The sequence below is a fragment of the Pistacia vera genome, unplaced genomic scaffold (genome assembly GCF_008641045.1).
Source record: "Pistacia vera cultivar Batoury unplaced genomic scaffold, PisVer_v2 Contig195, whole genome shotgun sequence".
NCBI lineage: Eukaryota > Viridiplantae > Streptophyta > Magnoliopsida > Sapindales > Anacardiaceae > Pistacia > Pistacia vera.
In genome coordinates this window covers 76,204-141,605 of record NW_022195996.1, presented here as the reverse complement: position 1 = coordinate 141,605, position 65,402 = coordinate 76,204, and the positions used below count along the sequence as shown (strand labels likewise).

Genomic DNA, 65,402 nt, shown 5'->3' with positions numbered 1-65,402 from the left:
AATGATAATGTCCAAAACATTACTATAAGATGTACCACAGGATCAAAATTTGTGCCTTCAAAAATAAAATAAAAATAAAAATTTGAATTCATTTGGGCATCAATCAATCAAAACGTATTAATGTCATTTTCATTCATATGGTGAAAGCTTTAAAAAGGTGTTTAAAAAACATTTGTCATTTAAATTATTTACATCAAGATAAAACGTCAGGATGACAATAAATTATCTCTTCTCACGCATAGCCTTGCTGTCTCTAGCATCATTCGCTTTTGGATTACCTATAAAACATTCAACCATGAAAGGGTGAGTGCTAATCGCTCAGTAAGGAATGATCCATTTAATACCAAGTATGTTATTTGACATTCATTCAAACACATTCATTCACATACCACACCTCTTTTGCATCTAAGTATGGTTCATTTTCTTTACTAACTCATATATGTTTCATCATCTTCCCCATGGTCATATAAAACATCAAGTGTACACATACAAATAAGTATGTAAACATAGTACACACACATCACATGTCATGACATAACATCTAAATATCATCTAACATGAGTACAAATCATCTCATGATGTAAATAACATCATAACTCATGTAATGCAACTAAATGTATATGAATCATTTAACGTCTAGCCGATCGGACTTTTCTTAGCGTCTTAAGCACTTCATATCATCTAGCCTCAAATTCATCTAGAGCTCATATCATCGGGAGGCATGCTTATGCGTTATTTAACATCTAAGGCATATATTTATCTTTTCTCTCATTTAGCCTCAAATTCATCTAGAGCTCATATCATCGGGAGGCATGCTTATGCATTATTTAGCATCTAAAGCATATATTCATCTTTCCTTTCATTTAACCTCAAATTCATCTAGAGCTCATATCATCGAGAGGCGTGCTTACGCGTTATTTAGCATCTAAAGCATATATTCATCTTTCCTCAACCGGAATACAAGGATATGCTTACGTGTTAATTAGCATCTAAAGCATATATTCATCTTTCCTCTCATCTAGTCTCAAATTCATCTAGAGCTCATATCATTGAGAGACGTGCTTACGCGTTATTTAGCATCTAAAGCATATATATATCTTTCCTCAACCGGTGAATATGCTTACATGTTTTCCATCCTATCTATATGCATCTTTAACATTTTATGACATGTAAATACATGTTTTAGTGAGCTTAATACTTTCGATTCATCTATGGATTATCAATCCATTTACATTACCTCTTGCTCACATTCATCATCTTGAAACATATATTACATTGCATCTTCATGCCATTTCATAACATTAATCATACATTCGCATGCATGACCATGTATATCTTTCAAAGATCATCTAACTGATGGGTAAACATTAGTACATGGCTTAATTACAACAATACATTAATAATCAATTCATAATCATAAGAATTGATCATGTTAAATCTTAAACTTTAATAACCAAAGTTTATTCTTCAGGCCATTTTCCATCCATTTCTCAAACGAATTGGCTCTTGGCATAAGCATAAAAGTTATAGGGCTATGTCTTAAATTTCTAATGCTTCAAGAACCATCTCATTAATTTCGATTTTTATAAGTCAAGTTATGGTCAAAATACTAAAGCATGTTTAACATAACCCCTAAAATTGCCAAATCCGAATTTTTCATATTAAACCATGCCATATCAACTTCTATTGACAATTAATATGTCAACTTATGGATCAATTAAACCTCTCCTTAATAGTCTTTAACAACTTAAAGGAAGGGTAAAACCTCACTCCCATGATCATCCATCATTGCTAGAACATTGTAAGTTAATGCAAACAACATATCAACACTTCTAATGGCAACCATTCAACACCATGTGGCCTCCAATACTACAAGTTTTGCCACAATCAACGTCAATACTTCATTTTCTTCAATTAAACATAACAACTCATAAAACATAAATGGCAATAACTTCATGTATAATGAATTCAAGGCAATAAATAACATTAATGAGTTCAATTACACTTGCCATCAACTAATTCTATGCCTTAAAGCATTAATTTAAGGTTTCATTAAAATCTACAAACCTTAGCATAATCCCTAAAGTCATGGGAGGTTCTTCCTTACCTTTTTAAAGAATTCTCCCACCAAATCCTTTGTCTTTATCTTCTTTTACACCTTAATCCTTAAACCTTCAATTTGAAGATCCAAGGCTCCTATCTTGTTCTCCTTGAAAAATTATGCAATACTTCTTCAAAACTTAGAGAGAGAAAGCTTGTTTCATGGAAGATTTGAGAGAAAATGGAAGAAAGGTTGAAGAAATGATATCTTCCTTGGCTTGAACGAATTTCCTCTCATTTATAGGAAAATATTTCATTAATTTTCCAAAATTATGCTATTGGCCCAATTATTTTAATTGTATAACTCATAAATCCTTAATTCTCCATATAAGGGCATTTTGGTCATTTGGCACTAAACATAATTATTACATAATTAATGTCATTAAATGCAACTAAGTCTACTCATCCTTGAGTTTTGCAATGCTTATCCAAAGGCAAAATGATTATTTTGCTTTTTGTTAGATTTTATGCTTTTTAACATAAAACTAACATCTAAATGACTGTTTTGAGTTGGGAACATACCTTTGACATCTTGGGTATTACACATGTAATCATAATTAACAATTTAACCTTTAATTGTTTACATAACAATTTAACCTTTAATTGTTTACATAACAATTTAAACCTTAAATTGTTTATATGTTTACAATTACGACCCATTATTAAATCCAATTTAATATAAAGAAAATGATTAATTATGAATTGGAATTCCATTTAATTCCAATTAGCAATTTAACTCTTAAATTATTCATAATAACTAATATAACCCTTCATTGGATCTAATTTAATGATAATAATATAAATAACTTATTACCATTGATAGGTGCTAGCCAACCTTGGATAATCAACTCTCTTTGGCTATTTCTCCATTCTCCTTAGTTTTTATGTGTGACCTATTAGGTTCACTGTGGCCTAGTTGTGGGTCCAATATCACAGTCTATTTTGATACGTTTCTTCATAACTCTTTATGATCGAAACTTCTACCGATTATGATAGACATCTAGCAATGTTCCATAACCCTTAAGTCACAATGAAGATATACTCCAATAAACCCTTTTATAATCATATGCATTGTGTAATTAAATCCTTCCATTGTCTAATCCCAATTAAGAATGGATTCATGGTATTTCTAAATTTTTGTCTTAATCTTATATCAAATTGACAATCATTACAAACGGAACGTATCACCATGAAACAACCTTTCAGGTAACATTTTATATACCTCGGCCAGAGATTTCCCTTTTCCAATGTATCTTGACATTTATCTAGGAACTTGATATCAATCTATACCAAGTCAATGGATCCCATCTAGACTATCACTTGTCTTCACACATAAATAACACATGGCCAAATCGGCTTTTTTACACATGATATGATTAGTTTTGTGTTTATACATCATATAAATCATATGCGTTTATGCAGAATCAACCGTGATATATCAGGTCTAGGGATTAATAGTACACTAGTACAATCTTATGATGCATCATTGATTGCATTCTAAATGTCCATGTGATTCATCATAAATGACCATATTCGATAAACAGTTCACTAATTGCTTATCCATGCTAATGCCTTAGTGATATAACTTTTATAATCACCCACACTAATACCATCACATGAAATTCAACGAAGGCATTCATCATGCCTAATATGTAATATTATTGCCCAATTAATAGTACTTATGTAAGGAATACTTTGATGATTTTGATCTTCTAAAGATTTGTATCATCCGAACATTCAACATGTAATACACATATATAAATAAAGCAATAAACCACATGTGAAATAAGAATACTTTCTTTTATTAATAAGATAAAAATTATATATATATACAAAACATAGTACCTTGGAACCGACAACACGATTGGTTCCTAGGGCTTACATTAACAGAGAACTCTCATTCATCCTAATCCTTTATTTTGATAAAGGTGAAACATGTGTTATGTAATATCCCTTTGAGGTGGTTTGAGTTTTGACAGCTAATACACTTTGTCTTTTAGGTAATGCTAACATCAGTGTGATTTTTTAGGCATGACAATGTTCAATTAGTTCTTGTTTTTATTTTTCCCCTTTTTTTTGGTTAAAAATATGTAATACTCGTCCATTTAATTGTTTTCGTTTTGAAAAAAGAAAAAGATTAACATGATTAATATCATAATTTAGAGAGCTAGCGAGTAGATAATATGTAATATTATTTTAATTTCAAATCTTAATTACCTTATTAAAATAGATAAATAATTGAAGATTTATGTTAGATTTTAAGGCAAAAAATTTTAGATCCCACATTAAATGAGCTGGAAGTGCGTTAGTTTACTTGTTTTGTAGAAACATGAAAACATTACTTAAATCTTCCTACTTTTACCACACACAAAAGAAATGCAAAAACCGAACCAAACCAAATTTTTTGTTATCCAAAAAATCGGTTCAGCTTCGATTCAAAGAAAATAAAAAATTGAATTTTTGGTTCGATTACCAATTTAGGAGAATATGAAAATTGGTTAACCAAAACCGATTTTACTGGTTTATTAAAAAAAAATTTAAAAATTAAAAATCTGGTTTATTATAAAAATATTAAATTAAAAAAATATATAAAATATAAAATTAAAACCAGTTCAAAACCGGTTAACCGAAAAAAACAGGTTTCCCTTTAACTAGTTTGGTCTTAGTTCAAGAAAATTCCTAAACCAAACAACCGATTTGGTTCACAAAATCGGAACACCCCTACCACACACATATCATAATAACATGAGGAATGCTAGGCCAACAATAACATATTCTCACAAACTTCTCTTACCGACGTGACAATTGAGTTGGCACTGTCACGTTAATTCCACCACACTTAAGGTACAAAATGGTTTTGACTAGACCAAAGAAACGGTCGTTCCTTCATAGGGAACAATCATTCTTTATGAATGAATGATTGTTCCTTCATAAACAAGGAGGTTCCAAGAAGAAGAAGAAGATCCTTCAGGAACAAGGTTTTTCCAAGAAGAAGAAGAACAAAATTAAAGAAGAAAGGAATTGATAGAGTGCCGACAGAGAAACAAGGTAAGAACAACCATGGTTGTTGCCATTTCTTATTAAAGGAATTGTTGTTCCTTCATAAGAAACAATTGTTCTTAACAAAAGAATGATTGTTTCTTAGTAGGGAACGACTATTCCTTCTGAAGAAACGACTGTTTGTTTCTCGTTGTGCCTTGGGTGCCTTGAGTGTGGTGGGAACTGACGTGACAGTATCAATCTATTGACACATTAAGGTTGTAAGAGAAGGTTGTGAGATTAGGTTGTAAACTTAGCATTTTTCTAATAATATTATTTCATGCTTAAGAAATTAATATATATTTATAATTTTCACTAATTGTCGATATTCACGTTTTAATGTAAATTTTATAAAGACATTTAAACATTATTAAATTTAATTAATTAATATTTTACTAGTATCAAAACATCATGATTAAAGAATTATTGTTTATCATATTTAACAAACCTATTTTCTTTATAATTCAAACATAATTTTTCATAACATGAGTTCATTCACTACATACAAGATTTCATCTTTCTGTATTTGAAACAAAATTTTGTATGCATAAGTTAACTCAGGTTTAAATTCTAGGATTAATATATCTAAAATAAATCATTTATGAATTTAGCACTAATTTAGGCTTTGCTTAATAACAATTTTTTATAGAACATTTTATTTTTATTTTTTTTTAAATTCAAGTGAAAATCTCAAAGAAAATTCTGGATAAAATAAAGACAGATTAATGACATCATATTTTATAATCCTGTTATTTTTCTTCTCCAATCATTGTCATAGTTTATAGTATTTAGAATGAAGATTTGAGTGATGCTACTGGCCCCATATTTTAGCTCTTTAGACCCCGAGTATTACCAAATTTTTAATTAAAATTACTAAATAAGACATAAAAGAGTTATAATAATCTAAAAATTTTATTTCCTCTTTCAATCATACACACTAATTCAATAAACCCTCATTTCTATTTTCAAACAGAGAAGATGGAATTTGTGCAAAGTTTGATCAAGATTATGTAATAATTAATAATTTTTTTATTTTTCTACACTTCTCCTAAATTATAAGTTAGTTTGATGCATTCAAATTTCTTAATTATTATTCTTACAATCTTGAATGTAAAAACAAGTGTGAATGGATTTCATCTTTAAATATTTTATTGAAAACAATAAGCCTAAAAAAAATTAAAAATATAATAAAAGAGTATTTTTGGAAGTAGATGAGGTTTATGAAGACATTTACATATGTTAAAACATTTTGTTGGGTATACAAATACTTAGAAGTGGGCTCTTAAAAGATAAAATGTGGGGGGCCAATAACATCACTATAAAGATTTATGTGAATAAATTTTATTATTTGGGAAGATGTACTCAAATAAACTTTTATTAAAGGATAAGTGATTTTTAATCTTAACAATTTACAATTTTGTAACATATCTTAATTCAATAAAACTAAACTTACAATTTTTTCATACAACTTTTTTTATACAACCCTAGCGTGATAGCTCGCGATTGATCAGTTTGTATTTAGATAGGTCAAATCTACTGCGAGCTGTCACATCAGGATTGTATAAAAATGTTGTATAAAAAAATTGTAAGTGTAGTGCTACTCATCTTAATTAAAATTTAGTTAGACAAAGAACCTATTTGATGTAATTTAAGGGTTAAATTTTTTCGGCCCATGATAAATAGTTAAGTCCTCTTGAAAATATTATAAAAATCTTTAAGGTTTTTTTTTTTTTTAAAAAATAAAAAACTATATATATACACCCGATTTATCTTATTAGGCTTCACCTCTAAATTTACCCCACTAAAATTTGCAAACATATAAAATGTCTAATTAAACCCTATCTATTTACAAAATAACCCTTACTTCTATATTTTTACTACTCATGTTATACTATCTCAAGCCTTCATTTATATATACCCTTTTTTTCTTTTTTATCTTCATTTAAATATATCAATCAAGCATACGTGCAGTTGTGCACATTGGCATCTCATGTGTGTTCTTTAAAAAAAAAAAACAATAACAAGTTATATTTATAAATTCTATAAATGAACAAATCAATTGAAAGCTAAAAACAATAAAATATGAAAAAATTAAGCCCAAGAATTTAATGCGTGTAAACACTAAAATTTACAATTGAATTGAAGACAGGATCCTGTGGGGCGAGCCATTGACAACCTTGATGCACCTGCGGGTGGTCTTCTTGCGGCTAAGAGGGAGCTTTAGCGATGCGGGGGAGTTGAAGTAGATAATGAGTTTGACAATACGAGAGCTAGAGCTTAGAGGTGATTTTTGTGGATACCTAATGAGAGGGTCAGCTTTTGCTTATATAGTGAGCCCAAGGGGTTCGAATCCTAGTAGGAATATGAGTCCCACTTGGTAGAGGAGTTCTCTTTTCAGGAAGAGATTGGATTATTTGCCTTTATCATTTTAGGCTTTCCTCTTTGACTGAGATACGGGATCTTGTCAAAAGAGGAATTTGGTTAGGATTCTAATCCTTGTTATGGATTGCTATGGGCGACTGGGCCGGACCCCAGTTTAGCTTAACTCGAGAGATAACCCAACTCATAGAGCAGGCAATTCCCAAGGTATTCTAAGCATGGGCTCAACCGAGATTGGGCCAAGACACTGGGTTGTCACATATTAATGATGTTATTGGATCTTGTCAAGTCCAATACGAATTTTGGCCCATACAGTTTGTCCCTCACTCTCTAAGTTAAAGGGTATTTAGCTTAAAGAGTAGATGAGTAGATCTTATTACTCGTATCTAGGATATAGACATGTCATTGCTCACGGGAGGAGGGCTTGATCGTTAGGGATGCTTTTTGGGCATAGTTAGTTCAGCTCGGATGTAGGATTGGAGACCACTGAGACCATCTTCAAGGCGATTCCGGGAATCGCATTTGCCATTCTTTTATTTCGGCAGTATCTAGCTGGTGGATCAAGACCACCGAGCCGAGTAGGATGTTGATTAGTCTTGGTCAATTCCAGAGACTGATGCCATTCGACGTCACCTTGGCAGCGATCCTACCATGAATAGTAACACGGCTTGGCGACCGCTCCCTTATGATGGTTCAAGCGAATGTGATTACATAGCCGTGCCAACTAGAGATAAAGTTAGTTCCTTTGAATTTGCACAGGTGGTGCTTAATCTTCTCATCGAGGCATTTAATTCGATACAGTCTAGCTATGCCGAACAAACCTTGTGAGTGAACTCTCAAGCGCTGTGTGGAAGGTGTACGCATCCCACCCCGTACGGTCTACTCATGCCACAGGCGAGGCGGGAAAACGAAAAGTCTCTGCCTTTGTATTGCCAATGGTGTCATGCCTCTTGTCTTTTATAGCTCAAACTTGCTTAAGTAATGTCTCTTCATTTTATGAACTTATTTTTTCCATTTGAGTTTGTTTTGAGAGAGAGGGGGTCGACGAACTTTTGCTTTGGAGAACTTTTTCCGATTGTCATTCACGGTAAATCTCTACATTGTTTGTTCATTTTCCTTTGTTTTTCATTTTTTTTTCCTTATTTCTAGGTGAAAACCAAACGTTTTAGAGGCATTTTCAGGGGATTTGGGCTTATATTGAATCTGGTTTTGAACTTTTAGGGAAGAGTGGTTTTACTAGGTTCTTAGGCTGTTTTTAGGGGTTGAATTGGTTTTTGGGTTTGCATTGGACAGAAGGATGAAGATGAAGAGTTATTCTTTTTGTCTTTTATCTTGAGGAAGACAAAGTTTTATGGGGTTGGGCCGAGACAAATAATTGAGAGAAGTTTGACTCTGTGACAGAGTAGTTCCGAGTCGACTAGGGGTCGAAGTATCTGACGTGGACCATGATGTTGGGAGGGAACGAGTACGAGGATGCATCGACCATAGTGGTGATCCTAAAAGGTGATGAGGTGGCTCCATCCAGAGGAGTGAGCATTGCCTTTCGTCCTAGTGATGTGTTGAGCGATCGTGATGCAAAGTTGAGTGATGATAAATTGATCGACGGAGGGTCTAGTGGTGAGTGTGAATGGAAAGATGTTACTAATGTGGGTCAGGCTAATGATGGCGAGGGCCCTTCAACTAATGGCGGTGATGGGGATGAGCAGAGCCGCCCCGGAGTGGGGATGTTGGTAGATAATCTGTCATCTGGGATTAAATCGGTAGAGCTTATGAAGCTTAGGTATATGTACAAGATACTGACTTCCATTAAGATGAGAGTGCCGACCCAACATAAAAGAGTGGACTGGTCCATGCTAGGGTGGGTTAGCATCTATGAGTAGACTTTGGTGGAGGGGATGCGCTTCCCTATTCCTTGGCTGGTGCATGAAGTGCTGAGCCACTATGGTATCACCCCAAGCCAACTGATGTCGAATGTATGACGACTGCTTATGTCCATCGAATGTCTGTGTGCTCGGCTCAGTGTAGAGTTCAGGGCTATGGATATGTTCTATTCGTATTATCTGAAAGAACATGATAAGGAGAGAGGTTGGTACCTCTTTATGCTTCGGCACAGCCAAAGGCACCAGGTAATTGGGCTTAAAGACTTATGACCAAAAATGGAAGGACGAGTACTTTTTTGTCAAGGGTGAGTTGGTCTTCGGGGGAGGAGGAGTCGAGGGCATTCCTTTCTTTTGGCAAATGACAGGTGAGGAGGTTTAGTTTTGGCTAAGTGTTAGAGTACTGAATCTCATTGCTTCTTTTTTTATAGATTTGAACTACAACAAACACTTGCCAAGTCTTCATGCCAAAGAGAAGAGCCAAACGATTCTTGCTTTGTTAGAAGAAGAAAGAAATTATCGCCAAGTGTTATATGAGACGAACCTATGAAAGAGTCATTTGTGGAGCCACATTCCCGAGGTGCAAGAATGTACTTTGATTCCACTCAGACACCTGTTGTTGCATGTCTTGTTAGCTCGGTACAACAACCTCATCGTCTTTGGTAGATCTATATGTCACCCATTAACGGTTGAAGAATTGTGCCTTGCAGACAAGAGGATGTCGAGCGAGTTTCAAGTGCCATTGGTGAAAGAGATAAAAGAGAAGCACTGGATTGAGTCAACGAGGAAGCGAAGGAGAACCAAGCCGGGTGGAAGCTCATCAGCTTCAATTGAGACGAATCTGAGCTTTGTTTCTCCATCTGCTCAGAAGGTGGTGTCAGATGACGATATCGTGAAGATCGTCATTCTATCTAACACCTCAACCTACTCTAATACATCCTTTGTCGAGGCCGTCATGGATTTTTTTCCTCTTCCTGAGGACAAGCGTCAACTTAGGCAGCTCGGTGCAGCGTAGGCGACCGAGCGGACGATGGCTCGGTTCTTTTAGGCAATTGACTTCATTCTCTCTCGTGTCGCTTACCCTTTTTACTTAGTCTAATTCGTTTACCATTTCGTGATTGTAGGCTTTTTCTAGGGGTGTCTATCTTCAGAAGTTAGTTACTTCGTAGGATAGAAGGAACAAAGAATTGGAGTGACGCAACAAAGAGCTCGCTGATGCTACCTCCGAGCTGGAGCACAGGCTCTGAGCTAGGCAAGAGAGAGATGAGGGGCTAGAAAAGGACCGTGTGGATCTTACTCAACAATTGCAGAAAGCTCAAGCCGAGTAGGAGACTGAGAGGGCCTCCTTCCTCTACAGGTTGAAGACCGTCTCTATTGAGGCAGTTTTGAAGACTCGCTCGGAGCTCATAGAGGAGTATAAGGCAGGGAAGCAGGGTGAACAGGAGCTAGATGAAGACATAGCAGAATACAAGACTTTCCTTGCAGAGTACGAGCTTGGACCCGAACCGAATAGCCACAAAGATGAAATCGATGCACCTAAACTCAGGCTGGATGGTTGGGCGATGGATTGCAGGAGTCGACTGAAGGTGTAGTTGCGTCGATAGGTCAACTAACTGGAGATGTGTCTAGGCCGAGCGGCTCAATTACTGAGGATGCTTAAACTTTATAAATTTCTTTTGTTGTTTCTTTTTTGTAAGTGTCGAGTGCACCTTTCATTTGTAAATGCCGAGTGCACTGAATCATAGGAAACTTTAGCCCTTGGGGTGTTTTATAGAAAGAGTCCGACTCTTTTTGTTTGCTTTCCATTTGATAAAAGTTATTAAATGTTGCGGATTTGTTAGAATGATGTCGAGATGAGAATGTCCCTCACAACCCTTAGGGCATTCATTATCAACACACTTAAGCAACTTTGATAACTAAATAGTACCTCTATTAATTGGGTGATGACAAAATTCAAACTGCAGAAAAAAAAAAAAAAACATCTAACAAAAGTTGGGGGAGTGGACAGGCCTACCCTGTCCCCTGTTGTAGATAATTAAGCTAGAGAAGGCGGGGCTGAGCCGACCAGTTTCAAAAGTGGTAGGCTTTTAGATGGGTGGCATTCTAACTGTTTGTGATGTTCTTGTCCTCTGGTGTTTGTAGTTGATATGCTCATTTGTCAACAACTTTAGTGATTTTGTAAGATCCTTCGCAAGTGAGGCCGAGGTTGCCAGCTCCTAATACTCTTGTGTTCTGGAACACTTGGTCAAAACTCAATCGTCGACCTTGAAAACTCTGGCTTAGACATTCTTGTTGTAGTGTCGAGCCACCTTTTGTAGGTATATAGCATTGCGAATTAATGTTTGATCCTGTAACTCGTCGACGGTGTCAAGATTGTGGCAAAGTTGTTGTCTGTTGGCATCTTCATCTATCCATTGGAGATGTATTGAGGGGTTCACCATTTCTGCTGAAATAATAGCTTCCAAGTCATAGGCCAAAGAAAATGGGGTTTCTCCTATAGATAACCATGTCATGGTGTGATAGGACCATAATACTCCAGGGAGCTTGTGCTCTTAAACGCCCTTTGCTTTTTATAATCTCTTCTTCAATGTCTGGAGAATGATTTTGTTCGAGGATTCAGCTTGCCCATTCACTTGGGGGCACCGAGGCGTAGAGAAACTTAACATGATGTTCTACGTTTTACAGAAGTCTTGGAAGTCTAAACTGATAAACTGGGAGTCGTTGTTTGTAACTATTTCCCTGGGCAGGCTGAACCGGCAAATTAAGTTCTTCCATACAAAGCTCTTTACTTCGCGATATCTGATTTGGGTGGAGGCTTCCACTTCTATCTGTTTAGTGAAGTAATCAATGACCATGAGCATGTATACACTTTGGTCTGACGCAGTTGGTAACTTTCCAACGATATCCATCCCCCACTTCATGAATGGCCAAGGTATGGGGATAAAGTTGAGTTGTTCTGGAGGAAGACGTGACACTTTGGAAAAGCATTGGCAACTGTCACACTTCTTAGCGTACTTGACCGCGTCGACGCGCATGGTGGGCTAGTAGTAACTGACTGTCAGTGCTTTGTTGGCGAGACTTCATCCCCCAGCATGATTGTCACACTCGCCTAGAGTTCTAGAACACGTACTTAGCTTCCTTAAGGGTGATACACTTGAGGTATGGTCCTAAGAACAATCTTCTGAGTAGGCGGCCTTCATATATGATGAACCATGCCGCTTTGGCTTTGAGCCGCCTTGCCTCATTCTTATCTTTGGAGAGTTCGTCGTTCTCCAAGTAATGTAAGATGCGGGCCATCCATGATTCGTCCAAGCCTACTAGAGCGACTTCGGTCGAGCTAAGGGAGATTGCCGATGTCTGTAGATGTATCAATGGGATCATTATTGGTCGTTCGGCCTTAAGAGTTAGACCAAGGTTGGCAAAGGCATCTACATGGGAGTTTTCGGTCCTCGGGACTTGGATGATTGTGCATTCTTCAAAAGATGACTGAAACCCATTGGCTAGGGTTAGGTATGAGGTCATTTTGGTGTCTCGTGCCTGATAAGATCCTTGGAGTTGGTTCACCACCAGCTGTGAGTTAGATTTTACATCTATCTTTTTAATTCTCATTCCTTTAGCCAGTGAGAGTCCGGTGAACAGCGATTTGTATTCGGCCTCATTGTTAGTTGCCTTAAAGCTGCACCGGACGGTTTGTTATAGAATGTATCCCTCTAGGGAGATGAGTACTGACCCAATCCATTGTCATTGACATTGCTTGAACCATCCACTATCATGGTCCACTTTGAAGGTGTATTATCAGTCAGACACAAGAGCTATCTCTCCACCTGAACAGAAATGCTAGGTGCTAAATCGGCGATAAAGTCAGCTAACACTTGAGATTTGATGGTGGTATAGGGTTGGAAGGAGATATCAAACTCACTCAGTTCGACCACCCATTGAATGAGCCGACCCGAGAGATATGGCTTGTGAAGTATCTTTTTCAATAGGTAGGAGGTCAAGACCGTGACCAGGTGGCATTGAAAATATGGTCGCAACTTTCATGCAGCTGTGATCAAGGCAAGGGCCAACTTCTTGAGTTGGTTGTACCAAGTCTCAGCGTTGAGTAAGGATTTGCTAGTGTAGTAAATTAGGAGTTGCCTTCTTTCTTCCTCTCGGATCAGCACAGCTGATTTGGCAAATTCTGACACTGGCAGATAGGTGAAGAGTTATTCCCCCATCTTCGGCTTGAAGAGTAGTGGAGGCGATGTTAAGTACAACTTCAGTTGAGTCAGTGCTTCTTCGCATTCTTCAGTCCACTAAAACTTCTTTGACTTTCTAAGTGTAGTAAAGAAGAGGTGGCATTTTTCCGCCGACTTAGAGATGAAATGGCTCAGGGCGGCTATCCTTCCTGTGAAATGTTGTACATCTTTTATGCTAGTTGGAGATGGGATACCCAAGACTGCCCTGATCTAATCGGGATTGGCTTTGATGTTGCGCTGTATCACCATATATCCTAGAAACTTCCATGAGAATACGCCGAAAGAGCACTTAGCCGAATTTAGCTTCATATTGTATTTTTGCAACACCTCAAAGGCTTACCGAAGGTGGTCAGGGTGTTGCTCGGTGATTACTGACTTTACCAGCATATCGTCGATGTAGACCTCCATAAAGTCTCCTAGCAAGTTGAAGAACATTTTGTTCACGAGTCGCTGGTAAGTGGGTCTAGCGTTCTTCAGATCGAATGACATCACTTTGTAGCAATAGATGCCTTATCCGGTGATGAAGACGGTCTTTTCTTAGTCATCCAGGTGCATCAGTATCTGGTTGTATCCAAAGAAGGCATCCACAAAGCTAAGCAATTCATGTCCAACGATGGCATCCACTAACATGTCTATGTGAGGGAGTAGGAAAGAGCCTTTTGGACAAACCTTGTTCAGGTCGGTGAAGTCAATACAAACTCTCTATTTCTTGTTCTTCTTCTTCACTACCACCATGTTCGCCAACCAATCTGTTGCTAAGTAGTTTCTCCACCTACTAGTTAATCACCTTGTTTCTCTCTAGGGTGAATCTTCTCATTTTTTGTCTCACGGGAGGGAAGTACAGGTCAGCATTTAGTTTGTGCATGATAGCTTCAGGGTTGATCCCAGTCATGTCGAAGTGAGACCAAGTGAAGCAATCTTGGTTCTCCTTTAGGAAGTCAATCAGCTTTCTTTGGATATCAGGTGAGAGCCGAGCCCTAATTTGTGTCTTTTGATCTGAAAACTTTTGGTGAATTTGGACCTCATCTAACTCCTCCATTATTGGCTGGTCTAGCTGTACTCTTCCAATTGGAGGTATCTGTAGTTGTTACATGGCGCCATGGTTCGGCTTGAAGGCATTTTGATAACAATCTTTGGAAGCCTTTTGATCTCCTTTAATCTTTTTGATGCCCTACTTGATGGGAAACCTAATTGTCTAGTGAAAAGTTAAGGGAATAGCTCTCATGATGTGAATCCATGGCCGACACATTATAGGGGGAGGAGGCTTCTAGTATCATGAAGATGGTTTGCTGGTTAATCCCTTCGGTGTAGACCGGTAGAGCAATCTCCCAATGGTGTATTTTTTCTCCAAGCTGAATCCGACGAGGAGAGTTGGGCGGCGGTTAATGCTAGACTCATCTAGCCCCATCACCTTGAATGCTTCAAGGAACATGATATTTGTTGAGGAGTCGAGGTCTATCAGGATTATTCTGACAATGATGTTGGCAATCTAGAAGGTGATTACGAGTACATCATGATGTGGATTCAGGAGTGTTGTTGTTTCGTTATCTATGAATTCTATGGTTAGGTTGGTGGCTCTTTGTTGTGTTGGTCTTGAGTGTTGGAACTATGGGTTAGCTGCGGCTCGAGCATGGTGCTTCGCTGAGAAGTAGCTTACTCCACTAACTTCTTATCCGCCCGAGATAACCCCACACATTCCATCTACTAGAAGGGCTTTTAGTAGCGGAGTAACTTGGCGATCTCTATTCATCAATGTGATTTTCCTCTTGTCTATCAAGAATTCGTAGAGATGTCCCCTTTTCAGTAGCTCGGCTACTTCGAGTCAAAGTGCAATCCAATCAACGGTGTTGTGGTTGTGATCTCCATGGAATTTGCATCATTTGGTAGTGTTCCGCTTTGCTCCAGGATTTTTTAATTTGGCTAGCCATCTGACCACGTTCCCCATCTCCTTCATCAAAACTACCACTTCCAGTGGCTCGATATTGAGGTTGTAGTCGGGCAGCTTGCACTTGGGTGGTGTGCTAGGGTCATCATTTCAAGCCAGATGATGATCTAGTTGGCACATGTTGTCTCATACAAAAACCCTTCTTACCGAATAGTGCTCTAGCCTGGTGTCACGATGATTATCAAGGCGTCGGGAGCGACGATCATCGCAGGTGCTTTGCTTGGCTCTATGAGCTTTATCTTCCTCCCACCTTATCTCAACTCAAGCACGGGCCAATACATCATCCATGGTACTGCAATTAAATTCGGTGAGTTCTTTGTACAATTCCACATCTAGAGTTAGGCCTTTCTTAAAAGCGTTGATCGCAGTCTCTTGGTTGTAGTACAGGATTGAGATTTTTTCGCAATTGAAACGCCCCACATAGTCTCGTAGGGGCTCGTTGCGGTGCTGTCGGATCCAATAGAGGTCACCAAATGACTTCTCTAATTTTTTGCTGCTAGCAAATTGCTTCACAAAGGTATCTGTGAGCTGGGCGAATGAGGCGATGTAGTGATTGGGGAGGTTGGTGTACCATTAGAGTGCAGACCCTATTATTAGGCTGGAGCAGAAACTTTTGCACATGCATGCCTCTTGAAGATCCCTTGGTATGGCAGCGGTAAACATTCTCTGCTTGTAGGAGGCTATATGATCATTTCGGTCAATGGTGCCATCATACAACTTCATGTTGGGGAAGGTGAATTTGCGGGGCAAATCTGCGAGGGCGATGGTATCCACAAATAGCGACTCGGCATAGCTTTGGGGTTGACTCTTTTTTAGGGGTGTTGGCACCCCTAGGATGCGCTGGATCATGGCTTCCACTTCAGCTAGTCGTTTGGTCAGTGTTTGCTCAAGGGTGGTTGGTGTAGGAGTATTGAGGTTATGGAGGAATTGGGAGAACAGTCTTGGGTTGATGTGAATGGTCGTGCCAAATGGTATGGCTTAGAGAGTTGTTCTGATTAGTGATTGCATAAGGTGTGTTTGTTGGTGTGCAAAGGGGGTGTTCAGTTGCTGGGGTGGCACGGTTTGGGCATGTGTTTCGACAATTGGGTTGGTAGAGATATGGGCATTATCTTATTGGGTCAGCCCGGCCATGTCTGTCGTGGTGTTAGGGTCTCTGTTGCTACAAGTACTAGGAAAGGCATCGCTGTTTGGGCTCAGAAACAATTGTCTAGGTTGAATGGGGGGTCAAGAGGTGGATGCATGATGCTAGTTGAATGACCAATCCAAAGAGTAGAATTGATTCACCTTATTCTGGAGAGCTTGATTTTCGATGCAGATGGCGGCGTTTTGGACTTCCAAGGCTTGGCACTTGTTGTTGTTTTCCTGCACCAACGCAGTGAGCGCTTCGATCTGGGCCGCTACATCTGGCGCTGCGTTTTCCGTGCGGCTGGCCATGAGAACTGAACGGAAGGGAAAGGATCGAACAGTAGGTCGCACTGCATCGTTTGATTGGCAGGGCCCCACGGTGGGCAGCAAATTGTAAACGCTAAAATTTACAATTGAATTGAAGGCAGGATCTTGTGGGGCGAGCCACTGACAACCTTGATAGACCTGCGGGTGGTCTTCTTGCGGCTAAGAAGGAGCTTTAGCGATGCGGGGTTGTGGAAGTAGATAATGGGTTTGACAATATGAGAGCTAGAGCTTAGGGTTGATTTTTGTGGATACCTAACAAGACGGTCAACCTCTGTTTATATAGTGAACCCAAGGAGTTCGAATCCTAGTAGAACTCTAAGTCCTACTTGGTAAGGGAGTTCGCTTTTCGGAAAGAGATTGGATTCTTTGCCTTTATCAGTTTAGGCTTTCCTCTTTGAGTGAGATACGTGATCTTGTCAAAAGAGGAATTTGGTTAAGATTCTGATGCTCGTTATGGATTATTATGGGCGAATAGGCCGGACCCAGTTCAGATTAACTAGGGAGATGGCCCAACTCATAGAGCAGGCAGTTCCCCCAAGGTATTCTAAGCGTGGGCTCAACCGGGAATAGGTCAAGACTCTAGGTCGTCACATATCAACAATGCTATTGGACCTCGTCAGGTCCAATACGAATTTTGACCCATACAATGCGTATACGTTATTGATCAAACTAAATTTCATCTTGATTTTTTAAAAATAAAATTAGGGTTTATAATGTAGAAAAAGAAGTAGAAATTTTAAATTAATAACAAAAGATTTATTCTAGATGGATTGTGTATAAAATACTCTTTTGAGTCTGCCATGTTTCAAATTTGAAGCAAGGGTATAATATAATTATTACTAAAATTTTCTTCAAAGAAGATGTAATTATCAGACAAAAACTTGTTTGTAAATAATAATAATAAGATTAAGATTATCTACAAGTTACACTAACACAATACTTAATTAATACGCCAAAGTAAAAGGTAAATATGATATTGGTTTGTTGCAATGGATGGAAAATAAATAATTGATAGGTTATAATATATGTAGTGGAAATATAAATAAAATGGCTGATTTGTAAATAGGTGGGTTTTATTTAGACATTTATATAGATTTAAAAATCTTAACCGGTAAATTTAGAATTGGGGTCTAGTAAAAGGCACTACTCTTTTGAAAATTGTTAAAACTGATGACTTGATAATTTTATGGAGTAAATGAAATTATCCAAAATTTGAAATAGAAAATTTAATTAAAAAATATTTGAAATTAGTTTTGAATACAATTGTAACAACTAATATAAGAATTGAAAAAAGATTAACTAGTTCAAAAGGTCTTATAATTTTTAATTATGGAAAAAATTCTTGAATATTATATTGAATATAAAAAAAAAATTACTAGAGATAATGATATAATAATAATATGTCTTTAAGTTTCTAAAATTAAAAAAAAAAACAAAAAAAACTTACCTTAATGAGTTGTTAAAATTTACAATGTAATGTATTAGTAAATATTACTATATTACCCTCGTACCATTAATTTTAACACCTAAAATTTAGTAACCGGGAGATTTATGTTACTCTTAAAAAGTTTTTGGGAATTTTATCATACTTTTGTGAAATTAAAGATTATCTTTATTTTTATATTAATAATAAATCATAATAAAACTCAAAATAAAATAAAAAAATTGAAAACCTGACAACCGTTGGATAAAAAACTCAACTCCTTTCAGAAAACGAACGGTGATCCGCACATATATCTTTCTCACACTTCACAAAAAAATGTTCTAACAGAGAAATACCAAAAAAAATTTGTATTAAAAAATGAAAAATTATTGGAGACAAGAAAGGAACCTCTTTTTCTAAAAAGAGAGAAAGGGTTGTTTGGTTTGCGAGAAAAAAAAATCCCATTTTCTCTCTTCTTCTACTTGTACAAAAATTGATAGAAAGGAAGAAACTTGATAGAAGAAGAGAGAAGAACTCCACCAAAAAAAGAAACCCATTAAAGCTTTTTAGGTTTTAAGATTAATGGAACTGGATAGTATTGAGTGTGTGGCATCAACAGATGGAATTGATGAGGACGAGATCCATCACCACAATAATCTTCATCATCATCATCACCATCAATTTCCATCATCAAAGCCTCACAATGCAATCAACAACACCAATAACAATACCAATTCCATAAATAGCATTGTGGGTCCAACTGCAATTGCCCCTGCCACTAGTGTTCATGAATTGCTTGAATGTCCCGTTTGTACAAATTCCATGTACCCACCAATCCATCAGGTATAGATTTGTTCATTTTGATGCGTTTTGAGGTTTTTGTGAACTGGGTTTTATTGGCATTGTTGATTTGATTTGCATGTGTGTTGGTTTTTGGATTCAAGGCGAAATTTTTTGAAATGGTTGTTGTGAAGATTTTATTTTGAGATTGCTTTTTTATTGGGTTTTTGTTTTTGATGTGTTTGATTTGTTGGGTTGTTGAATGTAGGATTGTCAAAATTGAGACTTGAATTGGGTAAAAAGTTGTGGATTTGGAGTTGGTATTATCATTTTGAAGGTGTTCTTTTTAATTTTCATGGTGGAGCTTGAGATGAATTTTGCTTATAAGGTTGTATTGAGAATGTTGGTAGATGGAATTCCATTTGGGAATTTTTGGTTCTATTTTATAACAAATTTGTGTTGCTTTATTTGGTTGCAACAAAATTTTTCATAAATTTAGAGATGATTCAGATAAAGATTCCATATTCAATGTGTCAATTTATATGATGATCTATAAGCTTGGCTAGGGATGCTTTGATTCCAAAGTCCTTATTTTGTTAATGTCAATTAAAGAGTTTAAACTTGTTCACAGATTTAAATGCAAATTTAATTTTTCTGTTTAATTCAGTAATGACCAGGACCACATGTCAATTGTGCAACTAAAGTAATCAGTTATGGATATTTTCAAAATCATATTTGTCATTTCTTTTGTTCTATTTGCTAATCCAGGCAGATTATTGCTGGAATACATTCACTGAAGTCATTCTTTCTACTGTTTTTTGTATTTCTGTTGATTTTTGTTAAAGGAAACGGGACAGACAAGTAACTAATCGTGTAGGTAACTATCCATTGAAAATAAGTATTTAATGTAGTATTTATGCTGATTGTCTCCTTTTATATACCTGTGTATGATTCAATGTTGTTGAGGATTTAGATTGGTTATATGTGATAGGGTTAATGATGACTATCATTCTTTGCATATAGATTTTTATTTTTTATTTTTGGCTTGAATTGAGATGTTTTGACATTAAAGCAGAATTTCCTATTTGAGCTATTTCTTTTCTTGATGTGTAACTTAAACCCAGAGGTCAATGTTCTTCAGATTAAAAAATATTTACTGTAAAGTATTTATGATATAATGAATTTCTTTTTGAAATAAATATGTAATTTTGTATTGGAGGATTAAGATGACTTGCACCTTATTGCATTTTCATGGCCTACAAAGCCTTGGCGTCTGTAAAGTAATTTTCCCCTTTGATTTTCTCAGTCTTTTCTGCTATCTCCTTGTATCTTATAACTTGTCTCTTTCTGAATATTCATAGTAATCTTGATGGTAAAGAAAATATTTGTCTTAGCTCCTATGTCCGCAGCAGTGTTGAAAGAAGAAGAAAAGATTGTCTTATGGATTCCAAATTTTATAGAAATTTATATTAGTTCAATGAATGTTAGATGATGAGCTGCGATTACACTGTTTCTTTTTTGCAGTGCCACAATGGACACACACTATGTTCCACCTGTAAAACAAGGGTACACAACCGGTGCCCCACTTGTAGACAGGAGCTTGGAGATATTAGGTGTTTAGCATTGGAGAAGGTAGCTGAGTCACTTGAACTGCCCTGCAAATATTACTCCTTGGGATGCCCAGAGATATTTCCATATTACAGTAAACTTAAGCATGAGGCTATGTGCACCTTCAGACCATATAATTGCCCATATGCCGGATCAGATTGCTCTGTTGTTGGTGACATCCCATACCTGGTTGCCCATTTGAGGGATGATCACAAAGTGGATATGCACACAGGATGCACATTCAACCATCGCTATGTGAAATCTAATCCCCGTGAAGTAGAGAATGCAACTTGGATGCTAACAGTAAGTGTATCTGATTTAAGATTCATTAATTAGTTCTACACCAAGAATATGAATATGATAGTTCCTGGTCGAACAATAACTATATTATTTAATCTTTTTTAAATCGTAAATTACTATCTAAATCTTTAATGTAAAACTTCTTTGATCAAACTCTCTATACAATATGGGTGCCGCCTCCTGTAAATCTGTTAAGAACCAAAGGCACAATTATATTCCGAGGGATCCACATTGTGTTTGCCCAGTTAGAACTACAATAGTTTGTGCATTCCCACTCATGATTGTGTTTCCTATTTGTTGGAATAAGGTATTTTGTTCATAAATTTTCTGGCTTTATATTGGTGGAAGGAATAAAGTCCAATCTTATCATGGGATTCACTGGGCAAAATTGCTTGAATTTGTTTTCATGAGACAATTTGTGGCCTACCTGAGGATGTGGATGGATCAACTATATTATATTTCAGACAGGTTTCTTGTGACTAGGAGTGAGAACACCCAAAGTTTCTCACTGAACTCTTTGCTTTTATTATTTTTTCTTTGGTCAGGTTTTCCATTGTTTCGGTCAATACTTCTGCCTTCACTTCGAAGCCTTCCAGCTTGGAACAGCTCCCGTGTATATGGCATTCCTCCGTTTTATGGGTGATGAAAGTGAGGCTCGGAACTACAGCTACAGCCTAGAGGTTGGAGCAAATGGCAGGAAGCTCATTTGGGAGGGTACGCCTCGAAGTATCCGGGATTGCCACCGGAAGGTTAGGGACAGCCATGATGGTCTCATCATCCAACGGAACATGGCACTTTTCTTCTCTGGTGGTGACAGAAAAGAGCTGAAACTAAGAGTTACTGGGAGAATATGGAAGGAACAGCAGAATCCAGATGCTGGAGTGTGCATACCAAACCTATGTAGCTGAGAGGGTGATTTTGTATACATTTCCATTTGTTTGGTACATTTTCTGTTGTTTTGAGCTTTGCCAACATTTCCTGGGTGTGTTGTAATGGAATTGAGGGCTTGTGCATTTCAACTTCAGTAAATTGTATAAGAATCAGATTTTTCTTATTTAATGAATGATAAAATCACTTCATCTACGTTGTTGTGCATTTATAATCCTCATCTTTAAGTTATCATTTTCCCTGATAGGACAATACTTAAACCATAACCGTGAAAACATAATAGAGCCGAAGAACTAAATTGGCAAAGCTGAGCCAGGTAAACAGATTACAGATCTTCCAGAACAAACCAGATTGACAATGCTCAAACTAATGTAATAGGACTAATGGAACATAAGCATCAATTGCTGCATCCTCTTTGTTTAACAAGGCAAAAGCCAACTTTCAATGCTTACTGATTTCAAATGTCAGTTCAACTTATTAAATATCATGGTCTTGAATTTCCATCTGGCTACAACAGAAAAAGCATATTAGCAGAAATAGCTGTTATCATGGTTTAAGTACCTGCTTTCATTCAGGAAGTTCAATAAATAAAAGTGCTGCAATGCAGAATAATAGATTTGTGCCAACCTCAAGAACAATTAAATGAACCCTCCAAGTTTAATGCATTCCTAATAACACGGTATACATTAACTAGAGAAGAAGAATCATTGGGTTCATGCTCCTTATCTATTTTTTCAATCAAAAGATGGAACACAAATATTACCATTTCCCATCAATACATTCATGCTGTTACCTGCCCACTTTCACCATCATTTTTACCATCTACTTCTGCCGAATTCTCACAATTGATCTTCCGAGTTTGCCAAATCAGCCTCTATAGCAGTAGCTTCTTCAACATTCTCTTCTTTCCCAGCTTCTGTTTCACCGATGGAGTCAGCAGAAGAAGCCTCAACTGCATTAGCATTTTCGGGGTTCTCCGCTCCACCTTCTTTCTTACCAAACAGTTTTGATGGAATTAAAGAAGATATGGCAGCACTTGCACTCTTCTTAGCTGCTTCCGCAGCTTCTGCTTCTTTAGCCTTGGCTTCAGCCTTCAGCCTTTCCTTCTCCTCCATAAGCTTCACCAAATCCTCTTCTCTACCTTCCTTCCCCAATTCCCCTTTCACAAATTCCTGGAAATCCTCATCAAACTCAATCCCATTATCATCCAACATTTCATCTACAACCTTAAGCATGTCATCCAATTTGCCATCATCACTCAATGCCTTCATAATAAACTTGTAACTTGCATCATCCATCTTCAGCTTCTTCACCATTATATCAAAAAACGACTTTGCCTCATCAATATTCCCCACTTTAACCAACTGATCAACCAATCTGTTATAAACAGCCAAGTTAGGCCTCAAACCTGTCTCAATCATCTTCCTAAAGTATGCTGCCCCATCATCAACCCTATCCTCTTTAAAACAAGTATCCATCAGAACACCATAAGTATACTCATCAGGATTCACCCCCTTCTGCCCCATTTCTCCATAGAGCTTTTCCGCCTCACCCAACATTCCATTCTTACACAACTGATCAATCAAATTATTAAACGACAACGTATCAGGACTGCACCTATATTCACCCATCTTCCTAAATACCTCAATAGCCTCCTCAAACCTCCCTTCCGCGCAATACCCATCAGCCATCACATTAAAACTCCCCAAATTCACTGCCAACCTCTTAGGTGGATTATGCTCACCAATCATCCTATCAAACAACTTCAAAGCCTCATCAAACTTCCCATTCTTACACAAAGCATCAAGCACATTATTATACGCAACCGCGCTCATTTTTACACTCGAATTCTCCCCCACAGCCTCGTTATAACATGACATTGCCTCCTCCTCCATACCCTTCATAAAATAACCCTTAATCAAGCTCCCATACACAACCCCATCACTCACAACACCTCCCAATTTCTCCTTCAACTCCTCATAAAGCCTGAAAACCCCGTCCGAATCATCATTCCTAACACAACCCATCATCAAATAACTATAAACAACAGGGTCTGCCACAAGACCCTTAGCTAACATCTCCTCCTTCAATTCCATGGCCTTCTCAAGTTTCCCATTATCCACCAAACCCTTAATTAAAATCCGATAAGTCGTTGGTGACGGATTAAAAGGGGCATCATTTATAAACTGCTTGTAATGTTCGAGTGCAGTGTCAGGTTTTTTACAATCTAAATAAGTTTGAAACAAAAGATTATAAGTAATAACATTTGGGGCCACACCCGCTTGAGTTATGAACCTATGAAGAGATAAAAGGTCAGAGTACTTTGACTGACGGAGCTGCGCCGTCATAACTGCGTTAACGGTGAAAATCGTCGGACGGCAATTGGAGTACACGGAATGTCGCGTGAAGAGTGCGGCTTCTTCGAGGTCGTTTTGGCGAATGAGAGTTAAGATCCGGTTGTGTAGGTTGAGACGGTTGCCGGAGACAGCGGCGAGGGTTTCGGGGAGTTTCGGGGCGTTGGGGTTTTGGATGGGTTTTGGGGGTAGTTGTTGTTGTGGTTGCTGGGAGCGGTGGAGAGAGGAAAGAGGGGGTTCGATGCGGAGACGGCGTTTGCGACGGCGACGCTCGGCGGCGGCTTCTTCGGGAGTAGCGAAGGAGAGGAAACGGAAGGTGATGAACGGCGGCGGGTGGCGGTGGTAGCGAGGAGTGGTTAGGGTTTTGAGATGGGTGAGGAAGGTGAGTTTGGAGAGAGCCATTGATTTTGATCTTTAGGGTTTTGATTTGAGCAATTTGTTTTGGTGAAGCGTAGATAGGGTTCTAAAAGGGTTTAGAGGGAGAGGAAGAATAAGACGTTGACGTTTTGGGATACGGGTGCGTTGGGCCTTTATGGATTGTTAAATGAGTAATGAGGCCAAGCCTCATGCGATGTTGGGCCGGGATTACTTAGATGGCTTTCGGTTTGATGCCATTTCTTAAGATTAAGAGAACATGAAAAGGGGAAACCATATAAAAATCAATTCAAATAACCTAGAGTCTCCCATTCCAATGCTTTTCAATAATCACATTCGGAGAACACCAATTGAATATTATATTTGGAATAAACAATAATATATTTGAAACTTAAATAACACCACTCAAAATTTATATGGCTTATTTAGCTTATGGGTGTTTCTTTTAGGGGGAAGTCATTTTTTTAGCCCCCATATAATTTATCAGTATCCTCCTTGTTANGCCTCACCCAACATTCCATTCTTACACAACTGATCAATCAAATTATTAAACGACAACGTATCAGGACTGCACCTATATTCACCCATCTTCCTAAATACCTCAATAGCCTCCTCAAACCTCCCTTCCGCGCAATACCCATCAGCCATCACATTAAAACTCCCCAAATTCACTGCCAACCTCTTAGGCGGATTATGCTCACCAATCATCCTATCAAACAACTTCAAAGCCTCATCAAACTTCCCATTCTTACACAAAGCATCAAGCACATTATTATACGCAACCGCGCTCATTTTTACACTCGAATTCTCCCCCACAGCCTCGTTATAACACGACATTGCCTCCTCCTCCATACCCTTCATAAAATAACCCTTTATCAAGCTCCCATACACAACCCCATCACTCACAACACCTCCCAATTTCTCCTTCAACTCCTCATAAAGCCTGAAAACCCCGTCCGAATCATCATTCCTAACACAACCCATCATCAAATAACTATAAACAACAGGGTCTGCCACAAGACCCTTAGCTAACATCTCCTCCTTCAATTCCATGGCCTTCTCAAGTTTCCCATTATCCACCAAACCCTTAATTAAAATCCGATAAGTCGTTGGTGACGGATTAAAAGGGGCATCATTTATAAACTGCTTGTAATGTTCGAGTGCAGTGTCAGGTTTTTTACAATCTAAATAAGTTTGAAACAAAAGATTATAAGTAATAACATTTGGGGCCACACCCGCTTGAGTTATGAACCTATGAAGAGATAAAAGGTCAGAGTACTTTGACTGACGGAGCTGCGCCGTCATAACTGCGTTAACGGTGAAAATCGTCGGACGGCAATTGGAGTACACGGAATGTCGCGTGAAGAGTGCGGCTTCTTCGAGGTCGTTTTGGCGAATGAGAGTTAAGATCCGGTTGTGTAGGTTGAGACGGTTGCCGGAGACAGCGGCGAGGGTTTCGGGGAGTTTCGGGGCGTTGGGGTTTTGGATGGGTTTTGGGGGTAGTTGTTGTTGTGGTTGCTGGGAGCGGTGGAGAGAGGAAAGAGGGGGTTCGATGCGGAGACGGCGTTTGCGACGGCGACGCTCGGCGGCGGCTTCTTCGGGAGTAGCGAAGGAGAGGAAACGGAAGGTGATGAACGGCGGCGGGTGGCGGTGGTAGCGAGGAGTGGTTAGGGTTTTGAGATGGGTGAGGAAGGTGAGTTTGGAGAGAGCCATTGATTTTGATCTTTAGGGTTTTGATTTGAGCAATTTGTTTTGGTGAAGCGTAGATAGGGTTCTAAAAGGGTTTAGAGGGAGAGGAAGAATAAGACGTTGACGTTTTGGGATACGGGTGCGTTGGGCCTTTATGGATTGTTAAATGAGTAATGAGGCCAAGCCTCATGCGATGTTGGGCCGGGATTACTTAGATGGCTTTCGGTTTGATGCCATTTCTTAAGATTAAGAGAACATGAAAAGGGGAAACCATATAAAAATCAATTCAAATAACCTAGAGTCTCCCATTCCAATGCTTTTCAATAATCACATTCGGAGAACACCAATTGAATATTATATTTGGAATAAACAATAATATATTTGAAACTTAAATAACACCACTCAAAATTTATATGGCTTATTTAGCTTATGGGTGTTTCTTTTAGGGGGAAGTCATTTTTTTAGCCCCCATATAATTTATCAGTATCCTCCTTGTTAAGTACATCTTTATCATATTTAAAATAAACCTCTTTAAACCCTATTTAATACCAAAAATAACCCTCTTTTTTTAATTAGGTTTTCTGTTTACTCCACTTTCCCAATTTCAAATTTTTTTTTTTTTTTTTTCCAACTTCATACGTAATTAGGGTTTTTTTTTACCCACCCCTTTTTCCCCAACTTAAAACTTAATTAAGTTTTTTTGTTTACATCCTTTTTTCCCAATTTCATAATTTGAAATTTATTTTTCTTCTTTACTTTTATTCTTTGACTAAGATCCATTCTGTTGTGTGATTACCTTCTTCATAACTTTAAAAATATATTTTCATCAAACAAACAAATAATTGAAATAAAACAAAAGATTTCAATGATTACGAAAATATAGGGTTAGGGTTTATACAAAAAAATAAATGTTGAAAATTAAAACAAAATGTAAAATAGAATAGAGGAGTATTTATAATTTATAATATTATTTTTAGTAATTTCTATTAAGGTTAAACTTGTCAAAACAAAAAAATTAAAATTAAGATGGCGTATACTAATCAATTAGACGGAGGATTAAAATCACTTTTCTTCTTTTGGTGGCAATAGGGTATGTATAGTTTGTTGGCCCAATGTGTAATGTTTGGTTTAAGCCCATTCAGAGAGAAAATTTAAAAGTTTAGTTTGTATGCCAATCAAGCAATCTGCTAGAATGCTTTTCTAAAATTAATGCAATTAGGATTAAGAGCCCATAAATTCCTAGTTATTTAAATCAATAGTAATAGTCAAAAGCCCAAAAAAGCAAACCCAAAAGATTAGTAATATATATACTATTCTGCTCAATTTTGTGAAACTGATAAAAATGAAATGAATCATGAATTTAGATGAATTTTGAGGCTTTAGTTCTTTTCCCCATATGAGATCCTTAGTAATAAACTCTTTCGCTTTTTTAAAGAAGTATCAAATTATATATGTCATGAGGTATTTGATAATTATACAAAAGGGTATTTGATATTTTTAAAAAGGTTTTTGATACTTTTTATTTTATTTTTATGTAACTGATGTATCCAGACTCATATTGGAGTCTGTCTTATTTTCAAGGTCATTAAAGTTTAAACACCTTACGAACCTAATGGATCAATGTAATTGTACAAATATGATAGGTACCTCTCCTACAACTCAAACACAAGATTTTATAAGTATAGCTAACGCTAATTGTTAAAGAGTTTGTCATCCGACTACAACAAAAAAAATAGGATTTTTTACACTTGTTGAATTAAGGAGATTAATTTAATTCTGGACGTATGAGCGAAATGAAATAAATCCGAATTTTGAGATAATATTCTTACCCTAACCCGGAGAGATAAAATAGTGTTTTTTTAATTAATTAAGAAACAACGTAGCCAACTAACTAGCTAACTGTTAATCACTAAAACAAGCCATGATCTGTAGATATGCTCAAAATTAAATATGAAAGTGAAGTGATAGCTTATATTATAATAAAAACAAAAGGAGAAATTTGAGTTGAACGGCATAAGTCATAACATATGTGTAATCTCTTTCTAATTATAATAATTTATTGTTGCCAAATTCGTTGAACTCCCCATCAATAGAATTTTGTCTTCGTTGATGTAACATACTTAATTAACAAAAAATATTCAATTAGAAAGGCAGATGAAAACGAATTCTTAGTTAAAATTATATATTAGACCATAGCGTTAGTTGAAAGGGTGAAGAAAGTGACACCCTTTTTTTTTTTTTTTTTTTTTTTTAAATTTTTAATAAGTTTTTGTCTTTTAATATAAACTTGATTAACTCAACTTTTATAAAATGGAATATCTTAATAAAATTATTAAATTGATTTGGATTAATACCATATTGGTAATTTAATTTAAAAGAATAAAACCCAACGGTTTTTGTCATTTATCAAATCATTATATATATATATTATTTGTTTATTTAGGTGACAAACTATGTGGCTAATGCCAGGGGCGGATCCAGCCCACTCATGGCCCATCCTCAATATTTTTTTTTTAAATACTAATATATATGATTTTTGGATTTTAACCCACCCTAATAAAAAAATTTAATGGATAAAAATATTAATATATAATTAGTTTTTATTTTGGTCCACCCTAAAAAAAATTTCTGAATCCACCTCTTCCTAATATCTAATAGTAATAGGGAGGAAAGCTTGTGATTGGATTAATTAATTGATTTTATAATTCTTAATTAAGTAGGACACGTGCAAGTCGGAAATCAACTAGAGTCTAGACCATACACGGTTTAAATTATCATTTTAAATAGGCAGAATGACTTACACATACCCAAGGTTTGCTTAAACGACAAGTTGGTACCCAAAAGGTTTTGAAATGACAAATAGTACCTTCCGTCAGGTTCTATTAGTGATTTTTGTTTGATAATAGTGAAAAGACTAAAATGCCCTTAAAAGTTTAATATTTTAGGTTTTTATAAATTTAAAAATTTCTAAAAAACCCCTTAGGTTTGCTAATTTGACTAAATACCCCAATATATAAAAATTTTATAAATTAACAAAAACACCCCCGCCACCTGCAGTGCCAGATTCCGGCCACCACCGCCGGAATCTGTCCGAAAAATTGTGTTACGACACAGACCCATCGGATCTATGTCGTAACGCATTGATCTGGCCGGAAAAAGCCAGATCTACGTCTGGACTTTTTCGGCCTCGACGGCCAGATCTGGCCGAAAAATACCAGATCGACGTGTTACGACACAGATCCGATGGGTCTGTGTCGTAACGCGATTTTCCGGCAAGTTTCCGACCTCGACGGCCAGATCTGGCGGTAGATCTGGCCTTTTCCGGCCTAATCAGCCACGGATCTTGTCAGAAAATGCCAGATCTACGCGTTACGACACAGATCCGACGGGTCTGTGTTGTAACGCAATTTTTGGACCACAGCCGGAATCTGGCACTGCGGGTGGCGGGGGTGTTTTTGTTATTTTATAAAATTTATATATATTGGGGTATTTAGTCAAATTAGCAAACCTAGGGGATTTTTTAGAAATTTATAAAAACCTAAAATATTAAACTTTCAAGGGCATTTTAGTCTTTTCACTATTATAAAACGAAAATCACTAACAGAACCTGACGAAAGGTACCTATTTATCGTTTCAAAACCTTTTGGGTACCAACTTGTCGTTTTGACAAACCTTGGGTATGCGTAAGTCGTTTGGCCTTTTAAATAATATGTTTTTATAAATGGTCCTTGCACCGTTAAAGGATAAGCTGGCTCACGAATGAATTCAAAGACGAGACCAGTGGGGGGACTGGTGACCCCACTCAATCTTTTTAATTGTGGCAGCGTCTGGCAGCCGTGCAGTATCCAATCCTTATCCAATAAAAAAAAAAAAAAAAAAAAAATACGGTTGTTTTAATATTCTCAAAATCCAATTCTATTTTATTCAATTTAAAATATTAATAATTATTTTTCTTAATAAAAGTTTTAAAATTAATAGAAACACCAACACTATTCTCAATAAAAGTTTTTAAATTAACAAAAATATCTTCACTCACTCATTAAATACCGATAGTCGACCACCACCACCGGACGTTAGCTAGAAGTCACCAAAATGTGCACAACCATCTGGATCTAGTCAGTTGTGTGCCAATCTAGTCTTTTCTAGGCAAATCTATCATAGATCTAGCAAGAAACGGTCATATATTTGGCTGTTGATCTGGCCATTTCCATGGTGAATCTGGTCGGAAAAGGCCAGATTGCTACATGATCGGCCAAATCCAGTCCGTGGTGTACCATTCCAACGACTTCTAACCACCGTTTGACTATGGTGACCGACTGCCAATATTTAATAGGTGTGTGGGTGTTTTTGTTAATTTATAAACTTTTATTGTTTGAGTGTTTAGCTAAATTAACAAATGTAAGAGGTTCAAAAATAATCTAAATATTTTCAGAAAAAGTTTTCCAAAAATTTACCAAACACATTTTTAAATTCAAATCATATTCTCGTAAAAACAACTCAACTCAACATTTTCAAAAATACTATTCTAAATACTCAAACAAACACAACCTATTTTCTTTGTAATTTTTTTTTTCCTAATTTCGTATAATTTGTTTTCCAAATTGATCCTACTCATTTAAAAGTATAATTAACAAAGTATCTTATGCAGTTTTTGTGATTAAAGTTTTCTAGCATGACTTGACATTCCTTAATTTCATTAGTATTAACATAATTCCGGGGGAAAGTTTCAATTGTTAAAGTCAATTTTACAAACTAAAACGAAAACCTTTACTTGACAATATTAACTTTTACTTTGTGTTTGCAAAAAAAACAAAGTCAAATATTATTAAAAAAACAAAATATCTCCTTATGCTAAAATTCAGATCTTTAGGAAATATATTAGAGTAATGCTACAGCCACCGAAGGTTGTGCACCGAATATGTACACCGAATGACGTGACAAAATATTAACTATTGATTTATTATCAGTTAATATCAATAAACGGTCAGGATTTTGTCACGTCATTTGGTGCACAGATTCGATACGTAACCTTCGGTGGCTCTATCATTTTCCAATATATTAATACCATATTTAATTCAAACTTTAAATGTGATTAACTAAGGAACAATACTCATGACATTTTTATAAGTTCTAACATTAATGGTTAATAATATCATGATGTTATAGCCATTCCTTCAAGGAAAACCATGAGATTGTCTTAATTTTAATTTTAGCACAAAGTTTAGGGTTATTAAAGAATGACAAAAATTTGGGGCTTTAAAAATTAACCAAAACCCAATCTCTATATCCATCTAACCAACTCCTTTAGTTAAATACAATAATACCCTCGTTCCTATACTCCCAACACTTGAGCAAAAAACTCTCTCATTTTTTAACTCTCACACCAAAAAACACCGTATCAAGCAAGTGAAAACACTACATCTAGGTAACAACACTCAACACGCATTTAAACTTAAAATTTTTTATATCCTTGCATTTTTTTTTTTTAATTTTTTTATTATTTTTTTTAACCAAAATATACTAATTAGCTTATACGTACTTCGATTAATCTTCGAAAGGGACTAGTGTATCAATCTATCGTCACGGTCTTTCACTTAAAAAGAGAGAGAGAGAGATTAAACGATGCATTTTTTTGAGAAAGCAGTGTATAATATACGACAAATTACATGATAATTTTCAGTTGGCGTGAAGAGTGAGATGGAAAAGTTATGTAAATTTGATTACTTTATAATTAAATAAATTTTATATGGTTGACAAAACACTTAATTATCAATCATCCACATCATAAAGGTACTTTAATCAAAACTCCAAATTATTGATGTAAGCTAGATTTGCTCTTTACAACTCAATCTTAACAGTGAAAACGTACCAAATCACAAATAGAAATAGTCAATACCCAATAAAGAAAGTTGTGCATAAATAATTCATGGTAGCTAATCAACTGACTGTGAGTTGTTGCACTATTTGGATGGTGAGATATCACATGAATCATGAATTGATTGTAATATCTCATTACTTTTATCAATTTTGTTTGTCATTCTTCTATTTAAGATCATTTATAAGGTGATCACATTTTGGAGATGACCCCAATTATAAAGATTTGTTACAATAGTGGGACTACATAATTCTAAAAGGTTACTTTAAATTTTTATTTTCCAAAAGTATAATCACTATTCAAAGACTTGGACTCTCATTTAAAATATTAGATGTCACGTCATCTGACTGTGTATTTTATTTTTTGCCAAAACTTTTTAGAGGATCTCCAATGGTGCTCTTTATTTTAAAGAACATCCTTCATATAAATAAAGAACATCTTTATTGATTTTTAAATATAAATAATACAATTTTTATTCAAATCCAATAGACTTTTTAAATTTTAGGAGAGAGAATATAGCTCTGTTTGGTTGGTTTTTGGGAATACTATTATTAGTATTCCCAAAAAAATTAAACAGTAAAATACCCAAAAACTCACAATATCATCCAATATTATTCAACTTTTTTTAAACCCTCTAAATTTGTTAATTTAATTAAATACCCCTAAATATTTTTTTTTCAAAATTACAAAAACACCCTTAAACCCACATTATATCAGATTTCGGCCACCACTGTCGAAAGTTGGCCGGAATCTGATATAATGGCACACTACTGGCTGAATTTGGCCGGTAGTGCGCCCATCTAGCCTTTTTCGGCCAGATCCACAATGGATCTGGTCGGAAAATGCCAAATCTAAGGCCAAAGATCTGGCCGTCTTTGGTCGTAACCAGACGTCAACGACGGCCAACATATGGTCGTCGTTGACCATCAACGACGGTCGTATCTTTGGCCGTCGTTGACGAGCAAATGCGATCAAATCTGGCCGTCAATGGCTAGATCTGGCCGTCAATGGCTAGATCTAGCCGCCGATATGGCCTTTGCCGACCAGATTCACCGTGGATCTGGCCAACAAAGGTCATATCGGCGCACGACCGGCAAGATCCAGCCGATCATACGTCGACACGGCGACTCCGGCCACCCTCCGGCAGTGGTGGCCAGCTGCGATTATTCAATGGGTGGGTTGGGGGTGTTTTTGTTAACTTTCAAAGTTTTATTATAGGGGTGTTTAGTAAATAGACAAACATAGGGAGTATTTTTATTAATTTTCAAATCCTACATTGTAATACCTGCCCAATTCAACTTTTTTTAACTTTTTTCTAAAACCTTTTCTAAAAAATGCAAAAAAGTGAACCAAACGGAGCCTATGTTTTTTCAAGAAAGAAACTTAATAGAAGAGATAAATCATAAATAAAATACATAAAAACTTACAATTTATTATTTAAAATTAGGATAGAGAGTGAAATTTGACTCTCTAAATGTGGAGAGTCAAACTCACTCTTTAATTTATATTTAAATAATAAAGAGTTTGTTGAACTCTTGTTTCTATAGATAAACTCGTTATAATAAATAGTCCTTTGGAGATGCTCTTAATAAGACAAACATATATACGATAGAACCTCTTTATAATCATAATATTAGGATCAATTAAATTTATTACATGAGAAGATTATAACTTAATAGAGGTATAGTTACAATAATTACTGTTTTGATTAAAAAAGTATTATTTTGATTTCTTATTTTATAATTCATGTTTTAGTACTACAAATGAATTAAGTGATCAGATTCAATAACTTCACTATACTAATAAAATGGATATTAATTTCTTCCTCAATCATCCAAATAAGCAACAAATCATGTACGCTTTAACTAAAGAATAAATTATTACTGCAATTAAACAAGAAGAGGAAAGAGATAATATAAAGATAATAGTACGGAAATACCAAAAGTTTTGTACTAAGAAACTCTAAACATGCTTGAGAAGCTAGAAATATTTTGGCTTCAACAAAAAAAATGTCCATGCTGACAACTTATTACGTACCCGCAAAATAAAAGATAGAGTAACAACTCTATAACATAAATCATTATTCCAAATAACTTTAGATAAACATTCTATTTCATCTTTAATCTTTAATGTTATATATATAACCGAGAGTATCCGGACCAACTTGTGTGCACCTCAACTAATCCCTCAAAGCCTTGAAGTTGACAACCAGGTAAATCCCCTCAGTGGCTACCTCTATTAGCAGTCTAGGTGGATCGAACTCATAACTCCTTGAGTAATACACACAAGAATCCTAGTTAACCGTTGTGCCACCCAGTGGTGGTTAAAGCATAGTATATATTTTTGCAATATATATACTACTATGTAGAGACAAATTCCTTAAGACGAGACTTAAAAAAATTATAACTTATTACAATGTGAAATTTATTTTTATTTATAACTGGCCCAAGTACTACATAGAAGTTATTCTTATATAGAGTATTACTATAGAGAAGTTCTGCTTATATATTAATTATTAATTGTACAAAGTCTTACTACATTACATTAAAAAACAATATCTAAATTGACAATTCCAAAAGAGTTTAGCCACCTAGGTAGCATCCTAGTCGTTATTCGTTAATCACTAAAATAAGTTATGATCTATATATTTAAACTCCAAATTAATTATAATATACCAATGTCAATGTATGAGGTAATAGGTATAGCATAACATAAATAAAAGGAGAAGGTTGAGTTAAACGTCATGACATATATTGTAATCTCTTGCATATTATATAATTAATTAATTAACTTGCAAACAAATCATTCACATCTTTTTCAATGGGAATTTTGTCTTCTTAGAATCAACATGGTTATTTAAATAAACAATGCAAATGCAAGTAGGAAGTAGGCAGAAGAAAATGACTTCACAATATATTTATATATTTTTAATAAAATGATTTAAGTCAAAGATAAGGTTAATTTCAATTTTGGTAAAGATTATTTCTAGCCTGACTTCACAAGGAAGAAAAGTTTAGACTTCGAAGAATCCAGAAAAATATGAAATAATCTTCATATGTAAAAAGTCAATCTTATAAAATAAAATCAAAATCACAGTTAACTAAAATATTATAATACATTTGTTGATTTTACAAGTTTTTAACAAATTTATCTTTTAAGTTTCAAAGTTTTTTAAATTTGTTAAAGTCTTTTTATTTTCTTAATAATCTAAAATTTTAAATTTTTTTCCTATAAATTTGTTAGGAAGAATTATGTATTTGTATTATTTTTCGTAAATTTAACGACCATTAACATTATTTTTTATCTTTTTTGTGGGTTTCAAAACTTATGTCATTTCGTAATTACTTTATAAAAGAATATACACAGATTGATATTATCCTTTTTATTTTATCTTAAGAATTTTAGATAATTACTTCAAATTAAAGTAATGATAGTAATCATAAAATATTAACCTAAAGACTGACTAATTATTATTTTATTTTAATAACTTTAAAGATGGATTTTTGCAGCCCATTGTATAACATATTATTACTCAAGTACTTTGTTCAATTGTTATTAATATAGAATTTATTAATTTATAGTATAGTAAAACTTCTTTATAGTGATATTCTATATAGAAATAAATTCTACATAGTCATAAAAAAATTTAATCCCAATTTGAAATAGTTATAAATAAGAATAAACTTCATATTGTAATAAGTTATAAATTTTATTATTCTCGCCTTAAGGAAAGTTACCTCTACATAGTAATAATTATTTGTATATTACAAAAAAAAAAAAAATGGTGTGTTACATTAAAGGTATAAGATTAAAAAAAATATTTATCTAAAGTTGTTTAGGATAATTATTTATGATTTAGAATTGTTGCCACATCTTTTACCTTGTGAGTGCGTAATAACTCTTTATCATAGATACTTTCTTGTTGATGCCAAAATATTTTTAGTTTCTCAAGCATGTTTAGAGTTTCGTGACACGAAACTTTTTGTATTTTCATACTATCATCCTCAAGGATTATTTTCTTTCTCTTCTTGTCTGATTGCAGCAATGATTTCTTTTTTAGTTAAAGCATACATGACTTGTTACTCATTTGGATGATCGAGGAAGACATTAATATCCATTTGATTAGTGTAGTGAAATTGTTGATTCTGATCACTCAATTCTGCAATGACTCTTTTGTTCTTTTCATCCACTTCATTTGTAATTTGCAATTCATTGATATCGGGGGTGGTCCTAATTTTGTAACGCTTAAAACAATTGATAATTGTTTGTGGTTTCACATCAATTGACCATGCATCAACTGCATTTACAGTTCCATCAAGAACACTTATAATTGCTAGTTCCAAGATACGATCTTCTATTCATTTCAAAAGTAGGAAATTGAAGTGCTGAATTGAAATCTCAATACTACTAAAATATGAATTGAAATCTTAATATTTTACTACTAAAATATGAATTATAAAATAAGAAATCAAAATATTAATTTTTGTAACAACACCTCTATTAAGTTATAACATCCTTATAGTAATAAAATTAATTGGTCCTATTATTATAACTATAGAGAAGTTTTATTGTAGTACGATTAAGAACATGATATAAATTAATAAAACCCTAACCCTTAGTTTCAAAAATACTACCCCAGGCCCTATTGGTTTTAGAAATATGACCCTAGCCCCTTACTTTAAAATTAACTACTTAATTTGGGTATTTTAAACTTATCTCTATATATAATTATATATATTATGAAAAAAAAAAAAAAAACAATATATTTATCTATAAATTATTGTAGAAAACCGATGAATTTTAAAGTAAGGAGTACTAAACTCACCCTATATATATATATACCCCATTCACAAATCAACATACTTATCACAATAGAAATGGGTTCTCACAAAGTCCCGATCTTGTGGGGTATTTTATCATCCCTTATCCTTATATATAATAAACAACCAATTAAGCGTTTACATATGATAAAATGGGGACCAAATTGAGATGTAATTTGATGTGTATGATGTCTCACTCTATATAAGAGATACCCTTTGACTTAGACTAGCAATCTCTAAAGCTAGCCAGCCATTCATGCCGGCAAATTGCATTATCCCAACTCTCAATTTCTCAAAATCTCAATCACAAGAAATAAGGGCTTTTTTTTTTTTTTTTTAAATTAAAATTTTGTTCATTAACAACAACAACAATAATAATTACAATGATGATATTTGGGTTAGATGGAATAACATTAATCTAAATTTTATTTATTTTAGAGGTTTTTACAATCTTGCTTTTGAGATATCAGTAAATAACAATGTCGTCCTTAAGTATCATAATTCATAACTAACAAGTTACCCCTTGTTTTTTAGTATTCAGTTAGAGTTTTACCGACTGTAAAATGTATTAGTCAAATGAGGAAAACTCTAAGAGTAATACTATACATACATCATTTTCATATAATATTTTTCATACAACATTATGTGGTAATATATGATTGGATAATTTAAAGTTAAAATTAAACTTTCATCCAATCATATTTTGTCATACAATGTTGTATGAGAAATGTTGTATAGGAATGATGTATTTGTAGTATTATTCAAACTCTAATGTAAGAGTGATTATAAGGAGTAAACTGTTATTTCAGGCATTTGTTATTTTAAGATCTATCAGAGGGAAAATTGTAATAAACTCTTTATTTTTATTACAGATGGGTTTCATTTTAATATAATTCATCAATCTTCGTTGGGACATTGTCACATTGACCATTGTACCAATTTGTTTGTTTTTTCATTTTTATAAAAAGAAAACACCAGGACAACTGGGTTAGGGGAATAAAAACAAAATTAACATATTAATTATTGGGTCAATTATTATTTATATTCCTAATTAATAGATTAAATCAACTGATCGTGTAGACGTGTTATAATTGTTGCCTACTTATTCCAGAAATCTCTAGTGACATTTTAAATTATTAAAGTCAAATTATATGTTTTACCTGTGTTCTACACTTCAACTAAATTGTATACATTAACCAATATAATAATTAATAAATCATCTATTTTAGTTATTTTTAAAATAAAATTAAAAGAAATTTGAAGATCATAGAATAAATTATTAATTTTGTTATATTTATAAATTGAAACACATTTTATTTTGCTTTTCACAAAAATTTCACCCGGGCTACAGCCTAATATTGATAGGCAGCTCAAATGAGAAATTAATTTGGAGTCTCAATTATTTCATTTGGTTGGTAAAGCAGATGTCACATGTATTTTGTCGAGGATACTGGGAAAATTTAAAATAGAAAAACAGTTTCGGTGTTTTTAAGATTTGGAAATGTGTCGAAAACAATATTTTACAAAATAAAAGATTTAAAGATTCGTTTCTGCAAAAACATCAAAACATGTTTCTGGAAGAGTTATTTTAGTTGTATTCAAAACGAAAAAAAATGAAATGCCTCCTAAGGAAGGATTATTTATTCAGAAATGGGTTTTATGGTAAATGGCTTTGTTTTTCCTTCCCATGAGAGCACAATGAAATTAATTCGGAGGAAAACATTATACTTTTAATAAAATAAATTATAACATAAAACATGAAATTGATAGTATAAAGGGGAAACGACATGCACCTACCCAAGGTTTAGAGAAATGACAGATTGGTATCCAAGAGGTTTCAAAGAGACAAACATGTACCTTCTATTAAGGAAAAGACTAGAATGCCCTTGAGAAATATTAGTCTATTTCTTTAATTACTTTTAGTTCCCTTAAGTTTATTAATTCCATTAAATACCCTTAGAAAAAAGTTTAAAAATTAACAAAAACACTCCCACTCACTCATACTTGTCAGATTCTGGCGCCCATCACTGGAAATGGCCAGTAGTTCATCGATCTGGCCTTTTTCAGCCAGATCCGTGGTGGATCTGGCCGAAAAAGGCCAGATTGGTGAACTACCGACCATTTCCGGTGGTAGCGTAGACCGTTGTGACAGATTCCGGCTACCACCGGCGGTGGCCGCGGGAATCTGGCAAGTATGGGTGGGTGGGGGTGTTTTTGTTAATTTTTAAACTCTTTTCTGGGGGTATTTGATGGAATTAATAAACTTAAGGGGTCTAAAAGTAATTAAAAAAATAGACTAATATTTCTCAAAGGGCATTCTAATCTTTTCCCTAACAAAAGGTACCTGTTTGTCTTTTTGAAACCTTTTTGGTACCAATCTGTCGTTTCTCCAAACCTTGAGTAAGTGTAAGTCGTTCTGCCTAGTATAAAATATGCAACTTATTAACCACTTGACTTGTGCCCATATGTATACCTTAGGTTACCAGATGTCTTGTGTTCAAGTTCCATCAAATGACCACCTGTCTCATTGGATTGGTAGGGTTGTTTAATGGACCCTTGTAAAGTATTCAATAGATCTCGGAGATTAGTTGATTGTAATTATAACTGTTGCCTACTTATTTCATAAATCTCTAGTGACATTTTAAAATATTAAAGTCAAATTATATGTGCTACTAGTGTTCTACACACTATTACATGTATAGCGGCGGAATTAGAAACTTAATTTTTGGGAGGTTTAATCCCACGCATAAGAAAAATAAAATACCCATATAATGAAATAAATTTATTATAATCTTGTTAAGAAAATAAATAAAATTATTTTTAATTCAAGAATTTAGAAAATATAAAACACAATTATAAAAACAAGAGGAAAAAAAAGGGTATAAAATTTGTTATTAAATCACCATAAAATCAAAAAGGTGTTTTGTGTTTGTTAAGGGTATAATTGGTTTGTTATGCGTTTTGCACTATATAAGTTCGTACAACACACAATTGCTAATGCATTTATATGGTACGGAGTCTCTATGGTACGAAGACTCCTCATATAAACTTGTACACATAAACTAGTGTTTTAATGTGATTGAATAAATTTAAAAAAAAAAAAATCAGAATAGATGATATGTCAAATATGCAGAATTGCCATACAATTTGTAGGGATTAGTTTGTATAAATAGCCTGAAGTTATTTTTTCAAAACAAAACCTTTTAGACTTCTAATACTACTTTTTAAACCCTAGAACGCATCTACTATGTTTGGTTGCCAAGAAAATGTAGGAAAGAAAAAGAAAGTTGTTAGGTTCTGATTCAACATTCTGTCATATTTAACTAAAGAAAAAAGATAATGTGATTAGATAAATTTAAATTAGAGATAATATGTTTGGTTGCATTTGTATAATTTGTTTGTACATGTAGCATAACTCTTATGGTATACATTATCCAATACCAAGGGTGAGTTATAAAATGCATTATTCATTTTTATTTACTCTTATAATCTTGATTAAATAATTACTTTTAATTTTTGGTTTAATTAGATAATTTATTGATTTCAAATGATAGTAATCAAAATTTTTTTTTTTTTAAAGAAAAAAGAAAAAAAGGACAATAAGTGTCGGACTCGTTCGCCAACAATCCACCTTTGAGAGCATTTAATACAGCAACAATCATTGTTTTAAATCTTGGACCGAAAGGCAACCTATTTTGCTGCCCGGGTCACAGGTCAACCGGTTGGACTGATGACATCAGCGACAATTTTATTTTTAAAAAATTACATATTAATCCCTTAAATTTTAATATATTACAAAATTCTCCCAAAAAGTTTAAATTAGTCCCTAAAATTTTTATATATTCCAAAAATACCCCCAAAAATTACTAATTAATCCCAAAACTTTTGACATATCTCCCAAACACCCCTATAAAATTACAATGAACTCTTATAATTTTAAAATATTACAAAAACCCCCTAAGACCTGAACCGGATCGGAGAAGCTGTCGGGTCCCGGTCCGACCAGCCGGTCCAGTTTTTAAGCCAACAATACCAATGAGAACACAATTCTAAACATATATATATATATAATATATATATATATATTATTATATATATATATATATATATTGGAAAATAATATATTCATATGATATAACAATTATCTAGTCAAAGATTTGGAAAAACAATCGTAAATTTTTGTTTTTTTTGGAAAAAAAAGAATGGTTTTTTTCAATTTTCTTAACAAGTAAGTTTATTTTAATTAATTAATTAGGTCATTAATATTTGATATATATTCCTAATCATTGAAAAAAAAAAAACCCGACATTAATACAATGCATTGACTAGTGAAGATTTTTATTAAATTAAAGGTATATATCACAAGAAGTGGACCAAAAACCAACTCAACTACTTAATTATTTAAAACTTTATTCCCAATCAATAGATAATTACATGATTAACACACATGTTACAATTGTTATCTACTTAATTCTTCCATAAATATATGGTGGCATATATTATACCAAGACAAATTGAATTGTGCCTCTCAACACGTCCAGAATTTTCGTGCAATATTTAATTCATTTTATAAAATTACAAATATATCTGTTTAATGTTATCCTCTTAAAGATAGTTAAGCCTCAGACGTTCTACGAGTTATGGTAATTACAAATACAATTTTATTTGGGATTTTTTTCTTCTAAATAAGTTAATATTTAGTGTAATGCTAATCTAAACATAGAGTTTAAGATAAAGAACTTTTGATAGACAAGATTACTCTATTGTTTGATGAGTTCAAAACATGATAAAATTTTGAGTCTGACTAATCTAAGAGTAAGTGCATATCCATTTTACTCTTATGCTATGATGCAACATGCAATATATTTCAAAATTTCTCTTTTATAGTATGATAGCAGTTCAAAATTTATTTATGTTTCTATGCATAATTATTAGAGTCCATATCGATTAGACAGTTAAGCCTTCATCAACAGCATGACCCAACATATACACTTGATCGAGATGGGTAATCTTGCCTTCAACAAAGCTTTTGGGTGAAAAGTCAAGCTCACCTCATATTCTATATAGTATCAGAGTTAGACTCAATTGAGCTGAGTGCTTAATCAACGGATGAGGAGTTAGAGCCAATAACTACCTCATAACAAGCATGACCCAACATATGGGCTTGACTATGAGGGAGAGTGTTAGAGTCTCACACCGACTAGGCACGCTCAAGTGTCTATCAAAAGACATGACCCAACATATGAGCTTGACGAGAGAGTAATCTTCTATTCAACAAGTTTCAATAAAGCCTTATTTATGAGGAGTCTGACTCACCTCAAATTCTATTAATAATAATAATAAGTAGATAACCTGTTTACTCGTATTAATTGAACATGTTGTCGATTATGAGATTCCAAAAACCAAAAGTGAAGGTTGTGTGTCAATATCAAATGGTTTTGGTAGATAACACATAGTTTGTTTTGTGTGAGAACTTAATGGAATTATTTGGGGAGGTTACTCTTAAATAATGAATTTTAAATATATATATATATATATATAAATAATATATATATATATATAATATAATTACATAACAAATTATAATTCTGTGATCCACAACAATGTTATTTTAATTTAATTCTAATTACTCAATTATAAGAAAAGTGATGCTAAATAACCCTCATAAAGTAAAAAAAAAAAAAATCAAAAACAAAATAGCCCCGTTGAATGTCTTCTCAACCCCCATTAATTAAGTTTTCACGTATCCGAAAATAATGCGAACCCGCCGAAGGAGTTCAATTATAAATAATTTTTTCTCTCTTGTTTCAAGTCGGTGATTTTTTCGGCCTAACAAGGAGTCAAACATAGACCCACACCCACTTTAGTATTTCTTCCAACACTTTTTAAATGGGTAAAGATTAAGAGCTTTATTATTATTAAAAATTAAATTATTCATCAAAATCATTTTTTCTTACAACAAAACTTTAATCCTATTATACACTGTATATGATTCAAATTTATAGAATTTGTTATCCTATGAATGTATGTTCATGAAATAGGTTATCTTTTTACAATGGCATCAATTAATTTTGACATCTTGTACAAATGAATTAAAATGATTTCATAAAAGAAGTCCATAATTAAGGGTAATTTTAGAATTATATATAGATTCATTTTAAACGGGGCTTATTAGAAAATTAGTGCATTCATATAGTAGTATCACTCTAAGAAAAACAAAAGTAATAAATAATAAATAAATTAGAATTTTAATATAATAAATATATTCAAGTATACAGAGATAAAGGTGTGCAGAAACGGTGGGGACAGCTGTCCAAGAAAAGCCTTTATAAAATCTTTAACAAAATTCAAATTCTATCCGTGTTAAGTGCAATTATAAATGCTGGCCATGGCCACCCAAACTTAACGTCCAAACTCAACAAAGCGTCCTGAAACTAAGGAGTTTTTGAAGACGCCACCAACACGCCACGTTTCATTTCTGTAGCGGAAGCTCGTCAATCAAATTCTTCACTTTCTTCTTTAAACCTCTCTTTTACTCCACACTATGCACCTACAAAACTAGCTGTATTTCTCAGCTGTTTCACTCCAAAGTTAACCGGACGGCTGTTTCTCTCGGTTAGTTTTTCTTTTCTTTCTTTTTTTTTGTAGTGTTTTACTTTCATTTGCGTGTTCTAGCGACTAAGATTTTATGCTGTTAATGGAATTGGTTTGTTTTTAAAGTTGTGTTTGTGTTGAAGCTCTGTTTGATTGTTGGAAAATATGTGGGAGGAAGTAGAAGGTTTTAGATCTCAATATTTTGTGACATGTAAATGTGGTTGACCAAAATGAATGAAGAGGTTTTTTGGTTTTCTTTGGTCAAATCATGACAGTCGTTGAAGTAGAACCTAAAAACTGTCTTTCTTTTTCTTTCCTACATTTTCTGGCAACCAAACAGAGTAGATGCGTTCTGGGGTCTGAAAAATAGTATTAGAAGTCTGAAACGTTTTGTTTTGAAAAAACGTATTGCTTGATTCTTGTGAAGCATTTATAAAATTATAATGATAACATAAACTTAACATGTACACATTTGTATGTTTGGTTGCTGAGAAAATCATGGAAAAGCAGAAGAAAACAAAATAAACTTTGGTTCCCTAATAAAAGATTATATTATTTTGACTGGGCCTTTAGCTTGCGTTAGGTCTGTGGCCAAAAATTGGAAGAAAAAAAATATGTAAAAATTTTCTGCTGAAAGAAAAATTATATTTTGAGAGACACATCTCAGTTTCTTCAATGGGACATTCCTGACTTTTGGATTAATAGCTTCTTGCTCTTTCCGTTTTTTCTTTTTATTTATTCAATAACTAGAGCTTAAAATCTGTAAACTATAATTAGTTTCCAAGATGAACTCATTTTGGTCTCTTTTAAAATTAATTTCTTTTTAGAATAAAAAAAATTTGGAGATTTTTTTTTTTTTTTTTAATTTAATATGTAATTTTTTGTTGATAAGCGCTTGACTGGCATCTGAAAAACTCCCATCATCTCATAGTTTTTGGAGTTTATGAGGGAGGTCAAATCTGCTTGCATCAGCTTTGTTGGCATTAGGGGTTCAATTGTTATTAAATTATTAGGGATGATGGGAGTTTCTGAAATTTCCACCACATCCTTGTATATTTAAATATCCTAAAAATCTTCAAGTTGGAGATTAGCTTGTTGGTTGCTTGATCCTATTGGAGATTAAATTGTATAGTATTAGTTGAAAAGGGTTTTCTCAAAAATATTTTACTTTTTTGCTTTGTGTGATGTCTTTTCTTTCTTGAAAGAACTCATCTAGTAATGTCTTCTGATTAATGGTTTTTCGATTTTCTTTTATTTTATTGATGGATTTAAGGGAACAAAGTAAATCTACTTTTGAGATTTTTGGACCCAAATAATTACTAAAGTTAAACTAAATATTTCAATCAGGTCATTTCAGAAGGGTAACTAGCATTGATCTATAGAGAATCGAAGGTATAGAGTTCTTTCTCCCCCTCCTTTTGCTTCCTTTCTCCCAAAGGAATACCATTATACCCTTATGAATTTCACAGAGGTGGGACATAGTTTTAGGGGGTAACTGATTAGTTTCTAAAACATCTGGGGTAAGGTGATTGAAAAGGCCATAGTTGCCCGAAAAGTTAGACTTTTGAGAACTCTAGTGGGGGCAAACTGATTTTTACTCCATTATGGGATAAGCCTTTGTTTTTCTTTAATAAGGCTCTAGTTCCTGGTAGTTTTGTCCAAAAGAAAAGTTGGTTCTACCTGTTCACATGTATAAGTAGCTTTGTGCCTCTGTCCATTTAATTCCATAAATTTCAAGAAATCTTGTATTGCAGATAGTTCAATTGAAACATTATAAGCGGTAGGATTTGCTTTTATCATTTTATTATATCGACTAATCATTCTGTTGAACTGCTTTTAGTCATCATCAGCATGCATAATGAGTTAAGTGACTAAATCAGTTAAGCATTTTATATCTCTCTATGTGTGTTTGCATGTATAATGTTACTGTAAGTGTGCAGCATTATTGCTGACACATATAAATTTCTTGGATATTGGCAGGTGGTGAACTTATGAGTAGTAGTGATTGTCAAATGTTTTGTGGATGAATTGTGCTAGCTCTTCTCATGGGTTGTGTCTTGACCAAAAAAAGTAGACGACCGCCTGGTTATGAGGAGCCTACTGTTCTTGCTGCTGAAACACCTTGTCAGTCATTATCCCTCACCTGTACAATTCTTGCTACTTTTCCAACTTATTTTGCCTGTGCTTAATTAAATCTGTTTGCTTATATCCTGCATTATGTCTCTCAGTATCATTCTCTAATTGTTATTAAAGTGATAACAAAGCATATATTCTCCTTAAAGTTAGAACGGTACATAATTCATGACACCTGCACCTTGAAATTGATTTCTTTAAAGTAAAATAGTGAATTAGTTTACTTGGTTCTTGAAATATGTTCACTTTTTGGCATTTGAGTGGGAAGGAAAAATCTCAGAGTAAAACTTGACTTGAATGAAGTGATGCTACTGTCAGATAGTAGTGAGCCTAGTCTGTTGCAGCTTTTGGAATATCTTAATTGGGTTGGTTAAATTATTAAATCAGATTAGATATTATTAGAAACAAACATGAGTTCACTGGCATTGAAATATAGAAAGATGACATTCACATCATATGTGGCATATTAAGACATGAACAAAATGGAGAGCCTGGCTTAATTATATGGAAGTTACAGATCTTGTGATACAATTTTAACTAGTTAATTTGCCCAGTTTCAGCCTCGAGTTTGCTGCTCAATATGATTATCTTGCTGATTCCTTTCTGTTTGGAATCACCTAACAATATTCCTTGAGACTGATTTTGAAAATACAATGTCTTTCCTCTTCTTTACAGTCACTGTTAGCGAAGTAGAGGCCTTGTATGAGCTGTTTAAGAAATTAAGCAGTTCAATAATTGATGATGGGCTAATTCACAAGGTATATTTCTTATTACTAATTTTAAGTTGAAAGGTTTTAAGGTGGACTTCATTCTAAAGAAAGGTAATTGTATTTGGTTCTTATAAGCAGGAAGAGCTTCAGCTTGCACTCTTCAGGAACAGAAATAGGAGGAATCTTTTCGCTGACAGGGTGTTTATAGCTGCCTCCTAGTCATGGATATTGATCTATACTTGTATATCAATAACTATTTTAACAGCAAAAACCGCCGTCATATTCTGCACTGATGTGAATACTGTTTTACATTAATTTTTGTGTATTTTTCTTTTGTAGATCTTTGATCTGTTTGATGTCAAGCGCAATGGGGTCATCGAGTTTGGGGAATTTGTTCGATCGTTGGGCATCTTTCATCCAAACGCACCTGTGGAGGACAAAATTGCATGTAAGATCATTTCTCTATCACAGAATTCTTGCAAGTATTTCTGTGTTGGAAATGTATCATCTCCTATGCATTCTACTAACCTCTCCTTCTTTTGTACGAATATTTCTTGAGGTTAAACTGAAAAATCTCATAAACACTAGAAGATTTCTGTGCTTCTTAAATACCTACTAAATTTGCAAAAATGCTTTTGCAGTTGCTTTCAGATTGTATGATCTAAGGCAGACTGGTTTCATTGAGTGGGACGAGGTAAATATATCAAACACTTACCATTATAGTTTCTTTTATATATGTGGCCCTTGTAATACGGTAAAGGCTTCTAGAATGTGCATCCAAAATTTGCATTCAGCAACTTAAGCTTATAATTCGATATCACTTGACAGTTGAAGGAGATGGTTTTGGCGCTACTGCATGAATCAGATCTCGTACTTTCAGATGATTTCATTGAAACTATTGTGAATAAGGTTCAGATAACTCAACCCTTTCAGCTACACTATTTCATGCTTATTTGGTCCTCCTCCAGTCCTGAACTTTGTCTTTTTTCGCAGACCTTTAGTGATGCCGATACAAAAGGTGATGGAAAAATTGATCTAGAAGAATGGAAAGAGTTTGTGTCTAAGAACCCCTCTCTGATAAAGAACATGACTCTTCCATATTTGAAGTAAGTCTTAACTTGTTTGTGCTTTTGTAAAACTGATTAAAAATTAAGCGATGAACTGCGTATATCACCAAGTAGGCATGAAATCATAGAATTAAGTTTACTTCAAGTCCATTTTCCTTGAAAAAAGTTCATTTTTAGAACAGTAACATGCCATTTTCTTGTTCTCCAGGGACATAACCTTGGCATTTCCCAGCTTTGTGATAAGTACTGAAGTTGAAGATTCAGAAGTCTAGGTTCATATCATATCTAAAATGCATCGACATTGTTGCTTTTTGAGATGAACATAATCTACAAGCGAACTTAGATTCCACATGGTTTCATATCTATGCTCCACTGGAAGAACTAGAAGCAATCTTAGAGGAAATCAAGTGTAAGTCTCCTAAAGCACAGCCAAGCTACAAGACCTTATCCATGACTGCTTTGTTTTGCGATGTTAGCAGGTACTGGTACTGTTTTGCTGGTAGAAACTAACTGTATATAGGTGATGTTTATTTGCATCTGGTTTCAGCATCAGAAGTTTTGTAATTATGATGCTTTGTGCCTTTGAAGAGGTAAATTTTCAATCCCATTCTTGTTCTTCATATTTAATAAAGGGGTTGTTTTTAGTATTCTAAAGTGATTCCTCCCAGAGTTGCAGAATCTGTTTGATTTATCTTAACGTAAAATCAAAGGACAGTTTTTATGCTTCTAGACTTGCAATATATTTTTGTTGACAACATAAATTTGACTTGGGAATGACTTTGACATTTGTGTTATTAGTTGATGTCGTATATTACAAGTGTGATGTTTTATGCTCCCCAACCCCGTTTCATTATCGGTATCGGGATGTAGTAACTCCTTCATGTAGAAGACAGGAGCTGATGTTGCATCCAAAAATGTTCTCCTCCTGGCCAAAATGTATTGATAAAAGATTAGAATGCTATAAGTTTTATGAAGTTTTGTGGAAATATTGGGAGTTAATTGTGTATTTTGCACCTACTTTGGTTGGATCTAGATTTAGCTTATGGTTGGCCCAATTTGAGTAGCCCATATATAAGGTGGCCCAAGATGTTAAATTGGGCCTGTATTAGCGCAGCTGACTTGGAAGCCATGGTCTGTTTGGTGTGGTCCATTCCACTTGAGAACCGGTGTTAATATTCAAAATCCTTCTAAATTGTTCAAAACCATTTCAAACCAATCTAATTTTGATCGGCTGGGTTGGACAAATTTTTGAAATTTAAATATAAGACTAAAAGCATTTATAAAAGACTCTTTATATGATTCAAACTCTTTATTATAAATGATATATCCATAATAACAAGAGTTCAATAGACTTTTTATCATTTAAATATAAATTAAAGAGTGAGTTTGACTTTTCATATTTAGATAGTTAGATTTCACTTTTTATCATAATTTTATTTAATAAATTACAAGTTTCTATGTATTTTATTTATTAATTTTTTCTCAAATTAAGTCTCATTCTTGAAAATAAAAAGCATATTCATTAAATTTAAAGAATCTATTAGATTTGAATAAAAATTTTGTTCTTTATTTATATGAAATATGCTTTTTAAAATAAAGAGCATCATTGGAGATGCTTTAAGTCAAGAAATTTACTACATTTTCACTCCTATGTTAAACCAAAAAATAGAGCTTCACAATTTAATTCGTGAGTTTTTTAATTTTAACAAGTGATGGTTAAAATCAAATAAAAACCTACGGAAATTTTGGATACTTCAGAAGATGAAATTGTGGAAATTTCAGTTACTTCAGATGATGAAGATGAAGAGGAGGATGTTGAATTGATTCCCTTAAGCTAGTCATGGCTACTCTTTGAATTCCATGATCAACTTCAGTAGAATCTATTGAAACAAAACTGGGTAGGGACCGGACCTAACCGGGCTCGAGTTTTGCCCGATAGGGATTAGTCCCATTTGGGACCAGTCTTTCATGGGTTTGGGACCGGTCCCAGGCCCATGAAAAATATTAGGGACATAGGACCCATCCATAGACCTAAATAATTTCATTTACCTCCTATATTTTTTTTTTTTTTTTTTTTATCTATTTAGGAACTTAATCAAAATTATATAGGGGGTTTCATGTAATTTTTAGGGGTAATTTGTAAATTTTTTAAATGGTTATAGATTTAGGTTGTTTTTAATTTAAACTTTAAGGAGATAATAATAATTTAATTTTAGGTTTTAACATAAATATAATATTCACACAATTACACTTCACAAATAAACAATTAAATAAATTTGATTTGATTAAATTATTAATTTTCATCCTCCAAATTTGTGTTTCTGAAGAGGTTGAGTAGTTTAGGATCTTCAGGGTGCTGCTAATCTCTTATGTCCGCATAAGTCCAATCTTGTAAACATGTTATGACTTCAACCGTCTCATTGGTTAAAGAACATCTTCTCTCTTCAGCAATGCTGTCACTAATTGAGAATGCTGACTCGGATGCAATTGTTGAAGTTGGCACAGATAGAATGTCACATGCCATTTTGGCTACTATAGGGAATTGAATTGCATTGTGGTTCCACCATTGAAGCACATTCATCTCACACTTCTCCTTCGTGGTCATGTAGGACATGTCCATTTGTAGGTACCAATACAACTAATTTGGTCCAAGTTATTTGTACAAGCTACTACTTCCACCACCACCACTGTCATGTTCCACAAACCTCCATATGCTTTTCCCTGCCATCCTTGGTCTTCATCAGGGTCCTACTGTTCGTCTCTGTTGGTGTTGGACGCTTTAATGTGCCTACTCTGATATAAAGAAAAAAGGCTTTCTAATTTTCTGTTAAATTCTATCAAATAAGAACTATGGTCATATTGTAAATTATGGCCTATCTCAGCAACCGTACAATTAAATACACTAGATTTAAATCTATGATCTACAATAAGACCTAATCCATATAGGAATAGAATATCTAACCAATATTTCTGGTATTTTTTTTTTTTCATTGCAACAACAATGTTGCGCAAATCTTTATTATATCTATATGTAGCAAAACTTGTAGAAATTTGAAGTAAAACATCTAATGCTACGTTAGTAGTAGGATATTAAATGCCAATTAATAGATTAGTGGAATCGTAAAAGAATTTAAGATTTGAAAAATAGTTTGCAAATCATCCAATCGGATTCGTTGACGACTTCCTTCGAATAGTTCTTCCGGTTGATGAACTTTTTAATTTGTCTTGCGGTTGATATAGCCTTTTCCAACATCAGGTACGTAAAGTTTCAACGGATAGGCATGTCCGTACATGACTTCTTTGGTTGAATCGACGGATCCTCTTGGCGACAATATTTGCGGAATTCAGTCCATCTTGAATTGCTACCAACGATGAATTCGATAGCTGCACACTCCCTTTCAATCCTTGAATGTATAACTTTTAAACTTGCTTTAAAAATCAAATTGATGATGTGGCAAGCACATCTCTGGTGAAAAAAATTGTCTTCACCATGCGGATCCAATCTCTTTTCAAATAAACAAATTGCCAAGGTGTTAGCAACTATATTATTAAGCGTTAGCGCCACAACTCTCTTAGATAATAAATATTCTTGCAAAACTTCAATGATTGTAAAATAAATAGTTTCAACACTATGTTTTTAATATAATGCTTTAAAACCTATCAATTTTTGTTGTAAATGCCAACCATGATCTAGATAATGTATTTGTGACACTAAAAAAATCTATTTTGATCTAGCAGCCCATATATCTGAAGTAAGTGCTATAGATATATTCCTAAAATTTTGAAATTCATTTTTTTAAGTTGATTTTTTATTTTATCATAAAGGTTTTTTTATGTCCCTTCTAGTTGTAGCTCTACTAAAAGGGGTAAATGTTGGACAAAAAACAGTTTTAATCATTTGAACAAAATAAGGATTTTCAGATAAAGAAATAGGACAGTCCGTAGCACATATGAATTTTGCTATTTCCTCTCATGATGTGAGTGCATTGTAATTCCATGTTGAGAGAGTTAATGATTGTGGATTAAAATTAAATTAAGTTTGAATTTGCTTACCTGGTGCGGTCCTTGAACCTGAACTAGACTGGCGGGACTGCTGTGTTTGTTAGAGGTGCTTCTTCCCCAAGTGTCGCTGCATCATCAAAGTCCCGTTCTCAGCATCGATAAAGGTTGAACAAAAATTGCATTCCCCGCATGTCTCTTGCCCCAACCCAATTATCTTTGGCCGTTTCAATTTGGTGAAGAATTGTCATACCTCGAACATGACCCTCTTTGACAATCGAGCCATGGAGTCGCAACCTACTTGTGTTTGGCTAGACCTAGTCCCAACCGTTTGTGGTAGTGGAATTGGAATTGCTACCTCTTGAAAGGGTGAAAATGGATAGAACCCTTCAATTTCTTCGATGGATGGAATGTAAAACTAATTTGCGGATGATCCTCCGAATGCATAATTTCGGGAATCCATTATGAATTTATAAGAAAATAATAAATAATTAAAATGAAGAAATTGAATAATAGAAGAAATTGGAAAAAATTGAATAATATAATTAGTAATATGAATAAATGTAAATATAAATTGAATTGAAGAGAATTTGAGAACTGGAGTAGAGAGATTGAGAGAAGATAATAGATTGAGAGTTGAGTTGTGAAGAAAATGTGAAATATAAGGGGGTTTTTGCAGTTGACGTTTGGGGGGCAAGTGCAAAAAAATAAAGTCCCCCCCCCCCCCCCCCCCCCCCAAAACTATGACTACTGAGCCAATGGTCAACTGACTTCAACGGTCAGTTGACTATGCATTGAGCAGCCAACAGTCAGTTAATCGTTGGCTGCTCAATGACCATTGGTTTCAATGGTCAGTTGACTATTGCATTGAGCAGCCAACAGTCAGTTAATCGTTGACTGCTCAATGACCATTGGTTTCAATGGTCAATTGACTATTGCATTGAGCAGCCAACAGTCAGTTAACCGTTGGTTGCTCAATGCAATATTACAATATATTTTTTTATAAAATATCAATTTAGCCCCCATATTTAGTAAAAGTTTGAAAAAATAAGGGGTTTTTGGTAATTTACTAGGTAGCATTAAAAAAAAAAAAAGGTTTGGGCTCAGGCCTGAGAGGAGGGCTCGGGCCTTCCTCCATTATTTGGGTCGGGTTTTAGGATCGGACCACCCCCTAGGACTAGTCTTTGTGAGGACCGGTCCTAGGCCCAGGTTTTTGGGTGGGTTTTTTGGGTCCAGTCCCAAATGCTCACCTCTAACTGGAACAAATTATGTATTAAGATTGACTGGACTAAGACTTTTGAGCATTCGCTCTGCTATTCCTTATATACTTTCTAATATGGCTGATTTTTTTTATTTTTGTTGTTGTTGTATATATTCTTAAATTCATTCTCATTCAATGAATAATATAACTCATTGTTTAGTCCCTTCTTTCATAGTCCTCTTTTTGTGCTTTTTTTTTCTCTTTGTAGATAAACTATCTGCCAAAGTAGTTATTTTAGTCAGTTAAATTAACTTTGAAATTTAATTGAGTTTAAAATTGGAGAAAAATGATGTTGTCATATACCCTAATTAAGTTTGAAATTGGGGGAAAAGGGGTGCAAATAAAAACCTTATTAAGCCTAATTAACCTTAATTAAGCATAAAGATGGGTGTTTTACCGGAGCTCTACCCTGAATGGGGCAGAGATAGACCTGGCAAATGGGCGGGTACAGGCTGGGTAGCTATGGGTAACAGGTACGGGTAATTTTTTTTCATGGGTAGGAAAATGCATGACCCGTACCCGCGGGTCACTCGGAAAAATGAAGTTTTTTCATTTAATTTTTTTCCCTACTTTTTGTTATTGAATTTTCAAACTTAAAATGTATATTGTATTAATTTGAAAACTTGGTATAAAATTCCTTTATCAAGCTTTCAAAACTTGGTTAATTTGATTAAATTAATGGACAAACACAAAGTTGATTAAATTAAATTTGATTAAATTTCAACAAACATTATTATCAACACTCAACATACATATTAATATATTACTTCAAAAACATCATTATCAACGTTCAACATACATATTAATACATTCAACATTCAACACAATTCCATCATCAATTTCACCAAACATACATAGTAAACAAACTTCATAGTAAACATAGTAAATAAAAATAGCGACAGAATTGTTAAACCAAATTGACAAATTCTATAACACAATGACAGTGTTAGAAGACGCCCTTGATTCCCTAATCTCCGCTTGGGTTAATGGCACAAAAAGCTGAGCATCATCAATTTCATCTTCTACAATTAACAAAATTCAAAACAGTTAAAATATAAGTTAACTATCTTAGTATATTAACAAACTAAAATATTAAAACATGTGAAATATAAGTTAACATATTACCTTTAACAATCTAGAAATCCATATCCGAGTGCATATCAAAGACTGTGCATTCTTTAGTAGAAGTGAGATTCCATATTTACTGAGCACTTTGTTGCCAACACTGAAACTGGACTCCGAAGCAATAGTTGTTATTAGTATACTCATGATATCACGGGCCATCATGGAAAGTATCAGGTAACGATCACAAATTTTCTTCCAATGGTCCAGGATATCCATATTGCAAAATTTGATGCAATCAAACCTTGCCTCTCCCAAATAAGTATCCAATTCGGACTTCTTAGTAGCACTAAAATCACTCTTGTAGTGGTCAAATTCTTGCACCATTTAAAATTGAATTTTAATAAGCAAAATTACAAAATAAACAAAACCTTATTAATCATAAGAATATAAAAATGTATAGAGAGTAGCGACTTACACATATATCGTCTCCAAGGATATTAGGACTACTAGTCTGTACTGAAGGGCTGGCAAGAACTTCATTACAATTTAGACCCTCATAAGCAGCAAAAAGCTTATAGAACTCCTGCTTGACCGACTTCAACTTTTTTGTAACAAAACTCAACAAACTCAGACTTGAAACGTGAGTCCAGAATTGCTGCAATAGCTAACACAACACTATAAGAATCCTAATATTTGTCAAACTTTACTTTCATTTGACTTGCCATGGTACTAACAACTTCATCCTCATTCTCTATCTCTTTGTATAAACGCACTTGAACTCTCCACACATTTCTAAGGTACAAGTTTGCTGTGGGGTATTTGGAACCCGATAAAAGAGTAGCGATTTCATAAAATGGTTGAAAGAACTTGCAAATCCTTACCCCCTTCCCATTCTTCATCTGAAGGACAATTTTTATAATTGGGATCTATCAATGACAAATGAATAAACACAAGATGGTATATTAACACACTTTCAACCATTAAATAAGTGGAATTCCATCTTGTGGGAACATCCATTTGCAATTGTTTTGAGCTTATCACACCAATTTGTGCAGCAAGTTCTCCAAACTTAATTCTTTTAGCCTCACTTCCTTTAACATATTTCACACTTTCTTGAATCTTATGTAAAGTCGTGCTACTAACTTTTTACCCTTCTTAGACTATGAAATTCAAGATATGTGCACAACATCGCACATGAAAAAAGGAACCACTACATAATAAAGCATTTTGAACACAAAGTTGACTCTTTAAAATGTCTTCTATCTTATCATTATTACTTGCTTTGTCCAAAGTAAGAGAGAAGACTTTCTTTTCAATTCCCTAATCTTTTAAGAAACCATAAACTGTTTTTGAAAAAAGAACCCCTGAGTGTGGAGGAAGAATATGGCAAAAATTGAGAATTCTACTTTGTAACTCTCAATTCTCATCAACATAGTGAGCTGTTAAAGAAATGTACCCGTCAATCATACAAGAACTCCAAATACCAGAAGTCAAGCATATTCTACCTGGAAAAAGCAAGCTTAATCTTTTCCTTTTCCCTACTATATATCTTTAAGCATTCCGCCTTAGCAGTGTTCCTAGTATAAGGCTTAACTTCATGATTCAAATATATATGGACATCCCTAGTTCTTTCATGCTCCATTATTGAATATGGATAATTATGTTTTATGATTCCTATTGCCCTCTTCTCACAATAAATCTCTTGAAAAATCCTCAAATGTTGCAATTTAGTATCACAATCCATCATTAATTGATCTACATTACTGATGGTACGTTTAGGACAACCTTTCATATGACGCTTCAAATTTTTTAGTCCTATGAGTGGAACTACCATATGCAGAAGACTTACTATAAATCAAACACTTTGCCCTCTCATTCACTTTCTCATCTGGAAATGTTGTAAATTGACCCCAAACATCTGAAATTTTATGTTTTTTTGGACAGACAGTACTAGCACTGGAAAGAGGTTCAGCTACATTATGACCACGTTCTATCACCTCTTTAAACAAATATTTAGACTTCTCCATGCCAATCTAAAGGACACAACACAGTATTTATATTTAATCCACCAACCATAAGAATTCATCCAAAAGAATCAAAAACAAAACACTCCCAAATATTTCACAAGCAAACTAGCCCTACCAAAAGGCTGGATTTTTCCAACTCAACAATAGTAAGAAACAAAAACAGCACTAACTAAAAACAGTAAGCTTTGGGACAAACTAACCTGGGTATAATTCAAAGGGTTCTTCTGCAACTCAGTAAGCTTCGGGACAAACTAATTGTGCTAGCAAAATATAAGAAATAAATATCCATAAAAAATAAGAAAACAAATCCACAAAATAATAAATATCCATTCGGCATTCACACAAAGAATAAATCAGTAGCTAAATATACCAGAGTGAGGAGTTGCTGCCTTGCTAGGTTGTAATACGGTGACTGTGAGAGCTGCTAGGTTGTAGTAATACGGTGAGTCAGCTAGCTTGATGATGATGACCATGAGAGTGAGTCAGTGATTGAGAGTGAGTCAGTGATTGAGAGTGAGACAGCGACAACGTGATACGGCGATGGCGATAGCGTGATACGAAGACGACGTCAAAGTGATAAAGACTGAGAGATTGAGTTGCTTCAGACGAATACAACGTGAGAGTAACAAAGATTGAGAGATTTAGCTGCGTGAGATGACAATGACTTCAAACAGTGATGACATGAGACAATGAGAGTGAGAGAGATTGTCAGATTCAGAGTTGCTGTATGCAATGGCATGACTGTGAGAGTGATTGAGTAAGTCGGTGACCGTCGTTTGTCGGAGTGAGAGAGATTGAAAGTTGATTTTTGGCGCTAGACTGTGTGACGCATGAGAGTGAGAGAGTTTCAGTTTGAGACTACTGTAGGCATCGTCGGCGTGAGTTTGGGAGAGTTTCAGACTTTCAATCGATTTTTTTTTCACTTTAGGCTTAGGGTTTTGTTTTGTTTTTGCAAATTTTGGTTTATTTTATTTTATTTCAATACGGGTACCAATAGGCATTACCCGACCCACCCGCTTTTTTCACGAGTAGGTCAGGTACGGATAAACTTTATGCGGGTAATTTATATTGTTACCCATACTCGCCCATTTGGATTGGGTACCCGTGGACCCGCGGGTACGGGTGACACTTTGCTAGGTCTAGGCGAAGATTCCCCAAAAATTTGGGGGATAAGGTCGAGTATGGGGAGAAGAGTATACCTCGGGGGCCGGGCGGGTCGGGTTTGGGGATGCTTGTATCCTTGCTCCACATCGCACCGAAAAATACCAGCTCTAAGAATTACGTGCCCCGCCCTCCCTTGAAAATATATAATTAATTAATTATATGTTTTATAAAATTTTGTATAAGATAATAGATTTTGTGTAAAATGATCAACATATAAATCATGTGATGCAATCAAATTTTATAATTGTTATTTTAAATTTATTATTGAATATTTAAATTTATGTATTAAAAGTAACCATAAGTCATAAAGTGAATATATTTTGATATTTGATAAAAGATTAATAATTTATTATGTTTTATAAGGATACTTAATACTTTTTAGTAAAGATTAATAATTCAAAATAGTCTTAGTAATATATCTCTCAGTCTCTCCCTCTCTAATTAACAGATTAAGTAATTATGTTTTAGTGCCAAATATAATTACCATAATCATGCAATTAAAAAAAAGTCATTAAATTATTAATTTTTGATATATTTATTAAATATTATAAAACAATCACTATTGAAATCTTCAATAATGGAATAATATTTCCCTTATGTGAAGTTTTATTATTATTAATGTAATGAATTAATGAATTATAGCCTATAATGAATCACATTAATATATTCTCAAACATAAATAAAATATATTATGTCACTATAAATTTTATTTTAATAATTTTTGATATATTTGTTGAATATTATAAAACTAATCACTATTGAAATCTTCAATAATGGAATAATATTTCCCTTATGTGAAGTTTTATTATTATTAATTTAATGAATTAATGAATTGTAGCCTATAATGAATCATACTAATTTATTCTCAAACATAAATAAAATATATTATGTCACTGTACATTTTAATTTAATAATTTTTAAATTAAATATAAACTATTAATATATTAACATAAACTAATAGAAATTGGAACTCTTAATCTTAGATGTATGAATTCACAAGTCCAAAACTCCAAATTGTCCAATGTTAAAATTTATTAAATTATTTATTTATTTGTTCTTTTGGAAGAGGTTGATTAATATTAAACACATTTATAATTAATTGAAAATATTATGTTACCTCTAAATTTATTAAAAGAAAATACTAATAAAAAAAGTTTTATATATATATATATATTAAACAATTAATCTCTCAAATTGACATATTTTTCATACATAATTAGCTTCTAATGATTTTTTTGGGATTTTTACAACAAAAGGTTCTAAATGTAGGTTATGTCATATGCAACATTATGTTTAACTTAACATATAAACTACTTAGCCCTTTTCTAGTTTTTATTTTATTTATTTTATGTACTTGGATAATTGTTGGACTCATGGCAGTTGCAAGTTCCCCATTGTGACTCTTTAAGATGTTTAAAGCATTTAGCTGATGAAATTTATATAGAAATTAGAAATGACCAATAGGGACTATTCCCCATCTGTGGGGAAATTTCCCAAGGGGGACTACTTCCTAGTCGAGGAGAAATTCCCCACAGGCAGTAGTACATGAACAGGGGTGAGTAGGGGATGGGGATCATCTAATCCCTGCAGGTTGGGGATTCCTCGACACCCCCAACTCGAGTACAGGTATTTTCCAAAGAGTCAGGTATGAGGACCCCATTCCTTAGCCCCAACCCGACCCGTGCCCATCTCTAATTAATCAAGACTATATTTAATATTAAATGGAGTTTAAAGAGAAGTTTTAAGGAATATAATAATGATGTGTACAATAATAGGAGATAATGATCTATTTGATAAGGGCTAATGGTCATTGCCTAGATTGTATATTCTACTCCCGTACCATTTTGAAGCCCAAAAAATTAAACCAATTAAGTGAGGCTTATATCCTAATTGACCAAAAAATTCTCCGAATAAAAAAAGAAAGTACTATTTTTTTTTTTTTTATCCCAACGGCCAAATGTTCATTGGTGCCAGGTCCAACTGTTTAAAGGAACCCGCAAGTAACAAATTCATTCATTCTCTGGTACTCTTAGATTATTTTTTGCTTTCTCGCTCTCTCTGTAAGTGATAATGGCGACACGAAAGAACCCAAAGAGACTACAATGTTTGAAGAAGAAGAGCAAGGAGTTAAGTATTCTTTGCGACATTGGTGTCCTCTTCATTTGCAAAGATATCAACGCATCTTCCATTTTCAGTTTCCTTTGATTCTTGGCCTGAAGATTCAAAATCTTGTTTGGAACTGATTGAAAAGTACAAGAAAACCATCAACATCAAGCATGGTGGTTCTAGTTCTAGTTATGTATTGGGGAATAGGGAGGAAAGGAGTGATACCCAAGAGGAAGGAAAGATGAAAAAGACTTTGAAAAGAGAGTCAAAGAGTGATTGAAATTGTCTGAAGGGAAGCGGGCAGGGCTGCGCCCTGGTTGGATGTGGAATGGTGACGAGCCGATCCATCGTTCGGCATGGGATGTTGACCGATACAGATTGTGATGGTGACCTAAGTCTGGGTTGATGATATGCCCTTGGAGATGTCATCGTTATGGTCGTGGTTGGTAGTGTGCGCCGCAAAGTGTGCTTTAACACCTGTACGCTCTTGGTGTCGACCTACAAGCTCCCCATTTGGCCTGCCTTGGAACACGGACTAAGGAGTTTAACATGCGTGCAAGTCAATGGGCCAGTGAACGCATAGGGCACAAGGAAACTGATTGGTGGGATCCCCCACAGGTTACACTGCCAACTAAACTTGATCTTCTGTGAAGGGTTTGAGTGTGAGCATGCCTGTCGGGACCTGAAAGATGGTGAACTATGCATGAGTGGGGTGAAGCCAGAGGAAACTCTGTGGATGGCCCGCAGCGATACTGACGTACAAATCATTCGTCTGACTTGGTTATAGGGGTGAAAGACTAATCAAACTGTCTAGTAGATGGTTCCTTCCGAAGTTTCCCTCATAATAGTTATAGCCCGCATACGAATTCTTTCAAGTAAAGCCAATGATTAGAGGCATTGGAGGCACAACGCACTTGACCTATTATCAAACTTTAAATAGGTAGTACGATGTGATTGCTTCATTAAGTTGTGCCACAGAATTGAGAGCTCTAAGTGGGCCATTTTTAGAAAGCAGAATTGCGATGTGGGGCGAACTGGAAGTCAAGTTATGGTGCCCAACTACACGCTAACCTAGAACCCATAAAGGGTATTGATCAATTAAGACAACATGATGGTAGTCATAGAAGTTGAAATCCTCTAAGGAGTGTGTAACAACTCATCTGCCGAATCAACTAGCCTCGAAAATGATGGCGCTTATGCGTGTTGTGATATTCGCAAGTGCACGAAATCGTGCAAGTACTAAAGTGTACGAATATGGATGTCGAACCCAAGGGAATTACTACTATCAATTACCAAATTAAACTATCCTATTACTATTTGATTAATCCAAATTTTATCAAGAAAAGCCTAAATTAAAATAAACAATTGAATTTTAATAACAAAACTAAAAAGAAAACAACTAAATAAATCTTTGGCTTCAATGCAAGATGACTAGACCTAGGGCATAGATTTCACACCAACTCTTATTCTTATGTATTGATAGCTTATGCTAATTTCATTAAGCTCTTTCTATAGGTCAAACTCTTTAAATTTCCAATAATTTTCTCTCAAACAATTATCTAATTTACTCATAATTAATAACCCGAATTATCTCTAATCAAATTTAAGCAATTAGAGATCATTACGCTCTATGGAGTTTACCAAAACCACACAAATCTCGGTAATCTATCTCTAGCGTTCGCTCAACCTATGGTTTTACTACCGTAGACCAACTAAGTATCATCTCTCAATCTCAACCTAGTTCATTAATTCATTCAATTCTTGGATCCTTAAGAATCAAAAGCATTAGGCATAATAATAAAACTTAGGAAGAAATCTTAATAAAAATTAACATAAATAAATCAACACATAATCTAGAGATTGGGCAACATCTTAATCCTAGAAAATAAAACTCGTTTCATAGAAAATATAAAAGAAACAACCATCTTTATTAAAACAAAAATCATGAGTTTAAAGAGGAACAAGGAAAAATTTATCTATGATTTTGCTCCAAAAGCTCCAAAAATTCTGATGCTCTTTTCTTTTCTTCTAATAGTTTTTCTTTTGATCTCTCCAAAAATCCCCCAAAATAATGCTAAAAACTTCTATTTATATCCCACAAGGGTTAGGGTTTTGTTTTCCTTAATTCTACTCAGTTTAGGACTCTTGAACCCTATTTTCCTAGTCAAAAACGAAAAATAAATTTCTAGCTGTTGTGACTGTGGCCTGGCACTATGCTGTAGCATTGTTGATTCTGGACTAACTGTGTTATGGCACAATGCTGCGGCATGATGATAAATTCCTCTTCTTCAGTTCAAACCTTGCATCATTCCTCAGCACTCCAGAGATGGTGATTTTTGAGCATGATAACGATGGAATCTAAAAAGTGGTAAACATGTGAAATGTATCCCTTTGAATCAACTTTCCAACAGTCCAAGAATAGTCTTAATCCGAGGTCTACAACATGAGTTATTGTTGAACTACCAAGGCATGCTCAAACTAAAGCATAATCTAAAATCTCCTCTTTAACTTCAAAACTCCATAACTTCTTTAATTCAACTCCGATTCTTGATCCGTTTGTTTCTACTTGTCACTCATTCTGTTGCTGACATAATTCTTCATCTGAGCATAACATTTAGCATAGATACCTTGAAAACACTTAAACACACCCGTGATCCCGTAAAAGACATTTATGAAATGATTAAGCCAAATTACTCAATTTAAACCTAATTTCCCACAAATAATCCCTATAAACCATTAAGTAAATATGTATTTTGAAGCTCTTATCACAACTCCCAACCAGCTTCTTACTAGTCCCTAGCAAGCTAAGCGATAAAACAAGTTTTTTAACTTGAAAATTAAAAACAAAATAAAACCAATATCTAAACTATCCTAAATCACTTCCGTAGATTGACATGGTTGCATTTAGCGCATGCAACAAGCCTTTAAACGCCTAGGCAGCCATAGTTGGATGAGTTGTAGTCTCGTGAGGGTTTCCAATGATGATACCCACAAACATCCAATCAAACCTAGACTTACAAACTAATGACTCAGACAAAAAGTTTAGAACCATACATGTATTTGTCTCAAAGATTTTGTCAATATGAGCAAATCAAATAATTAACAACATGCAAATATAAAGAGAAGCAAATTTCAACTACATTTTTGTTAATGACTTTCACATAATCATTCACAAACCATTCATCCAAAAACCCAGATGATTTTATGCATTGCTTTCATAGGCAAAGTGAGAAAAACAATGACAAATGTACAATCAAACTCCATAGGCTCACTTTTCAAACCACTCTCCACTAATGTAGAATCCATTTACTACCTCGGATCATTAGGTCTTTATCATGGTTGTAACATTAGGCTAGGGTAATGGTTTATGAAAGAATGAAGAGGAATTTTAACAAAATGCAAGAGACTTAATATTTTACAGTAAATGACCATGAACAATCTCTTCTTTGCTTTCTTTCTCATTCACCCACTACTGTTTCACATTCATTGAACTCTTCCTTCTAACAATTGCACCAACCCTCATATAATGTAAACCTCATTCCATGTTCTTCTCACTAGCTACTTCTTCCTATTTTTTTGCAATTTTTTTCTTTTTTTTTTCAATTTTTTTCTTTTGCACTTTTTTTTTCATAGGAAGATAGTAACTTGTAAAAACAATCGTCTACTCCACCTTGCTTTTACTATTTTTTTTTCAACCCCCAGCCTATCTCATTGCACATACTCAGGTTGTGATCCAAAAGATACATTTATGTTCCTCTACCACACTTCTTTTCATGAGTTTTTCTTCTAAGATCACACCAAATTAAGTCTCTCACAATAAGATGGGTTGGGAAAGTGTTTTAGGCTTCATCATCAAGGTGAGATATAGTAGGTTTAAAAAAATAAAAAAATAAGGCTTACCAAGTCTATATAATAGGCTCAAAGGGTTAACTAAAGATAACATAATAAAGGTTGGCTTGAAAGGCTCAATTGTTCCAAAGAAAATTGCCTAAGTCCTTTCCTAAGTAATGTGGATTCTAGGATTTTGCCTCAAGTGGTTATCAAATGAGTTCTAGAGTTTATGCACAATTTTCACAAAAAATTTATTGCCATAAGAGCACACATAAAACATTTCTAAGTTTCCGAATTACTCAACCAATTAAACCCATCCTAAGAGAGTCATAACTAGATGCAATTGTCATCGACGACCTTCCTTACACTACGCGAAAATTAATAAATTCTCAATGTTACAAATGCATCGCAATCATGGTCTTATCATTGACTTGTGTATGAGTTCCAAAACAAAACAAAATACATTGACTCTTTGACCCTACAACACACCTAAAACAATTCTACCCAAAAGCTTTTAAAGAGATAATTAAAAACAAAAGATATCCAAAGATGTCCATCAAACGAAACTAAATTTGGCCATTAAAAAAAAAAAAAAAAATTCCTTACCCCTAATGTTAGATATGGGCATTGTCCTCAATGTGCAAAGAGAACAACTACAATAACCTTCATGTGCAACATTTATGTGGAGATAATTGCGTGAAGGCATGCATACTGTTTGTCATGTCTAATAGTCATTGGAAATCTAGTCAAAAGAAAACAAACTATATGCCTTTCTTGGCCAATTTAGCGTGCATAAAAGAAATTATGGGTAAAACATAAACAACTAACATATCAAACCAAACCAAAGTTATCACAACCTAACACATTAAATGAAAATCTAAAATAAATTCAAAACAAGAATCAAAATTAAAGTAAAGAGCTACAATTGCCTCCCAAGAAGCGCTTTATTAGAGTCGTAAGCTCGACTATTCGTTCTCTTCAATCTGGATCATCATGGAGAATCGCAACCCATTCATCTTCAAATCCACCATCTTTATAAGGTTTTAATCATTGACCATGCACCCTCTCATTCTCAATTTCGACTTCCATAATCCTAGAGTTGGCTAAACAATTTTCTAGGGGTGGACTTGGGTAGTTTTCTTCTAATGGTTAACCCACTGTCTCATTACACACACACACACACACACATATATATATATAAAACTAGACTCTACCTCAAATGGGTATTTCATAGCATCAAACACATTAAATTCTACTTGTTCATCCTCTACGTAGATTAGTTTTCCTTGATGAACATCGATCAACATTCTACCCATAGCTAGAAAAGGTCTTCCTAAAATTAGAGACACCTCCCGATCTTCTTCCATATCTAATACAATAAAATCTATCGGGAAAAATAGTTTATCTACTTTTATTAAGACATCCTCTACTACTCCCTTAAAATATTCCATAGACCTATTTGCTAATTGAAGATGAACAATGGTTGGTTTTACTTCCCCTAGGCCTAGTTTCTTAAAAATTGAAAAGGGCATCAAATTTACACTAGCATCTAGATCACATAAAACCTTATCAAATTGTAAACTACCAATAGTGCATGGAATTGTAAAACTCCCTGGATCTGATCTTTGAGTTTTGGTGGTAGTTTCTTCAAAAGTAGTGCACTATGCTCTTCGATAAGCATAACCGTCTCATGTTATTCAAACCTCCTTTTGTGTGTAAGAATCTCCTTTAAGAACTTGGCATACTTTGGCATTTGCTCCAACATATCTACAAAATGAATATTTATGTGTAAGCTTCAAAATATATCCATAAACTTACCAAATTTCTCGTCCAATCTCTATTTCTGTACTCTATGAGGGTATAGAAAGGTTGTTTCATCATTCGTCGCAACATGAGGAGTTTTGTCAGATTCTGCCCTTGTGTTGCGATACTGTACCGCAACACTCTTGCTTCTGTCCTTTGTTGTGTCGCGGCACTGTGCCGGGGCATGCTTGCTTCTGGTTTCTTATGTGTTGTGGCATGGTCACTTCTGTCCACTTTTTTCGCTTCGAGTTTTTACCCTTTTTCTTCTTTCTTGCTCGATTCCTTCAACTCCCTACCACTTCTCAGTATGATAGCATTGAGTTTCTCCTTTGGATTCTTCTCAGTATCACTTGGAAATGTTCCTTGAACTCTTCCCGCCAAGATATTGTTATAAAGCTAGTTGATATGGTATTTCAAAATACCAATCTTTTATAACAATTAATCAATGCTTGGATTGTTATGCAATTAAAGCAATGACAGTTTCAATTTTTAATTTAAGA

General features: G+C 34.4%; 4 protein-coding genes across 4 annotated transcripts; 2 read left to right on the top strand and 2 right to left on the bottom strand.

Moving 5' to 3' along the window:
* Positions 1–18,831: 18,831 nt before the first annotated feature.
* LOC116127825 (E3 ubiquitin-protein ligase SINAT5-like) lies at positions 18,832–22,224 on the top strand. Its single transcript, XM_031413489.1, has 3 exons — positions 18,832–19,296; positions 20,758–21,144; positions 21,687–22,224. Exons 1-3 carry the CDS (start codon positions 19,036–19,038, stop codon positions 22,047–22,049), a joined length of 1,011 nt encoding a protein of 336 aa, XP_031269349.1. The 5' UTR covers positions 18,832–19,035; the 3' UTR covers positions 22,050–22,224.
* A 306-nt stretch (positions 22,225–22,530) lies between these two features.
* LOC116127823 (pentatricopeptide repeat-containing protein At3g49240, mitochondrial-like) lies at positions 22,531–24,839 on the bottom strand. The gene has a single exon (XM_031413487.1). It carries the CDS (start codon positions 24,783–24,785, stop codon positions 22,869–22,871), a length of 1,917 nt encoding a protein of 638 aa, XP_031269347.1. The 5' UTR covers positions 24,786–24,839; the 3' UTR covers positions 22,531–22,868.
* A 417-nt stretch (positions 24,840–25,256) lies between these two features.
* Positions 25,257–26,525, bottom strand: LOC116127824 (pentatricopeptide repeat-containing protein At3g49240, mitochondrial-like). The gene has a single exon (XM_031413488.1). It carries the CDS (start codon positions 26,469–26,471, stop codon positions 25,257–25,259), a length of 1,215 nt encoding a protein of 404 aa, XP_031269348.1. The 5' UTR covers positions 26,472–26,525.
* Positions 26,526–45,720: 19,195 nt separating this feature from the next.
* On the top strand, positions 45,721–48,017 carry LOC116127792 (calcineurin B-like protein 4). Its single transcript, XM_031413448.1, has 8 exons — positions 45,721–45,860; positions 46,545–46,627; positions 46,718–46,777; positions 46,919–47,027; positions 47,221–47,273; positions 47,408–47,488; positions 47,573–47,685; positions 47,855–48,017. The coding sequence occupies exons 1-8, from the start codon at positions 45,782–45,784 to the stop codon at positions 47,916–47,918; spliced, it is 642 nt and encodes a 213-aa protein (XP_031269308.1). The 5' UTR covers positions 45,721–45,781; the 3' UTR covers positions 47,919–48,017.
* The last annotated feature ends 17,385 nt before the right edge of the window (positions 48,018–65,402 follow it).

Excerpts from the sequence above, each read along its gene's own strand:
- LOC116127825 (XM_031413489.1), top strand. The coding sequence starts at position 19,036 with ATGGAACTGGATAGTATTGAGTGTGTGGCATCAACAGATGGAATTGAT. Across the intron at positions 19,297-20,757 it reads TGTACCCACCAATCCATCAG|TGCCACAATGGACACACACT; the intron begins GTATAGATTTGT and ends TCTTTTTTGCAG. Across the intron at positions 21,145-21,686 it reads ATGCAACTTGGATGCTAACA|GTTTTCCATTGTTTCGGTCA; the intron begins GTAAGTGTATCT and ends TTCTTTGGTCAG.
- LOC116127823 (XM_031413487.1), bottom strand. The coding sequence starts at position 24,785 with ATGGCTCTCTCCAAACTCACCTTCCTCACCCATCTCAAAACCCTAACC.
- LOC116127792 (XM_031413448.1), top strand. The coding sequence starts at position 45,782 with ATGGGTTGTGTCTTGACCAAAAAAAGTAGACGACCGCCTGGTTATGAG. Across the intron at positions 46,628-46,717 it reads ATGATGGGCTAATTCACAAG|GAAGAGCTTCAGCTTGCACT; the intron begins GTATATTTCTTA and ends TCTTATAAGCAG. Across the intron at positions 47,686-47,854 it reads ATGACTCTTCCATATTTGAA|GGACATAACCTTGGCATTTC; the intron begins GTAAGTCTTAAC and ends CTTGTTCTCCAG.